This window comes from Scyliorhinus canicula, chromosome 5 (genome assembly GCF_902713615.1).
Source record: "Scyliorhinus canicula chromosome 5, sScyCan1.1, whole genome shotgun sequence".
Taxonomy (NCBI): Eukaryota; Metazoa; Chordata; class Chondrichthyes; order Carcharhiniformes; family Scyliorhinidae; genus Scyliorhinus; species Scyliorhinus canicula.
Window position 1 is genome coordinate 181,385,852 of NC_052150.1, and position 72,089 is coordinate 181,457,940.

The window sequence follows — 72,089 nt, forward strand, 5'->3', positions numbered from 1 at the left end:
CACAATGGTAATGCCCTTGCTAGCACCACTTGGGAGCCTGTGCCAATCCTGCCCAAAACACATGTACCTGGGGCCACCAATCTCCTGGGAGACACCCACAAATGCTGTTCCATTTGTGGTGATCAGCACTGAACAGTGTTCACCGGAAGTCTCCAAGACAAAGGAGACTGATTCCACGCCTCGGGTACCTTGGGAATGTGCACATTAAAGTGAGATCAGCTGTCTCACTCTAATATGCAGATTTGCTTAAAAGTGATCCCTCCCGCAATGGGCAGTATTTACATTGCAACGTCTCGCGAGATCGTGTTAGATTCAGCGTGGCATTGCGAGCCGGATAGATCCCGGGAACGGGTCTCCCAGCTTCTATCGGTCATGCAGCCTTTCAGCAGCAGCGTGGCTGTAAAATCACGCCTTGAATCAGGGAGAAACTCCCCAAAAACAATAAAATATCGAAGTGTGGTTAAATGCCGGTGTGATAACCCAACCTGCTGATGGGAAACACCTTGCCAAATGCTCTCAAAATGACCCTCAGAAATGTTTCGGTTGAATTCGACGCCCTGGCCTTCACCTCGCTGATTGCTCAGGGAGGAGTGTTGATTTTTTTAAACAATCTTTATTGTCCCAAGTAGGCTTACATTAATACTGCAATTTAATTGCTGCGAAAAGCCCCTAGTTGCCACATTCCAGCGCATGTTTGAGTACACTGAGGGAGAATTCAGAATGTCCAAATTACCTAACAGCACGTCTTTCGGGAGTTGTGGGGCAAACCTGTGCAGACACGGGGAGAACGTGCAGACTCCACATAGACAGTGACCCAAGTCGGGAATTGAACTTGGGACCCTGGAGCTATGAAGCCACAGTGCTACTCACTGTGCTACCGTGCTGCCCTACATGGGGTGGAGGTCAGCTTCTCCTCCCAATGCCTCAGTGTGGCTGGGAGATCTCATGGCATTCCTATACCTTGAGAAAGTCACGTACATCGTGGGGGGACCAATTGAGGAGTTTTACTGAAGATGGCAGCCATTTATTGTGTATTTCAAAGAGCTGGTCACATTAATTGTTAAGGGGGGGTGGGGGGGGAGTGTTAGGTTTTTGGGAGGGGTGGGGTTAGGTTCTGGGGGGTAGGAATGGGGTGATTATGTTTGGTTGTGTCGTCTTGCATTGTATTATGCATGAAGTGGGAGAAGTTGAAATAAAATACGTATTGTTTGATGATTACCGGCTGGCAGCAACGGTGGATAGTGAAAGAGAAACTGGATTGTCAGTCACCCGTGGTGCAAGAAGGTTATCGGGCATTCTTTAAAAATGGCACTCCCGGTTGACACATCTGTGTAACGCTCTTCCTGTGGTTTCCTGGAATTTGCAAAATTACTTGAACTGGGGATGTGTGCTGAATTTCTCAGAAGGGTTTTCCTGTTATCTTCACTCAGCTATTCCTCTCCTTCACACAAAAGGCTGACTGTTTCTTCACTCGTGCCCTTTAGAAAGCTACTGAATGTCAACCCACACTTTTGTTTACACTTCTCAAATGCCTCGACAACACCATCAGTCTTCCAATTTATCATGTGCTGGAGCTTTATGTCTTTATTGCTGCAGCCGCTCCCATTTTGTTTTCACACATTTCGCTCATTTGTTTCTCTCTCTGGCATCAATTCAGGTTGATTTTTCAATCAAATTCAACATTTAAAATGTTTGGCATTTACTCTCAGTCAACCCAGTGCCATCACGTTATGTTTTATTATTCCATTAAGATAGAAATAATCTCACTTCTCACTCAAAGTGCTGAAACTTCATCGAGTATATTTCTTTCAGCTCATCATGTGATTGGTGAGAGAGAAGCCAAATGGATGGCTTAGCATTTGCTTGGATCCCAAAGATCTGAACCAAGCAATAAAGAAGAGTCACTGCCCCATCCCAACACTGTGTACAAATGCTTCTACGGCTTCCTGGAATCTGCAAAATTACTTAGGCCTGAGATGTGTGAGAAATTTCTCAAAACTCATTTCTGGGTGTGGCCAGGATGACTCTCCATGGGACTGGGACAATGTCCAGGCACAGACCACCGTTGCCTCGGCCTGCAAGGCAACCACCTTGCTGTGCACCCCACTGACTGTCGTGTTAATCACCCTGGGGTATCACGGACTGCAACTGGGTGCAGTTGTACTTGAAAGTAGACTCCAAATTTTGATGTTAGTTCAATACGTTTTATTGAACTTGTTAAGCAGTGCACACAGTTCGCTATGGGTTGACACTCTACTAATCTAAGCATCCTTCCTATAAGCTCCCAGGTTCGATTCCCTGCTGGGTCACTGTCTGTGCGGAGTCTGCACGTTCTCCCTGTGTCTGCGTGGGTTTCCTCCGGGTGCCCCAGTTTCCTCCCACAGTCCAAAGATGTGCAGGTTAGGTGGATTGGCCATGCTAAATTGCCCTTAATTTCCAAAAAGGTGAGGAGGGTTATTGCGTTATGGGGATAGGGTGGAAGTGAGGGCTTAAGTTGGTCGGTGCAGACTCGATGGACCGAATGGCCTCCTTCTGCACTCTATGTTCTATAACGAACTAGACCAGACTAGCTCTGAGCCACGTGCAGAAGGTGCTGACTGATATATACACCCTGATTGTCACTACAGTTGTTACCAGTGGAACGAGGCAGAGTGTCGATGCCTCGTGTGTTTTATAGTGCGGGACCACCTTCAAGTATTCTGCCTGGTGATTGGTTGTGTTCTGTCCTGTTTGTTGATTGGCTGTACTGGGTGTCTGTCACTGCCTGTCTGTATCTCATTATGTGCATGAGTGCATATCATGACACTGACCACCCACTTTGGCCACTGGTTCTAACATCTGCCGTATGGGTGCCCCCAATCCCCAACCCTGCACCCAGTCCCCATCCCACCACCCCCGCACCCCATCCTCCGTCATACCACCATCCCCTGGGCCGCCACCCACTGGCAGGGCATCACATGGCCCACTTAAAGGCAATGCCCACAGCAGCCCTTACGAGAGCGCCGGATGGGGCAACGGAGTGTACCACTGGCAAGTGCAGTGCCAGCCAAAGGTACCCCTGGCAGCAGGGGCAGGTGTCAGAGCCAGAGTCCCGATGCTTCCCGGGACCGATGGAACCTGGGGTGCGGAGATGGGGGGCAGGGTATGCGGGGCCAGAGTCCGCAGTGCCAACCAGGGGCACCATGCAGTCACAAAAAGTTGGTTTACAGTTGCAACAGGTGATTAAGCAGGTGAATGGAATTTTGACCTTCATTGCTAGAGCGATGGAGTTTAAGACTAGGGGCAGCATTCTCCCCTACCCGGCGTGACGGAGGGTGCCGGCGTAGGGGAGTAGCGCCAACCACTCAGAGGTCGGGCCTCCCCAAAGGTGGGGAATTCTCCCCACCTTTGGGGGCCAGCCCCGCGCCGGAGCGGTTTGCACCAGAAGACTGGCGCAAAAAACCGGCACCCCCGGCAGCGGGGCTGGCCGAAAGGCCGCCGCATGCGCGATGTGGGGTTCTCTTCCGCTTCCGCCATGGCGAAGGCCGTGGCGGCCGCGGAAGAAAATAGTGCACCCAGGGCACTGGCCCGGAGTCTGAGCGGGGGGCCCCGATCGCGGGCCAGGCCACCGTGGGGGCACCCCTTGGAGTTCGATCGCCCCCCGCCCCCCCCAGGACCCGGGGGCCTGCTCGCGCCGCTGATCCCGCTGTTCGAGAGGTGGTTCAAACCTCGGCGGCAGGAGAGGCCTCCCAGCGGTGGGACTTCGGCCCACTCCGGGCCGGAGAATCACTGTAGGGGCCTCTCCGATCGGAGTGGCGAGATTCCGCCGCCACCATTTCCCGGGTGGCGGAGAATCTCTGCCACGGTGGGGGCCGGATTTTAGGCGGCCCCAGGCGATTCTCCGACCTTGCTGGGGGTCGGAGAGTTTCGCCCTAGGGAGGACGCTGCAATTGTATAAGGTGTTAGTGAGGCCACACCTGGAGTATTATGTTCAGTTTTGGTCTCCTTACCTGAGAAAGGACGCACTGGCGCTGGAGGGTGTACAGAGGAGATTCATTAGGTTAATCCCAGAGTTGAAGGGGTTGGATTACGAGGTTGAGTAGACTGGGACTGTACTCATTGGAATTTAGAAGGATGAGGGGGGATCTTATTGAAACATATAAAATTATGAAGGGAATAGATAGGATAGATGCGGGCAGATTGTTTCCACTGGCGGGTGAAAGCAGAACTAGGGGGCATAGCCTCAAAATAAGGGGAAGTAGATTTAGGACTGAGTTTAGGAGATACTTCTTCACCCAAAGGGTTGTGAATCTATGGAATTCCTTGCCCAGTGAAGCAGTTGAGGCTCCGTCATTAAATGTTTTTAAGATAAAGATAGATCACAGAGTCTCACTCTATGCGGATGATCTGCTCCTCTATATCTCGGACCCACAAAGCAGCATGGACGGAATCATCGCGCTCCTGAAAGAGTTTGGAGCCTTCTCGGGCTACAAACTCAACATGAGCAAAAGTGAGATCTTCCCAGTACACCCGCAAGGGGGGGGGGGGGGGGGGGGGGGGCAGCACTAAAGGGGCTGCCGTTCAATCAAGCCCGACATAAATTCCGCTACCTGGGGATCCAAATAGCCCATGACTGGAAAGGGATCCACAAATGGAACCTCACCAGCCTGACGGAGGAAGTTAAAAAGGACCTGCAAAGATGGAACACACTCCCGCTCTCCCTCGCGGGGAGAGTTCAGACGATCAAAATGAACGTACTGCCCAGGTTCCTCTTCCTGTTTAGATCCATTCCGATCTACATCCCCAAGGCCTTTTTCAAAGCGCTGGACAAACTCATCATGGCGTTCGTATGGGGGGGTAAAAATGCTAGGATCCCAAAGAAGGTCTTACAAAAAACAAAAACCAGGGGAGGGCTAGCCCTCCCGAATCTACAATTCTACCACTGGGCAGCAACAGCCGAGCGAGTAAGGGGATGGATCCAGGAGCCAGAGGCTGAGTGGGTGCGTGCGGAGGAGGCCTCCTGCATGGGAACCTCCCTCCGGGCCCTCGCCACGGCAGCACTCCCATCCCCACCCAAAAAACACTCCAGCAGCCCAGTGGTGACAGCCACCCTCCAATCCTGGAACCAACTGCGGCAGCAACTTGGCCTGACCAAAATGTCGAACAGGGCTCCCATCTGCAACAACCATAGGTTCACACCAGCACTGACTGACGCCACCTTCAAAAGGTGGAGGCAGGACGGGGGGACACTGACAGTCAGGGACCTATACACGGACGACAGGATCGCAACACTGGACGAACTGACAGAGAAGTTTCAGCTAGCTGGGGGGAACGAGCTACGGTACCTGCAGCTCAAAAACTTCCTACGAAAGGAGACAAGGACGTACCCACAACCGCCACGACAGACACTACTGGAAGACCTACTGGACGCAAGTATCCTAGAGAAAGGGAACTGTAGTGACATGTATGACCGACTGGTAGACAGGGACGACACCGTACTGGACGCAACAAGAAGGAAATGGGAGGACGACCTGGGGATGGAGATAGGGTGGGGACTCTGGAGCGAAGCACTGCATAGGGTCAACTCCACCTCCACGTGCGCAAGGCTCAGCCTGACGCAACTAAAAGTGGTACATAGAGCCCACTTAACAAGAACCCGTATGAGTAGGTTCTTCCCGGAGGTGGAAGACAGATGTGAACGGTGCCAAAGAGGCCCGGCCAACCACGCCCACATGGTCTGGTCCTGCCCCAGACTCGTGGAGTACTGGACAGCCTTCTTCGAGGTAATGTCCAAAGTGGTGGGAGTGAGGGTGGAGCCATGCCCGATAGTGGCGGTCTTCGGGGTTTCAGAACAGCCAGATCTATTCCTGGGGAGGAGGGCGGATGCCCTTGCCTTTGCCTCCCTGATCGCCCGCCGTAGAATCCTGTTTGGCTGGCGGTCAGCAGCACCGCCCAGAGCTGCGGACTGGCTGTCCGACCTCTCGGAATCTCTCCAAATGGAGAAAATCAAATTTGCCATCCGAGGGTCGGACGACGGCTTCCACAGAACGTGGGAGCCATTCATGCAACTGTTCCGGGACCTATTTGTGGCCAATGTACAAGAGGAAGAATAGTCGGGGGAAGGTAGCGGGAGGGGCTACAGGTTCGGTACGGGGGTTCGATGGCTAGCTAAGGCCCAAAACCAAACTAAATAAACATGTTTGGGGGGGGGGGGGGGGGGGCGGGCGCAGTTACTACTACGAAGATGCTTACCTGTAAATATGTATGTTAATTTTTGCGTGTTTGTTTGTTGTGTTTTTTTTTTTTTTTTTTTTTTTTGTTCTTTTTCTCTCCTAACAATTTGTAATTTGTTCAATATAAAATATGAAAACTGAATAAAAACATTTATAAAAAAAAAAAGATAAAGATAGATAGTTTTTTGCAGAATAAAGGGATTGAGGGTTATGGTGTTCGGGCCGGAAAGTGGAGCTGAGTCCACAAAAGATCAGCCATCAGGCTCGAGGGGCCAGATGGCCTACTCCTGCTCCTAGTTCTTATGTTCTTATGCTCATTGGACCTGGTTGGGCCTTTCATGTCAGCTTTTCACCCCCTGCAGACAATGGATATTGGAATTCAACCAGCCATGGTGGCCTTCCTGCTAGTCGTTGCAGCCCTGGGGATACCCTGCGGCTGTACGATGGAGATGCTCGAGGACGAGGAAACTGCAGCATTAGAGCATGCAACAGCAGAGTCTTCCCCAGACGAACAGGAGGCAGCCGCCCAGGATGGAGACCCGGCCGCCCAACAGGTCGAGGAGGAGGAGGTGCCGCATGGGCTGCCGTTCGAGGACCTGCTGGGCCAGGCATGCCGCCGAAGATTCTGGCTCAGCAGGGAGACAGTGTGACATATCTGCCATATCATGGCGCACCAGGCACCATGGAGGAATGGGGGAGGACACCCGCTCCCGGTGGGCATCTTGGTATCGGTCACCCTGAACATTTACGCCATGGGGTCCTCCCAGGTGCCGAGTGGGGTCCTGTCCAGTATCTCACAGAGCTCAGTGCACAGGCCCGAGATGTCCAGTTGACACAACACATCTACTTCAATGTGGACCAAGACCATCAGGATGCCCAGGTAGCGGAGATCGACACACCCGACGATTCCTGGCATGTTCAAGATGCAGCCCCCGGCTGGGGGGTTGGCTCCTGGCTGACAGGGGTTATCCAACATGGTTGATAGCGCCTAGCCAAAGGCCATAGACAGATGCCAAGAGAAACTACAACGATGCCCATGCAGCTACAAGGAGCATAATCGAGCGGTGCTTCGGCATCCTGAAGATGTGGTTCAAGTGTTTGGACCACTCTGGAGGGGCCCTCCAGTACGACGCTCAGAGGGTTGCCCGCATCGTGGCGGCCTGCTGCTTCCTCCACAACATCACGCAGCAGAGGGGCGATGTGCTGGTTGAAAAGGATGAATGCCAGGCCTTGTCCGATGAGGAGGATGCGGAGGAGGTGGAGGATAGGCAAGACATGGGCACAGGCAGGTATGGGAGGCCGCACGATGTGTGCAGCAGGGTCAACCCGCATGGGTTGCCCCAATTTCATCCAAGTTCACTGACTGAGGGGGGAGGGGGGACTGACTGCATCCCACCCCCACACACCGCTCACCCCCATCCACTCCAATACCTACAACACCCTCCGTGATACAAACCTGCTGCACTGCAGGGAGTGGGCCCTGGGTTGGCAGTAACAGCAGGATGATGGCAACCCGCTCTGCAATGAGCTCTAGTGCTCCGCACCATATGACGTCTGACTCCTGCCGATGGCAGCACTTTCCACCATGATTTGGATCACTTTGGGTGACTCCTCCATATGAGCTGACCATTCCATCATATGGTCCCATCAGATACTGGGGTGGCAGTGGTGGGGACGGTTTGGGGGGAGGATGGGGTGCTCAACCCACCCTCAATGTCTGCCCATCCTCCCCCTCCCCACCAATCCCCTACCCCCATATCCCTTTTCTGGCCAGCCCAGACCAGCTCACCCCTCACACCCATCTGACAGAGCACCGAGGCAGGTTGTAACTGTGTTAACAGGTGTTTTATGTGCACAAATATGCACAGATGCGTGCACTAGCCATTGTAACTAAACTGTGCCCTGCACCCGTATCAACTTAACTGGTGTTTAACTTTCTGGCCTTACAGACCCCTGGTGGATCCCCAGACGATGCATCAGGAGTGCAGGAGGCCTGCTGTGATATCCTTTGACCTGAGTCCCCATTGGCGGCCGTTTTGGGTTGGCCTGGCTGCTGCTCGGGTGTCCCAGGTTGTGTGGTGATGCCCTGTTTTGCCTGCTGTCCAGCAGATGCATTAGGGACAGGAGAGTGGGGGTCGAGGTGCTGAAGTGTTCCAGCACGTCCACTGCGGGAGACATCTCACAGGTAGTCATGTGCCAGAGCCACCTGGAAATTGCAACGGCATTCCTGAGCATGGCCCAGTCACAGCAGGCCATGGCTCGGAACATTGGTGGCATTGCCCAGGTGCTGGCCGATGTGGCAAAGGCACAGAGGGAGGTGGCCCAGTTCCAGAGGGTGATGGTGCAGTCACAGCGTAATGTGGCGCAGTCCCAGACAGCGACCGTCCATTCCCATGGCCACGAGTATGTAGACCCTGGTCGAGACCAGAATGGGCCTCCAGGACTGGCAGCGCCAGTTGGTGGAAGAGCCTCATGGGATAGCTCTGCTTGCACCCCTGTTCCGTGGAGTAGCCCTGGGCCATCGGGCAGTCCAAGGGAGGGCTATCAGAAGGCTATCATGAATCTCAAGGTTATTTGAGGTTTGTGGTGATTCATATTGCAACTCAAACTGTTAATTTTCACCCTTAAACTAAATAAGTGAATATTTAAACCAATTAGAACTCCCCAGTTGATAGCTGTGAAAAAAAAACACTACTTCCTCTTGTGTGGTAATTTATATGGAACTCCGTGAGTAAATTACTGCACTGTTCTCACACAAAGCCGGAGAAAGCAGGAGGAGCACGTGAGGTAGGAACCATCATTTCTGATCAACTTCCATTTAAAATCAGGTCTTGCTTTATTATCTGAAAACATTTCATGCTCTCATTTCCATAAATTGATATTATCTTTGCTAATTATGGTAGTTTTCTTTCAAGGCAGGAGAGTTTTGTAAATTATGTAGTTCATTAGAAAGCCTGAAATGATTTTATATTTGTGATGATTGAAATTTTCATCTTCACCACACAGCTAGTATCTGTCAGAGTGGATCACCCACTTATTTAGACAGATTTCAATAGATTGAAAAGTGGCAATCTCTATAATGGGTGATCACTCTTCCAGATTATAGGCCATGTGGCAAAGTTAAAAATTTACACGATATATTTTTGGGCATTTCTGCCTTTGGTTTAGTTGTTATTTAAAATGATTTGAAATAATGGGTGCAAAATTCAATTGCCCTAATTTTTAGGCGTGGGTGCTGCAATCTGTGCCTATTGAGTTGAGGTGGATAATGCTCCATGAATGATTTATATGCAAGTTCCTGTACCTCTAGGACAGGTTGTCTCATTTCAATTGTGCTGGAGAGGTCAGCACAAAGCAAGAGGTGCTGGTAGCTTTGCTACAGACCCCATGTACAGACAGCCTGTGTTTTCTTAAAGACAGGCTGCCTGTGAATGGAAAGATGGAAATAGAGATTGCTGTAATGGAAGCTCTTGGCTGCTTTCGAACAGCTCAAGGAGAAAAGGGGAGAGCAACGGACAGCACTGATGAAGAGGCCCACGTTACTTGATTTACTCTTGTTTCCTCATGACAATGTCAAGGAGCAGAGAGGGGTCCAGGCGCCCATATCAATGAAGAATCATGAACGGATCTGCATGGCACGGCCTTCATTTTTCATCTAGTGCATTTTTTTTAACAAAATGGTGCTTTCAAGCGGTTAGCACTGCTGCCTACGGGACTGAGGACCCGGGTTCGATCCTGGACCTGGGTCACTGTCTGTGTGGAGTTTGTACATTCTTCCTGTGTCTGCATAGGTCTCACCCCCACAGATATGCAGGTTAGGTTAAATGGCCATGCTAAATTGCCCCTTAATTGGAAACAAAATGATTGGGTACTCAAAATTTATTTTTAAAAAATGGTGCTTTCAACCACTGCTCGATACAAAAATTCGATATAAAAATTGTTTTCACTTCAGTCGACATAGACATTTTTTTTGGCTGAGTAGACAGGAATTTGTAATAATAGCAAAATACTGCAGATGCTGGAATCTGAAACCAAAGAGAAAATCCTGGAAAATATCAGCAGGTCTGGCAGCATGTGTAGGGAGAGAAAAGAGTTAACGTTTCGAGTCCAGATGACCCTTTATCAAAGCTATAATACTTAGCATTTCTTGAGCTGGACATTGAGGGTGTGGACTCAGTGCTGTGCTTTCACAGGATGGTGCTTGTGAGCTTTCAGACCATATTCAACACCTGTTACTGTCCTCCTGTAATCCACACCTTCCAACCCCATGTTGTTCGTTCTGGTGAGTGCGCTTTACACTCAATTGGCTCTGTTTTATTCCTTAGCTCTAGAGTCACCAGGTATCCTTATGATACCACCACGAGGTTCAAGTTCAAGTTCAGATCAATGACTCAATACACCAATTAGTAAGGTTCAAATCAAGACACGTTTATTAATACACAGTTAATCACGACTCATGCATACAATACTAAAAGACTAGGCTATTCCTACCACTAACTGGCCAATACTTATCTGGATAAGGGAACCCGCTGGGTCAGAGAACAATGGCCTCTTGCTCGATCCTGAGTCTGCAGGCTTCCAGCTGGTATGGACTAAGGGGTCAGGAGCATCTATCTCGTAGCGTGCGTTAACTGGACACTTACTTGATGGTGCAGCAGTTGGCCAGGCCTCTCCTTCTTACGGTCAAGTTCTTCGAGAGCTGCTAAGATGTTCTGCTGGGAGGGCCGGCTAAGAGAGCGAACTGAACTTGGGACCTGTCTTTTATAGGTCCCAGGGGCTTCGCGCCCTTTTGGGCGGACCCCGAGCTTACCTCCAATCGATTGGATCCCATACCAATCGATTGGTTTGAATTCCCCAATACTGGGGCTGTTCCTTGATCGCTGGGCAGTTCTTTCTGGCTTATTTGTCTCCTTTGTTTCGGACGCCTGTTGGCGCCGAGGAGTCTGACTTGCTATTGAGTGTCTTAAATGTCGCTAATTGTTGTAGCTATTGTTCCCGGGGATCGCTCATCAATATGTATAACTGCTGGTTTCAGTGCTGTCTGCTTTCTTTGCAGGCAGAGTACACCGGAAAAGTCTGCAAACTGCTTGTTTCTCTAGGATTGTCCAATTTCCCTGCTGTCTTTGTCTTTCTCCATTTTGTGTGGGGAAGTGGCCAACTCAGGTGGCTACACCCATGCCATCGCTGCCCCCCCCCCCCCCCCCATGTTACCTTTGCCTCACAACTGTCACCCTTGAACATGCCTCCATCACCCTGCAGCCCATCACTGTAATGCTTCAGCTCCCCCAAATCTCAAATCAGCCCATGTATGCACCCCCCCCCCCACCATGCTTACCTTTATCCTGTCCACCCCTCGGATCCATGTTCCCTCTAACCACCCTTCGCCTGCCAGAGATGGACCCTCACCTCCTACTGCCCCCTCGAACAGATACTGTGCCCTCCCACCACCAGTATCCTTGATTTCCCCCCAAATTCCTCCATCGGCACCACAGATCCCTCCATCTGAGCAATCAGCCAACTATCCCAACTGTCTTCTGCTGGGAGTAATGGCCTCTTGCGCCAGTCCCTTACCCCCGCCATCCCATATGCAAGGTTCCATGGTTCCATCTAATCCTCCCTCTGGCCTTCCTACCCCTCCCCCCTGTGCTCCAGTACCTGCTGTCTCGTCTTCTCTCCTGCCACAGCTGTGTGTGGTTAGGGTCTACAATAGGGCCTGAGAAGATGCCAGAAGCAGGTGTTATGGGTCAGGGTTTAGAGAATCCCAAAGTGTATCATGGAGTTCACCTGACCCACAACGTTTAATAGATTATGGTATGGGGAGCACACGGCCCACTCTACAGGTGTGGTACAGCAGAAATGGAACAGTATTTGTGAAAACAAAACAATGTTTATTCTATGAACTCAAGTTAACCTTTTTAAAACAAACAGTGAATATCTCAGCAACCAGTAAATCAAATATAACCCCCAAAGAATACAACACTAAGTAATCTGTATGCTGTCCTTTTACACCCAAAAGACTTAACAAACCTTTAAACATAAGCACATCGGATTTTACATTCACTACTGAAAACATTCATAATTCTTCTGAATTCACCAAATGATTCATGGCAGAGAGCTCAACAATACAGCTGCTTTTTTTTTTTACTTCAGCTGCAACACACACTGAAACACGAAACCAAAAGACACAGAGGCACCCAAGCTTTTCTTAAAGTGAAACTAACAAGTAGAACCAGAGCTCAGCTCCACCCAGATCCTGACATCACTGCAGTAACATGAGCAGCCAAACATTTCTTAAAGCGACCTTCTCATGACACTGGTTCAATTGTAGCTTTCGTAGGACAATTGGATAAGTTCCTGTGGATCTAAATCTTACAGCTTTCAGGAAAAATGTGGGATAGTGGGACTAGCTGAATTGTTCTTGCAGCGAGCTCGCACAAACTTAATTGGCTGAATTTGCTCTGCGCTGTAACCATTTCAGGATTCTATGCGTGATTTTCCAGTCTCGTGGCCCACTTGCTCGAGCAAAGCGAGGCCAGTGAAGTAGTGGGAGAGGCCAAAAACGAGAACTGCGCCAGGTGCCAAATAGTTTGTGATAAAACCAGCCCGCTTCAGTATGCAGAATGGGGATCCCACCATAGCATGGCGAGAAACCAATTAACCCAAATTCAACCCTATTTCCATACAGTTAACGTGAGTGACCCTATATCCAATGGCCACCTGTGATTCAGTGGCCTCCCCAGCAAGTGGTGACGCTGGCGCCGATTAATACTCTAATTTAAAACACGGCGGAAAGGCTTCTGCGGGCAGCCGAGGAGATGAGTAGCCATCTTTGCTCACAGGCAAAGAGCTCAGGGGTGGTGGGCTTGCCGCCCCAGTGCTCGACCGGGGGGGGGGGGGGGGGGGGGGGTGCTTGGTTGGGGGGTCGGGGTGAGACATATCCTCGCAGACTTGGCACCATGTGAAGGAAGAAGACACCTGCTCCCGGTGGCCATCAAGGTCACTGCAGCACTGAACTTTACGCCTCAGAATCATTTTAGGCCTCAAATAGGGACCTGTTTGGCATCTCGCAGGCCACAGTCCACAGTTCCGTCTGACAGGTCACGGATGCCCTGTTTGCCTGGACGGAAAATTATATTAACTTTGACATGGACCAAGCCTAACAGGATGCCTGGGCAGCAGGAACATGAGCAACATGTGCCCACCTCCGAGGAGAAGGAGGAGGAGGACGAGGATGACGAGGAGGCGCAGGATCAGCAGTGGCTGGAAGACTATCCCAGGGAGGAATCTGAGCACCAGGCAGAGGCTGCAGGACAGGCAGCAGTGGCGAGGGTCCAGCAAGCCCGGAGGGTCAGGGAGGCCCATCATACTCACTCGCTTGACATAGGATGTGGCTTGGTCCGGATTCAAAACGTTACCCGCCTACCTTCCACCGTCCCAGGGTCTGTGTCACATCTAACTGTATCTGCACCGTCAGCGGTTTACTGTTGAGGGCAGGGGAATGATGATGAGTCGCAGAGAGCTGAGCGCCAATGCTCCTCAATCTATGCCAGTCTGACCCCTGCCTGTCTGCTCGCTCACACCCATCACCTGCATGCAGTGTGCCTGGGGAGGGGGAGATGCCTGGAGAGATGGGCCAAGGGTTCGGAGGTCGGGCCGCATTGCAGGAAGAATGTGACAGAAGCGTCATACTGCTTGTGGTCAAGAGTTTGTGTCCAACAATGCCTCACTCTCCTGATAGTGCCGCCCCACTCTCCCGATCACCCCGCATCCCCACAACCCCTACCGACCCCACCCCCATCCTCTAACCCCCTCCCCGATGCCCTCAGTGATCCTCCACATGCTTAACCTTCTTTGCTCTACCGCTACATTTAGGTGTGTCCACAGGATGCACATCTGAGATGGAGGCAGCCAGCTGCTTACCAAGTCCCGTGGCCTTTGATGCCCCTGGCAGGTGTCCTTTGGGAGCTATGCGGCTGGAACGTGGAACAAGCCGTACTTGTTCAACGGCACATGCACAGCTGTGCCCCCCTGTCCCGTGTGCTGACCTCGAGATGCGGCCTCATCAGAGGAGTGGAACTCGGGGGAGCTGGTGGCCACCATTCCCACTCCATGAGACGGGTACAGGTTGGCACCCAGCAGCTCTCTCCTCCTCCTCGATGCCTTTCTGGTGCCGGAGTTTGCCTCAGGATGAAGGCATCATCTGGCTTTGGCAGCCCTGGTGACTCTCCGATGTCTGCACCATGGTGTCGACGCCCTTGGTGATGCTCCTCAGTGATTGGGCCATGCTCTGCAGTGCCTCAAAAATGCCCAATGCAACTGGGCCAAGCTACGCAGCACTTCGGCCATTCCCATCTGAGGACATGTCCCACAGCACCTCATCAAGGTCAGCCTGGTACTGGAACACATCCCCCCAGCAAGTCAGACATTCTGCCAAGGCCCTCAGCCATGGCCGTCACCGACTGCTCCACACCTTTGACACCACCACTAATGGTGCTGATGTCATGGACCAGGCTCTCCACTGCAGTCACCACCCTAGCAGTGTTGGCCTTGGTGCCATGCATTGCCGGTGACATCTCCTGCGCCCATAGCCTTTGGAACTCCTCCAATCGACTATGGACCTGCTGGAACGTCTCTGACTTCTCCCTCTGAATGTCCCGGTTGCTCCCTAAAGTCTCCATCAGCTCTGGGTAACCCTGTACCAGAGGCTTAGCATCAGGCTGGGACCCAGCTTGGTCCTGGGATCCAGCAGTCCTCTGACTGCTGTCTCGCCTGGGCATCCGACCGCCACCTGATGTATGTCAGCGGCTGTGTGGTGCTCACCAGATTGTGCCCCAAAATCCTGCCCATTAATTTTTCCCACCGATGTGTGTGTATCTGCACTGGTGGATGACAGCTGTGATGCATTGATCATGGCATCCTCGGAGGTCTACTCCAAGTTGTTCTCCTGGGTGGCGGGGGGGTGGGGGGGCACCCGGGATGAGCCGGCGCCATTGGCTGGAGGACCTGTGGGACAATGGACATGTGGTTAGTGGGAGGGATGGGTCAGTCAGTATGGCAATAACAACTCACGTGTGACAGGTCCTCCGTGTGGGGCCCAGTGGTTCCTCAACTCTGCAGCGTCCACCAACCTCCGCATTGGTAACCGCTCTGTCCTTGGCCACCCAGTCACCTCCAGGGCATGCTCGTCAAAGGTGATGAGGAATCGTATGTCCGGGACCCTTCCCCAGTCTGGGCCCTCTCCTGGCGATTATCGGAGAGCTTCTCCTGTGGAGACAGAGAGGGCATCGTTAGCCGCATGCGTGGTTCACGTGGTGGGAGGGTGTGTGTGAAGGAAAGGAAGTGGGGTTGAAGGGAGAGGGGGGGGATGTGATGGTTGGGGGCCGCATGCCGGTTTGGGGAGGGGGGGGGGGGGGGGTTGGATGCTCGCGTGGAGGTGGAAAGGTCTCGGTGGGGGGGGGGGTTTGGGGACGTTGGTGTCAACTCACCCGTGCTCTCTGGTGTATGTCGTGAATGCCATGTTCTGTAGACTGGTCGAAGTGAATGATGATCTACAGAACACCTAGTTTAAATAATTTATTACGAAACAACTGCATGGTAAAGATAACTAGGGTAAATAAAATAATAAACTAATACTAATTAACTATTGTAGAGCTACTGCAAAATACGTCTATCCTCCAACATGACCTACTCCCAACGCCCAGCCACAGGGTCAGGTGGTGGGTTTGCACTGCCAACTAGTATGCATATCATCACAGTGGACCTTGCAACACTGGAGAACAGTTCTCCTGGTCACACTCCCCGAGTTCATGGCCGCCACGACCTCGTCCCAGGCTGCACTGGCTGCCCCTGCGACTCACCCTCTAGGACCCTTGGGGGAGCAGGACATCCATCCTGGCCTCCACTGCAACGAGGAGCCTCTCCAGTTCTGCATCCCTGAATCTTGGGGCCGGTCATCTCGGCATCATGCCTGCGAGCTGAGTGGAGCTGGCTGTGCAGCTGCTGTTTAAGTGCTGCTCGATCTTGTTAGTGTGGAGGCTGATGAGCGTGGTCTCAGTGAATCGGCTGGCGAGTCCTCATTTGCAGCAAGAAGCCCATGGGGCCTCGTTAAGTGGACTAATTAATGTTTAATAGCATTGCTGGCCTCGCCGGGCCAAGCGCCCGTAAGCCCGCGGCAGTTCCCGTTCGCAACCACACTTAGAATTCTTTCCAGAGAATCGCGCCCTGTCAGTCCTTGTTATGTTGTTTTTACATTCTTAATGGAGGCAGGAATATCAAGAGTGTTCTCGGCAGCCTGATAATAACCAAGTATTATTTGAAATAGTTAAAATTTTGCTGTATTCTCTTTTTTCCCGATAGATACAAACATTGAAAAATGGAAAATAAAGGTGAAGAAATAGCAATTGTTGGAATAGGATGCAATTTTCCTGGAGGTAGGTAAATGAGGATTGGAATTATGAATGGTTATTGACATTATTATACATTGCAGATGAATTAGGGCAGATTTTACTCTAATGTTTGAGCATAAAGGGCTGCTTGCACACAGGTGTGATTATTTACTCGCCCATCATGGGACCTATTAATTTTCTGCCCATTTAATTCAATAAAAATGTAGCTTGTCCTCCTGAGTCACTGTGTATGGATGACCCTGATGATCCTTTATGCCCATGAAAAATATAAATCAGAGAATTTATCATAAGTTTCCTCTTTATACACAATTTATACGTTCAACATTCAGTTTCAACTGGGGAGAACAGTGAAAGTACAAGAGCAGAGAACTGTTAAGAACAAAGAACAAAGAAAAGTACACCCCAGGAACACGCACTTCAGCCCTCCAAGCCTGTGCCGATCATGTTGCCCTAACTAAAAAACCTTCTGCCCTTACTCGGTCTGATTCCCTCTATTTCCTTCCTATTCATGTATGTTGCTAATGTGCCTGCTTCTACCACCTGGCAGTCTGGCAGTGTGCTGCAGGCATCCACCACTCTCTGCATGAAAAACGTACCCACACATCTCCCTTAAACTTTTCCCCTCTCACCTTGAATCTGTGCCCCCAGTAATTGACACTCCCACCCGTGGAAAAAGCCTCTTCCTGTCCACCATGTCTATGCCCCTCATAATTTTGCAGACCTCTATCAAGTTTCCCCTCAGCCTCCGACATTCCTGTGAAAACAATCCGAGTTTATTCAACTCTTCATAGAATCATAGAATTTACAGTGCAGAAGGAGGCCGTTCGGCTCATCGAGTCTGCACCGGCTCTTGGAAAGAGCACCCTACTCAAGCCCACGCCTCCACCCTATTCCCGTAACCCAGTAACCCCACCTAACCTTTTTGGTCACAAGGACAATTTAGCATGACCAATCCACCTAACCTGCACATCTTTGGACTGTGGGAGGAAACCATAGCACCCGGAGGAAACCCGCGCAGACATGGGGAGAACATGCAGACTCCGCACAGTGACCCAAGCCGGGAATCGAACCTGGGACTCTGGAGCAGTGAAGCAACTGTGCCAAGCACTGTGCTACTGTGCTCTCCTCATAGCTAACACCCTCGAGACCAGGCAACATCCTGGGGAACCTTCTTTGCACTTTTTCCATAGCTTCCACGTCCTTCTGATAATGTGGTGACCAGAACTGCATGCAATACCCCAAAAGCATGTACAGGTGCAACATTATTTCCCAAATCCTGTACTCTGTGCCCCGGTGGATGAATGCACGCATGACTTCTTAATTATCTTGGCCACCTGTGTTTCCATTTGTAGTGAACTGTGGACCTGTAGATCCAGATCCCTCTGTACGTTAATGCTCCTAAGGGTTTTGCTATTTACCGTAGAATTCATACCTAGATTTGATCCTCCAAAATGCATCACCTCGCATTTGTCTGGATTAAACTCCATCTGCCATTTCTTTGCCCAAGTTCCAATCTATCTCTATCCTGTTGTATCCTCTGACAATCCTCGGCACTATCAGTAACTCCGTCAATCTTGGTGTCATCCGCAAACTTACTAATCATATCACCCACATTTTCCTCCAGATCATTTATATATGCTACAAACAACAGAGGTCCCAGCAATGAACCCTGCACAACACTACTAGCTACACATCTCCATTCATAAAAACACCCTGTTAGTATTGTCAATTAATCAAATGAACTAAAATCAATTGGTGCCTCTTTGCAGCTCTGGTGACTGCAAATGAAAAAACAGTCCATCTCACACTGATTTCCAGACACAGTGACTGTGATACAGGCTGTTGTATCAGCTTTCAGGTTCTGACAGCTGCCATTAGACCAGCCAATCCACTGATAGTTGGGGAGATTCAAGACCCAGTAAAATGGCAACAGCTATTGACCTTCCCAAAACTGCTATTTCTCAGGACAGTGAGAGATACTAATCCTTAGACAAACAACTTTTAGAGAATCATGTCACAGAAGAGGCAGCATCAAGGTGTCTGTGCACATACTCCAGAGGTACAGTGGGCTGTGTCTTTTTGTTCGGAACCTGTGGAATAAAAAGAGAATCATCTGACTCTCATGAACCTTCCACAGGGCAAGTCTTTTTAAAATTCATTTACGGGTTGTAGGTTTCGCTGCCTAGGCCAGCATTCATTGGCCATCCCTAGTTGGCCTTCAGAAGGTGGTGGTGAGCTGCCTTCTTGTCCCTTTGGTGTAAGTATACACACCTTGCTGTGAGGGAGGGAATTCCAGGATTGTGTCTCAGCGACAGTGAAGGAACGACAATAAACTTCCAAGTCCGGATGGTGAGTAACTTGGAGGGGAACCTGCTGGTGGTGGTGTTCCCAGGTATCTGCTACTCTTGTCCTTCTGGTAATGGTCAGGGATTGGACGGTACTGCTAAGGAACCTTGGTGAGTGCAGCCTCTTGTGATCATGGTGCCCAGTTTGCATTTGGAAAACTGCCAGAATGTCAAAAAGAAAGGCACCCATAATAAAGAGTAGTTTGGCTCAAGTTCAGTTAGCAGTTGATTAGATAGTTTGTACAAATTTGGTGCAGATTGTTAAATCAAGTGAACAAGACATGGTCAGACGTGATGACATTAGTCCATCTTGGGAGATGATGGACTGCGCCAGGGTGATGTCACTTCTGTATTGAGCATCATTTGTTATGGCTGTGGAGACTGGATGATGAGTGGCAGTCTCTTCCACAACTCACACAGGCGAGCAACATTGACTTGAAGTCGACTGATGGTTTTTCCTTCTGCAGGCTGTCTTTCTGCCTTCTGGGCATTTATTTTATCCTCTGCTTTTTCCGTGCCCTTCCTGACTTGTCTCCAAGCACTCCGATCAGCAACAAGGACTTGCTATGCATCAACTCTGACCCTGTCAGCTTGAAATCTTGCTTCCAGACATCCTTGAATCGCAAACGTGGGGACCTGTGGGTCGTGTGCCAGAGCAAGCTCACCATAGAGCATATCTCTGGGGATGTGGCCATTATTCAGCTCACGGGTACGAGCCAACAGAGTCACCACTGACACAAGAGGGCAAACATGCTGGGATTCCTGCACACTGGTTTAATTTCATTTTTGGCACTCTGTCTTGCCAACAGATTCCCAATATTCATCTGAGGCAGTGGTTGTGGAAGCTGCTCTGCTGTTTTTCCTGGTTGGCATAAGTTGTCCATGCCTGGTTACTTTAAAGGAAGATGCTGAGAACATAAGACTTGTACACATGGAGCTTTGTATTTTCAGTTAGTTTGCTGTTGGTCCACATTTGTCTTCTCAACTTTGATATGACAGCTGTGGCCTTGGCAATCCTGCTGCTGATTTCAGCATTGAGGGACAGGATCCTGGCAATTGCTGACCCAAGGTATGCAAAGCTATCAACATCCTCCAGAGTGAGGTTGTCAATGTTGATGGAAGGTGGAATCTCTATGTCCTGGCCCATAACTTAGAACTTCCTGATGCTGACTGTCAGTGCAAATTCCATGTAGGCCCAGGAGAACGGACCTACAAGTCATAGCGAGTGAATTTATGGGATGCCAGCGTGGAGTACTCAGCAAGTCGAAACCCACAGACGAAGACATTGTGCATTTTGCCATCTTGCCAAGTAGAACAGCTTGCTGTCAGCTCTGGCATGTGCTTAGACACCCTCATTTGTGAAACTGAAAGCGTACAATAGCAACATAGATAAACATATGCCAAAGAGAGTTGGTGCCAGGATGCAGCCTTGCTTTATCCCGTTGCTGTTTTGAAAGCTTTTAACAATGCTCCATCGTAACTAACTGAACTGTGCATAGAATCATAGAATTTACATTGCAGAAGTAAGCCATTGTTGCCTTTTTTCATCTGCTATAAATATGGAAATCAATAAGGTTGCCCTTCTTTCTTTGGATATCGATATTATATTGCTCAGAGTAGCCAGGTATCAAATGATACCACCACAAGGTTCAAACGGATATTGATCAAAGAGCCAAACACTAGTTAGTTAGTTCAAGATCAAGGGTACTTTATTCGCACACACAATTAATCATGCAACATAAACACTACTCGTTAAACTGCACCTATCAACTATGACAACCTGTACTTAACTACAGGCAGCTGGCTTAGGTCAGAGGAACAGTGGCCTTTGCTCGAATCTGGACCTATCGGATCTGGAGAAGTAACTGCTGCTCAGCTGGGCTCATCTGCCTGGTATGGGGCGTTGAACCTGAACTTGCTTCTGGTGGTGCTGCAATTGGAGGTAGACGTTGCAGAGCGCCAGGTCCAAGAGAGATCGAACACATGGTGGTCTCTCTTTATCTTTGGGGCGTTTCGCGCTCTTTTGGGCAGTCCTTCGGTTTGGACCCTATTAATTGGGTAATTCTTGATCACTGGATTTGATTTGAGTCAATAAAGGGTCGGGTGCCTTGATCGCATGGTGGGTTGGTGGAGTGGGTGGGTGGGTGCGCATAGAAGTTTGTGAGGCTGAGGGTGAAGGAATACGCCTTTTATTCCCATGTGAATCTGGTGTAATCCCAGATTGACTTTTTTTTTAGAAAATATTTTATTGATGCATTTGTAATTTTCACAATTTAACATATTAACATTTCTAAAACAACTGCGCGGGCTGACGCACAAAAAAACCCCAAGAAGAACAACAAACAATACACCACACCCCCCACTTTGCCCGCCCTGTCCCCAATTACTGGTATACTAAGTTCCCTGTCCTTATTTAACATCGCCATGCCTCCTGTTTTTCTCCCCACGTAATGGTAGCCCAGATGAGCAGATTCTTCGAGGAGGTGGAGGACAGATGTGGACGGTGTGGGGGTAGCCCGGCCAGTCATGTTCATATGTTTTGGGCATGTCCAAAACTGAGGGAATTCTGGCAAGAATTTGCGGATGTTATGTCGGAAGTCCTGGAAGGTAGGGTAACACTTAGTCCAGAATTGGCAATATTGGGGTGTCGGGGGATCCAGGGGCATGGGGGGAAGGGAGATCGATATTCTGGCCTTCTCCTCCCTGGTGGCGTGGAGACGGATCTCGCTGAGATGGAGGGACTCGGAGCCCCTGAAGTCAGGAGTGTGGGTCAGCGATATGGTAGAGGTTTTCAGTCTGCAGATTGACATTTTGGTGGTGGACAAAGCTTCGTTCGTGGGGTGGTTAACTCGGAGTATTCGTAATCGGCGATCGTGGTCTCTGGCGGAGAAGGAGGTGTGCGAGCGGGTGAGGACTGCCTCCGGTGATATGTGGAACTCAAAGACACAGGGGAGGCCACGGACGCCACACCGTGGGAGGCATTCAAGGCGGTGGTTCCAGCAGAGTTTATTTCAATTCGGGCTCATAGGGAGAAGGCGGAACAGGCAGAGATGGCAGGGCTAGTGGAAGACATTCTGAGGGTGGACAGAAGGTATTCGGAGGCCTGGAGGCAGGGCTGTTGAAGGAGAGGCAGAGGTTCCAGATGGAGTTTGGATTAATGTCCACGGGGAAGGCGGTGGGGCAGCTGGAGAGGGCCAGAGGGGCAGTATATGAACATGGTGAGAAGGCGTGTAGGATGCTAGCCTACCAGCTGAGGAAGCAGGAGGCAGTAAGGGAGATTGACAGAGTAAATGACGATACGGGAAGAGTGGTGCTGGACCCAGTGGGAGCGAATGGGGTGCTTGAGGCCTTTTACAGGAGATTGTACGAGTCGGAGCCCCGGCAGAGGCGGAGGGAACGGGTTGGAGTTTCCCAGGCTGGACGAGGAGTTAGTTCAGGGATTGGGGGCCCCTATCAGGTTGAGGGAGGTGATGGAGAGTATGGGGATGATGCAGGCAGGGAAGGCCGGTGGAGTTCCCGGTGGAGTTTTACAAAAGCTTTGGGGGGGAACCTGGGGCCACTGCTAGTGAGGGCATATAATGAGGCTAGGGAGAGGGGGTCTCCCCCATACACTATCACAGGTATCCACCTTTTTGATATTGAAAAAGGACAAGGATCCAGAGGAGTATGGATTGTGCACTGATATCATTCTTGAATGTGGACACCAAGTTGCTGCTGAAGGTGTTGTATTCGCGAATTGAGGACTGTGTCCCGGGGGTGACAGGCGAGGACCAAACAGGGTTTGTGAAAGGGAGACAGTTGTCAGCAAATGTGAGGAGGCTGCTTAATATGATTATGATGCCTCTGGAGAGGCAGGAGGTGGAGGTGGTCATGGAGGTGGACATTGATAAGGCCTTCGACCGGGAATAATTGTGGGCGGTGCTGGGCGGTTCAGGTTCGGGCAGGGGTTTATGGACTGGGTCCGGTCGCAAGTGTGCAGACGAACCGGGTGAGTTCAGGATATTTCGGGATGCACTATGGGACAAGGCAGGGGTGCCTGCTCTCCCCGTTGCTTTCTGCCTTGGCAATAGTGCCATTGGCAATCTCGCTTGAAGCGTCGAGGAATTGTTTAGGGATTGTGTGGGGTGGACGTCAAGCACAGGGTTTTGCTGTATGTGGTCAACCTGTTATATATTTAGGACCCACTGGGTGGCATTGAGGGCATTATGGGGATTTTGGAGGACTTTGGCCAGTTCTCTAGGTGAAAGGGCCAACAAGAAAACAAAAGTTGCTTCACAGCTCCAGGGTCCCAGGTTCGATTCCCTGCTTGGGTCACTGTCTGTGCGGAGTCTGCACATTCTCCCCGTGTCTGCATGGGTTTCCTCTGGGCACTCCGGTTTCCTCCCACAGTCCAAAGATGTGCCGGTTAGGTGGTTTGGCCAAGCTAAATTGCCCTTAGTTTCCAAAAAGGTGGGGTGGGATTCCTGGGTTATGGGGAAGGGGTGGAGGTGTGCGCTTGGGTGGGGTGCTCTTTCCAAGGGCCGTTGCAGACTCGATGGGCCGAACGGTCTCCTTCTGCACTGTATATTCTATGGTATGTTGATCATTCTAAGTTGAACATGGGAATGAGCGAGGTGTTCCCGATTGAGGCTAGAAGGCAGGAGGGGAGGTTAAGAGAGTTGCCGTTCAAGGTAGTTGGGGGGGCGGGGGGACAGTTTTTGATATCTGGGCATTCAGGTGACATGGGGTTGGGTGCAGCTGCACAAGCTAAATTTGACTCGTAGAGCAGATGAATAACAATAATCGTTATTAGTGTCAAAAGTAGGCTTTCTTTAACACTGCAATGAAGTTACTATGAAAATCCCCAGTTGCCACACCCCTGCGCCGGTACACTGTGGAAGAATTCAGAACGTCCAATTCACCTCACAGCACATCTTTCAAGGCTTGGGGGAGGAAACCAGAGCACCCTGAAGAAACCCACGCAGTCACGGGGAGAACATACAAACTCTGCACAGACAGTGACCCAAGCCGGGAATCAAACCTGGTTCCCTGGTGCTATGAAGCAACAGTGCTAACCACTATGCTACCATGCCGCTGAATGGGACTTCAAGATGTGGAATACTGTATGCTGCCGCTGTCACTGGTGGGTTGGGTGCAGACAGTAAAGATGGAGGTCTGCCAAGAATCCTGTTCATATTTCAGAACCTCCTGATCTTTGTCCCAAAGCTGTTCTTTAAAAAGGTTAATGCGCTGATCTCTGGGTTTGCATGTGTGGGGAAAACCACGCGGGTCAAAAGGGCTTTTTTGGAACGGGGCGAAGTGGTGGGTTGCAGGCTGGCGTTGCTGAATATAATGAACTACTATTGGGTCGCGAACATCCCCATGATTAGGAAATGGGTAGTCGGGATGGGGGAGGTCGACAGGGGGGCAGATGGAGGGGGCTTCTTGCAGGGGAAAACAAGTTTAAGGGTTTTGTTGACAGTGCCTCTGCCATTCTCGCTGGCCAGATACTCCATGTGCCCAATGATAGCGTTGGCATTGAGGGTGTGGGGGCAATGGAGGCAACATTTGGGTTTCTGGGTGGCAGCAGGCAGGGATTGAGTGATTTGTAGGGGGCGGTTTCGTGAAATTGGAGGACCTAGAGAAAGAATATGAGCTGCGTAGGGGGAACGGCTTCAGGTACCTGCAGGCTTGGGATTTTGTGAACAGAGAGGTACTGTCTTTTCCTGGGTTGCCATCCGTGGGGTTGCAAGACAAGATGCTGTTGAACGAGGAGATTGGGGGGGGGGGAAGGTGTCTGAGGTCTATAAGGAGCTAATGGATTGAGGTGGAGGCCAGGATGTGGGCTGAGGCCCTGCAGAGGGTGAATTAGTTCTTGTCGTGTGCGAGGCTAAGCCTCATTCAGTTTAAAGTTCTTCACAGGGCACATATGACGGTAGCACAGATGAGTAGGTTTTTTGAGGGGGCAGAGGATAGGTGTGGGCGGTGCGTGGGGAGGCTCGTGAATCACGTCCACATGTTCCGGGCATGTTCGAAGCTAAAGGGGTTCTGGCTGGGGTTTGCGGACATAATGTCTGAGGTGTTGGGGGTAAAGGTGGCCACGAGTCCAGAGGTAGCAATATTCGGGGTGTTGGAAGATCCAGAAGTTCAGGGGGTGAGAGAGGCTGACATTTTGGTTATTGCCTCCCTGATAGCCCGGCGGAGGATCTCACTTGGATGGAGGGACTTGAAGCCATTGAGAGCGGGGATGTGGGTGAGTGACCTGGCAGAATTCCTGAGGCTGGAGAAGGTCAAGTTTGACCTGAGGATGTTGGTTGATGGGTTCGCTCAGAGATGGAAGCCGGTCATTGATTTCTTTAAGGAGGATTGGGGAGTGTCACATGAGAGTACCTGTAAGAAATGGGTGTTTTTATAGAATAGCTGCAGTGGGTGTACCTTTAAGAAATGGGTTTATTACTGCAGTGATGTCAGAGTGTGGGCGGAGCTGGGCTGTCTGTCAGCTTTTACTTTCACTTTGGGCTCACAGCTACATGGTGTGTTTTAGTTTGTTTTGAGAGCTGGATAGCTGCAGGCAAAGCAAGCAGCTGTAAGGATCTCTGCAGGCTACAGACTGACTTCAGCTCATTTGGGGATTTCAAAGTGGTACATGTCTCAGTAGAGAAGTTAAACCTGATGTCTTTCTGTAAAAGGTTTTTTTGTCTTATGGATGTTGCAAGGAAAGATTAAGAGTTGCTGAAAGGGTACTGTATTCCTTGGGGGATTTATTGCTGTTGGTCGTTGTTAAGGTGTTTACTGTGGGTTTATAAAGAGTTAATTGGTTTCATAAATAAACATTGTTTTAATTTAAAAGTACTGTAAATCTCTGTTACGTCACACCTATTAGGTAAGCCCGTGTGCTCCCCATAATCTATTAAAAGTTGTGGGTCAGGTGAACTCCATGATATACTTTGGGGTTCTCTAAACCCTGGCCCATAATAGGAGTCAGCAAAATGGGAGGGGGAAGGGAGTGTAAAGGAGTTAAAATGGTGAAGGCAGGATGGGAGGACGGAGTGAGAGTGGGGACCTAGGGGGGAATGGGTGTTGGATATTTATAATGTTGCATAATTTTGCTTCTGCTTTGGTTTGTTTTTTATGAAAATACCTGAATATGTTTTAAAGAAGTTTGGTGGGGTTTTATTACGGACATTTTCAAATGTAAAACAGACTTACAAAGTAACCAAAATGTAAATCTGCTAAAAGGTGGTCATTATTAAGTCTGTTAACAGTTTGTCCTTAACACATGGCTATCCAGAGGTTTCTCTGAGTCATTTTTAATAGAGAAATAAAACATACTCACAAAAGTCTGGATAGACTTGTTTGACGAAACAGGTGGGGAAGGGAACATCCTGCCTGCACTCTCTGGCAGAAGAGAAGCATGAGTACTGGCTCTGTCAAATCTCTCTTTTTATACATATCCCTCCCCTTAGAACTGAGATGAGGAGGAACTACTTCTCGCAGAGTGTGAGGTATTTGTGGAACCCACTGCCCCATAGTGCTGTGGAATCTGAGTCATTAAATAATTTCAAGAAGGAGATAGATATATTTCTGATTTTAAAAACAGGTTGAAGGCTTATGGGGAACAGTTAGGGAAGTGGATTTGAGACCAGGAAGAGATCTGATTGAATGGCGGAGCAGGTTCGAAGGGCTGAATTGCCTTCTTCTGCTCCTAATTCCTATTTTCCCCAGAATAACCTTATTGTAAATAGCCCGTATGAGGCTTTCTTAGAGACAACTATTCATATTGTAGATTTATGTTCTAATAGCCTGATGGTAGATAGCCTATAGTGGGCCATCTTAAAGATGGCTAATCCACAGGTATAGACTCTCTACCATGTTTTTTAAAGAGGTTGTTTACAGGACATGTTAGCTCTGTGTTTAATTGTGGTGCTGGTGTCATTACATCTTGATATTTGGCCAGACTAATGGATTTGAGCAACATATCATCTCTGTGGTCTCTCGCTTAAGCTTTTACTAATGATGTTAGGAAGGATTTTATGTTTAGTAATTCAAGATCCTGGAGTAAAATGTATCCTCTTTGTTACATTTCTTGTTTGGGATAGTTTGAACTATTTAAGTCTTATTCCTAATTCTATTTATTATTTCTAACCCAATGGGTATTTTGGAATTCTGAAAGACATTTGTACTATATTGATTTTACTTTATTTACTTTACACACACTGTGCACCAGAACCATGGGTCTGGGTTTTATTCTTCCAAAAAGCTTTTTTACTTCACCTGACTTTGTGATCAGTTTCATATTCATCACAGTGGGAATGGGAAATTTTTCTGATCAAATCTGGGATCATGGTTGTCTTCTCTCCTCAGTCCTGTTCATGTGCTGATTGAACCTTTCACCCAACCCAGTGGGAAGGATTCGGGTATAAGAGGGGTGATGATTCCAGGCAGCACAGGCATGCAGATCAGAGCCTCCCTGTACGTGGACCATGTCATCATCTTCTGTGTGGATCCTCTGTTGGGTCACACACTGATGAGCATCTGCAACCAGTTCAAACTAGCCTTGGAAGCCAAGATACATCAGAAAGAGCCATGTTCTTTGGGGACTCATCCTTTGTCCCTTTCACCATCAGACCAGACTCCCTGAAGGTACTGGGGATATGGCTCAGAGAGTCCGGGGTATGTAACAAAATCTGTGAGAAACGCATGGTCAAGGTGAGGCAGAAATTGAGCATGTGGGAGTGATGCTTCCTCTCCATTGCGGGTAAGAACTTGGTCATCAGTTGTGAGGTGCTCCTGGCATTGGCCCACATCCCAGAGGTCAACTAGAGAGGGAAATTGTGCCCAGCATTACTCTCATCCTGATGGCCATCTTTGTGTGCGGCTGCATCAGACTGTGTGAACCCTCAGTCTGTAAACATCAAATGTCACTGCAAGCTGAGGTTCCACCTTCCCTGGTGTTGCAAAGAATGGGTCTGGCCATATTGCCATGGAACACTTTGTACAGAAGAACCACTTTGACCACTCGCCCATCAGGAAGTGTGTTTCCCACCACATTATTGAGGTCCTGCAGGAATAGGAGATGGTGTATCCGGTTGGATTGTTCCCCTGAGCAGACATTTGGCAGAATATCTCGTCACCAGAATTTCCAAGCCAGAACCAAGATTTAGCTTGACTGGTGATGAGAAGTGCACTCCCCATCAGATCCTTCATGTATTCCCAAAGTCTTTGCACCACCGCATGTTGTCCTCAAAGCAGCTGTGATGGGGAAAAGACTTGCACACCTCCTTCAGGAATGTGCCATTGCAAAAAAAGATCTGGAAAGGGATGCAGTGGTTTTTGTCAAAGTTCATCCTTGCAGTTCCATGACACAGGAATCTGTGCTCCACAGGATGTCCCCAGGGCACATACTGAGACAAATATCAACCACAGCTGGAGGGTTATCAACTCAGTAAAAGACACGTTTTGGTCTGCCTGAAACGTGTTGGCCTTCCAGTGCAAAGAGTTATCCATGACCGAGTGTTGCAAACTGGCACATTCTATGAGCCAGGACTACAAGCTGAGGGAGGCAGTAAAGCTTGGGGCATGCGCCACAAATGGGGCAATGGGGAAAGATAATTATCTCAGGCTTTTAACCATAGTACATCGAGGGGCTGGAAACTGTGTAGAACTCCTTCGGCTGTCTGCCGGACATTGAATGTATATGGTAAATATCACATGTATCACAGTTGTATTGAGACATGTCAGGGTGCAACATGCTCCATGAGAAAAATGTTATGTTATTGCATTTTGTAATCACCAGTTTGAAATGTTTTGGAATGTTCTTTTAGATATTTTATGAATAAAGCATATTTTGGGGAAAAAAAGGATGTGAGCAAAGACCATGTGGCCAGCAAGAGCTGTCATAACCAATAACACTGTCTTTCTTCAGACAATTTTACTGACGTATTCAGAATGATTTTAATACCTGTGTTTCCCCTCTGAATTCTTGTGTTTTCATTTCAGGGGAAGGCATTGAAAATTTCTGGAAAGTTCTTCACGAAGGAAGAAACTGTGTCGTAGATATTCCACCAGATCGATTCGATACTAAATTCTGGCATGACACAGATGACAACAAAGCTGGAAAAATGATCACAAAACGCGCTTGTTTAATCGAAGGGTAATGTTGCAGAAAATATTTTACAATAATACTTTCAATGATCAGAGAATATTAATGATTGTAAATCAATAAAGAGTTATCAGCCAATTGAAATATTCGACTCACAATCTTGAGATCTATTTGAACTTGGAGGTAAATGCAGCAAAAAACTGTTTGGGTTAGTGGACTGACCTGATTAACACTACACCGCTGTATGCTTCACCCGATGCCGATGTTATCTAGTTACATTGTGTACCTTGTGTTGCCCTATTATGCATTTTCTTTTATTTCCTTTTCTTTTCATGTACTTAATGATCTGTTGAGCTGCTCGCAGAAAAATACCTTTCACTGTATCTTGGTAGACGTGACAATAAACAAATCAAATCAAATTAAGAAATCAAAGAATGCAACTGTTGTAACCCTCAAGGAGGTCACATTATCAGGACAATTAGATAAGTTCATAAGGGTGACTTCCAGTGGCGACTATGGCGTGAGTGGTCTCACATTTGATGGCTCACACCCGTGGTAGACTTTTTGGACCTTTTCCCTCAATTTACAGTGGATTTGAATGATAATACAAGGTGCTGGTGAGGTAGAAGAAAAGAGTTCCCCACCGGTGTATGGATTCGTGGACCAAAAGTTGTCTAAAAAGAAGAGAGCGTTCAATGGAAACTGGTGTGGAGCCTGCGATACATGGGATTATGTCGGAGGGTCAGGGACCGAAACTGCTGGCCCACTGGTCGACGGGTCAACTGGTGGCCTTTCTCCATGAGAAATTTGCTCAGCAGAGAAAAGAATATCTGGAGGACCTGGCTAGGGTGGTGGATCCGATAAAAGTAGGGATTGATTGCAAGGAGCAGAGGTTAGAAGCCCAGGCCCAGGCGATCCAGAAGGTGGAAGAGGTGGTGGCTTGGCATGATGATCAGCTAGCCGCGCTGGCGGTGGAGATGGGACTGATGAGGGACCATCAGAGGAGGCTGCAGGACAAAGTAGAGGATCTGGAGAACAGATTATGCAGTGAATTTGAGGATTGGCGGCCTGCCGGAGGGCAGCACGGTAGCACAGTGGTTAGCACTGTGGCTTCACAGAGCCAGGGTCCCAGGTTCGATTCCGCGGTGGGTCACTGTCTGTGAAGAGCCTGCACGTTTTCCCCCTGTCTGCGTGGGTTTCCTCCGGGTGCTCGGTTTCCTCCTACAGTCCAAAGTCGTGCAGGTTCGGTGGATTGGACATGCTAAATTGCCCTTGGTGCCCAAAAATGTTAGGAAGGGTTATTGGGTTACGGGGATTGGGTGGAAATGGGGGCTTAAAGTGGGTCGGTGCAGATTCGATGTGCCGAATGGCCCCTTTCTGCACTGTATGTTCTATGTTTTATATGTGGCGCGTATGTTTGAGAAGTTGCTGGGAAAAGGCGCATTTGCTGGCCCCTTGGAGGTGGACAGGGCGCACAGGGCACTTATGAGGAAGCCGCAGAGGAACGAGCCGCCGAGGGCGATGGTTGTACGAATGCACCGGTTCCTGGACAAGGAACAGATTTTGAGGTGGACCAGGCAGATGAGGCGCTGCATGTGGGAAGGCAGCGAGCTGCATGTCTACCAGGACCTGGGTGTGGAGCTGGCCAAAAGAAGGACGAGCTTCAAGAAGGCAAAATTGACCCTCTTTAAGAAAGGGGGTGAAGATTGGCATGTTGTACCCAGCGCGTTTGTGGATCACAAATAAGGACCAGGAACCAGAAGAGGCGATGAACGTTATTAGGGACAAGGGACTGGCAAGAGATGGAAGACATTGAACTTGATGGTGAGCAGTTATGTTTCGAGCTTCTATTAAATTTCTCTTCTTTTCTTCTGGTTTTGTATGTAAAGTTTTGCACTAAGTTTGGGGCCGTTGCTCAGTTTTGTTTGCGTTTTAACTTTGTTCTTAATGGGGGATGGTGGGTGGAATTTTGTCCTTTGTGTTTGTTGGGGATTGTAATGTTTGCATCTGTAAGTTGGCCAAGTGGGGGGAGGGGGATCAGTGGGGGGTAGGATGCATGGCGCCATGGGCTAGGATCACCAGGCTAGCTGTGCGGGTGAGCTCACGGAAGCGCAGTGGGGTGGCCAGCAGGTGATAAATCTGTTGTTGGAGGTTGGGATTGTTATTTTTCTAGGGGGTGGGGCGGGAGAGCGAGGGGGTATAGATCTGCTGGAGGCCAGCCTGGGGTGGGGGGAGGGCACCAGGCTGATCACATGGAATTTGAGAGGGCTGAATGGGCCTGCCAAGAGGGCTTGTGTGTTCGCACATCTGAAGAGTTCAAAGGTAGACGTGTCAATGCTACAAGAGACACGTTTGAAGGTGGGGGATCAGATTAGGTTAAGGAAGGGATGGGTTGGATAGGTGTTCCATTTGGGGCCAGACTTTAAAACGAGGGGAGTGGCGATCTTGGTTAATAACTTAGCATTTAAGTGGGGAATCTTGAAGCGGACCAGGGTGTAGATATGTTATGGTTAGTGGGAAGTTGCAGGGAATGGCCGTGGTATTGGTAAATATATATGTCCCAAACTGGGATGATGTTGGGTTCTGGCAAAGATCCCGGACCTAGATTCACACCGACTGATTATGGGGGGAGATTTCAATACAGTCCCGGATCCATGGTTGGTTCGTTCGAGTTCTAGGTTTGGGAAGGTATCAGCTATGGTGAAGGAGCTCCGGGGTTTCATGGGATGCCTGGTGGGGGTGGGGGAGGGGGTGGGGGGGGGGGGGGGGGGGTGGGTGGAGGTTGGATGTGGGGCTGCTAGCGGAGGAGGAGGCGTGTGAGCGGGTGAGGGCTGCCATTCGGGGATATATAATGATCAATGCCATGGGTGAGGTTTTGGCAGGGGTGGTTTGGGAGGCACCAAAGGCATTTATTAAGGGGGAACTCATTTCTATTCGGGCCCAATAAAGAGAAGGCTGAGCGGGCGGAGTTGGACAGATTGGTCGGCAAAATTTTACAGGTGGGCAGGAGATACGCGGAGTCTCCAGATGACGGGCTTTTGAAGGAGCGTCAGAAACTGCAGCTGGAATTTGGATCCTGTCCACAGGTAAGGTGGTAGGACAGTTGGTAGAGGATTTGGGAGCTCCAGTTGGGCTTGGGGAGGTTATATACGGAATGGGGTCTATGCAATCGGGCAAAGCCCCAGGACCATATGGATACCTGGATGAGTTTTATAAAATGTTTTCCGGGCTGTTGGGGCCCCTTCAGGTAATGGCTTTTAATGAGTCAAAGGGGGGAGTGCTCCCCCCAACGTTATCGCAGGCATCGATTTCCCTTATTTTAAAGCGGGATGAAGATCAGAAGAGCTGTGTGTCGTATAGGCCAGCTCCCTGCTAAATGTGGATGCAAACTTGCTGGCAAAGATCTTGGTCACACCTATAGAGGATTGTGTTCCGGAGGTAATAGGGGAGGACCAGACGGGATTTGTTAAGGGACGACACCTGACGTCCAACAATAGGGGGCTCCTTAATGTAATAATGATGCCGGTGGAGGGGCGCAAGGTCGAGGTGGTGGTGACCATGGATGCAGAAAAGGCCTTTGATTCAGTGGAGTGGGGATATTTGTGGGATGTCCTGGGAAGGTTGGGTTTGGGCAGGGATTTGTGGATCGGGTCCAGTTACTATATCAGGCACCGGTGGCGAATGTAAGGACAAACCGGGTTCAATCAGAATACTTTAGTCTGTGTCGGTGGACGAGACAGGGGTGGCCATTCTCCCACCATTTGCCCTGACCATAGAGCCTTTGGCAATGGCGCTGCAAGCATCAAACATTTGGCGAGGGATAGTGAAAGGGCGGGGGGGGGGGGGGGGGGGGGGGGGGGGGGTGGAACATAGGGTCTCGCTCTATGCGGATGATTTGTTTCTTTATATAACACTCGTTGGGGGGATTGCAGGAATTATGGGGATACAGGAGGAATTTGGCCGGTTCTCAGGTTACAAACTGAATATGGGCAAGAGTGAGGTTTTTGCAATCCAGGCAAGGGGCACGAGAGGAGACTGAGGGAGATGCTGTTCAAAGTGGTGGGAGGGAGTTACCTGGGGATTCAAATGGCAAGGGACTGGGGTCAGCTTCATAAATTAAATTTGGGCAGGTTGATTGGGCAAATGAAAGGGGACCTTCATACATGGGACGTGCTCCCACTGTCATTGTCGGGGAGGGTACAGACTGTGAAAATGACAGTCGCCCCAAGATTGCTGTTCGTGATTCAGTGCCTTCCAATCTTCATCCCTAAGGCATTTTTTAGGAAAATGAATGCGGCGATCTCGGGTTTTATATGGGCCGAGAAAGCCCCGAGGGTGAAGAAGATCCTTCTTGAATGGGGGTGCGGGGAGGGGGGCTTGGCCCTTCCGAACTTTGTTAATTACTGCTGGGCGGCTAATATACTGATGGTTAGGAAATGGGTAGTGGAAGAGGGGTCGCTGTGGGAGTGGGTGGAGGTTGCATCTTGCAAAGGCACGAGTCTGAAGGCTTTGTTAATGGCATCTCTGCCGTTCTCGCCGGCTCGGTACTCCACAAGCCCAGTGGCCGTGGCAGCCCTGAGAGTGTGGGGGCAATGGAGGCAGCATATGAGACTGGAGGGGGCCTCGGTGTGGTCACCAATCTGTGACAATCACCGGTTTGCTCCGGGGCTGCTGAACGGGAGCTTCAGGAGGTGGCAACGGCCAGGGATTGAGAGATTTGGGGATCTCTTCATTGAGGAGGGTTTCCTGAGCCTTGGGAAGCTAGAGGAGGAGTTTGAGTTGCCAAGGGGGAATGTGGTCCGGTACTTGCAAGTATGGGATTTTGTCCGGAGGCAGGTCCCGGGCTTCCCTCACCTCCCACAAAGGGGGCTACAGGATAGGGTGATGTCAAAAACAGGGGTTGGGGAGGGGAGGGTCTTGGAAATATATAAATAACTAATGGAGTGTGAATGGGTTCTAATTGGGTAGGTGAAGAGGAAGTGGGAGGAAGAGCTGGGAGGAGAGTTGGAAGTCGGATTATGGGAGGAGGCCCCGAGGAGAGTCAATGCATCCTCGTCGTGTGCCAGGCTTAGCCTGATCCAATTCAGGGTGGTTCACAGGGGCCATATGACTATGGCCCAGATGAGCAGGTTTTTTGAGGAAGTGGAGGACAGGTGTGAGCACTGTGGGGGAGGTCCTGCGAATCATGTGCATATATTCTGGGCGTGTCCGAAGCTGAGTGGATTTTGGCAGGGATTTTCGGATATCATGTCTGTGACTCAGAGTCCAGAGGTGGCAATATTTGGAGTGTCGGAAGATCCGGGAGACGAGGGATGGGGAGAGAGGTCGACGTTTTGGCCTTTGCCTCCTTGGTGGCCTGGAGACAGATTTTGCTGGGATGGAGGGACTTGGAGCCTCCAAAGTCAGGTCAGTGACATGGCAGAGTTTCTTAGGCTAGTGAAAATTAAGTTTGCATTCAGGGGTTCATTACAGGCGTTCGTTCGGAGATGTTAGCCGTTCATCGATTTCTTCAAGGAGAATTGACCATCAGGGGTGGGGGGGGTGGAGGGGGGGATGTGGGATGGGGGAGGCGTGGCGGGGATGTGGTGGATGGGAGGCATAGAAGTGACAAGGGGAGGCAATCTAATGTATGGGTAGTTAGGGTTGAGGGCTGGGGGGAGTTGGGTATGTTATTGTGGGGTTTTTGTTTATGTTGGATCTCTTTGTTGTTTAAAATGTTAAAATTATAAATGCCTCAATAAAATATTTTCTAAAAAAAAATCCCCCAATATTATTTTCACAGTAACTTCATTGCAGTGTTAATGTAAGCTTACTTGTGACACTAATAAAGATTATTATTACTAATAAAGATTATTGCCGTACCTTTCTTGCAAACCCCCAGTATTTTCTGGTTTATACGTTCCCCAATGCAGAACTACTGTTTGGGGACCTGTAGATTACTCCTACAAAGGACTTCTTCCCTTTGTTATGTCTTATTTGTATCCGGCCTGATTCCACATCTTGATCTCCAGTGCTTATGTCATTTCTCATGACAGCACTGATCCCTTTCCTCGCCAGCAGGGCTCTACAACATCCTTTTCCTTTCAGCCTATCTTTCAAAAATACTGCGTACCCTTGGATATTCAATTCCCAGACCAGGGGCGGAATTCTCTGACCCCCGTAGGGTCGGGGAATCGTCCGGGGCCGGCGTAAATCCCGCCCCCCGCTGTGGCTGGAATTCTCCGCCAGCTGGGAATTGGCGGGAGCGGGAATCACACCCCACCGGTCGGCGGCCCCCCGCACCGATCGGCGTGCCCCCCGCGGCGATTCTCCGGCCCGCGTTGGGCCGAAGTCCCGCCGTTGACAGGCCAATCCCGCCGACGTGGTTTAAACCACCTCTATGCTGGCGGGATTGGCGGCGCGAGTGGGCCCCCGGGGTCCTGGGGGGGGGCGCGGGGCAATCGGAACCCGGGGGGTGCCCCCACGGTGGCCTGGCCTGTGATCAGGGCCCACCGATCGGCGGGCGGGCCAGTGCCATGGGGGCACTCTTTTTCTTACCCTGCCGCCACGGCCTTCACCATGGCAGAGGCGGAAGAGACCCCCTCCACCGCGCATGCGCCGGTGGTGATGTCAGCGATCGCTGACGCTCCGGCGCATGCGCAGACCGGCGAAGGCCTTTCGGCCAGCCCCGACGCCGGGAGGCGTAGCGCCAAAGACTGTTGGCACCAGTTTTGGCACCATCGGCTGAGTGGGAGCCACTCTGGCGCGGGCTTAGCCCCTAAAGGTGTGGAGAATTTTGCACCTTTGGGGAGGCCCGACACCTGAGTGGTTGGCGCCACTCCGCTATGCCGGGACCCCCCACCCCGCCGGGTGGGGGAGAATTGAGGCCCTGGTCTCTCTGTAACCACGTTTCAGTTATCACCAAGTCAAAACCATTTTTTTCTATTTGCGCCGTTCGCTCATCAAGTTTCTTATGAATGCTTCTTGCATTTAGACACAAAGCTTTCAAATATATTTTAATGTTAATTTTATCTACTCTTCTAGTGGTGTGCCTCAGGGGTCTGTGCTGGGAACACAACTTTTCACAATATACATTAATGATCTGGAAGAAGGTACTGAAGGAACTGTTGCTAAGTTTGCAGACGATACAACGATCTGTAGAGGGACTGGTAGTATTGAGGAAGCAAGAGGGCTGCAGAAGGACTTGGACAAGCTAGGAAAGTGGGAAATGAAGTGGCAAAAGAAATACAATGTGGAAAAGTGTGAGGTTATGCACTTTGGAAGGAGAAATTTAGGCATAGACTATTTTCTAAATGGGGAAATGTTTCGGAAATCAGAAGCACAAAGGGAATTGGGAGTCCTTGTTCACAATTCTCTTAAGGTTAATGTGCAGGTTCAGTTGGCAGTTGAGAAGGCAAATGCTATGTTAGCATTTATGTCAAGAGGGCTAGAATACAAGACCAGGGATGTACTTGTGAGGCTGTATAAGGCTCTGGTCAGACCCCATTTGGAGTATTGTGAGCAGTTTTGGGCCCCGTATCTAAGGAAGGATGTGCTGGCCTTGGAAAGGGTCCAGAGGAGGTTCACAAGAATGATCTCCAGAATGAAGAACTTATCATATGAGGAATGTTTGAGGACTCTCGTTGGAGTTTAGGAGGATGAGAGGGAATCTTATTGAAACATACAAGATACTGCGAGGCCTGGATAGAGTGGACATGGAGAGGATGTTTCCACTTGTAGGAAACACTAGAACCAGAGGCACCATCTCAGACTAAAGGGCCGATCGTTTAAAACAGTGATGAGGAGGAATTTCTTCAGCCAGAGGATGGTGAATCTGTGGAACTCTTTGCCGCAGAAGGCTGTGGAGGCCAATTCATTGAGTGTCTTTAAGACAGAGATAGATACGTTCATGATTAGTAAGGGGATCAGGGGTAATGGGGAGAAGGTAGGAGAATGGGGATGAGAAAATATCAGCCATGATTGAATGGCTGGGCAGACTCGATGGGCCGAGTGGCCTAATTCTGCTCCTATTCCTTATGGTCTTAATGCATGCTGCTTTACCGGATTCTACAGTAACCATAAATGATCATTAACTCAAATCTCTCTCTCTGTTCCTGGATCTCTTTAAAATTGTGCCAATTAGTTTATATTACCTCTCCTTTTCTTCCTTGCAAATAAATCACTTCTCATTTCTCTCATGTTCTTAATTTGTCACCATGGGGTTGGGGGGGTGGGGGGGGGGGGGGGGGGGGGGCAGTTATCTGGATAATTTATTTAACTTCAGCAATAGAGCCACAGAAACACTGGAATAACATTCAACACCCTTTCTGCCATTTTCCCTGCATTTTCACAGCTCTTCAGCTGAAATTATATCCGATGAGCAGGAGAACACTCCACCCATTGTAAATTCACCTGCATGCAGTTAATCTAAACTTGTTATCTTTTTAATTCACCAGGTTTAATGAATTTGACCACAAGTTGTTCAGCATTAACCAAACAGAAGCCAGCAGTATGGATCCACAGCACAAACTTCTGTTGGAGTGCACATACAAAGCATTTGAAAATGCAGGGATGCCTATGGAAGACATCAGTGGCAGCAGAACAGGAGTTTTCATCGGTGAGTTCCATCTGTTACATGGGAACAAACCATTCTGCCCCTCAAACTTGTTCAGCCATTCGACTGGATCATGGCTGATTTGTATCTCAACATTTGCCCACCTTTCATAACTTTTGATACCCATACCAAACAAATACCTAACTCTTGAAAATTCACAAAGCATCCATACAGCCTGTTGGGGAAGGGCATTTCTTTGGATGGGCAGCATAGTGGTTAGCACTGTTGCTTCACAGTGCCAGTGTCCCAGATTCGATTCCTGGCTTTGATCACTGTCTGTGCGGAGTCTGCACGTTCTCCCGGTGTCTGCGTGGGTTTCCTCCACCTGCCACAAGTCCCGAAAGACGTGCTGTTAGGTGAATTGGACATTCTGGATTCTCCCCCTGTGTACCTGAACAGGCACTGGAGTGTGGTGACTAAGGGATTTTCACAGTAACTTCATTGCAGTGTTAATGTAAGCCTACTTGTGACAATAATAAAGATAATAATTATAAAGATAAAGACCCATGTGCACATTTCACTTAATGCTAGTCCACAGCTACAAAAAGAGTCAAAAAGATTATTCTGTGAGCATAGATATACTCCTCAGCAATACTTCCTGGTAATATATGACACTTTATTCTTGGCTTTTTTTCAGGGCTCATGAATCGTGACTATGAAGGAATATTAAATAATACTGCCAACAAAATCACCCATTACAATGGGACAGGGACATCAACGGGTATTGCAGCAAATAGGATTTCTTTCACTTTCAACCTCACAGGACCATCATTGGCTATCGACACAGCATGCTCATCATCCCTTGTTGCTCTACACTCTGCTTCTCAGGCTATCAAGCAAGGTACGAGTAATTATTTCACTTTTTAATAAGCATGAAAAAACAGAGGCAGTAGGCACATCAAGACGTTATTTGGCCTCTCGAGCCTCCCTCGCCATTCAGTAAGATCATCGCCGATCTGAATTTGGCCTCAACTCCATTTTCCTACCTGCTTCTCCACCCCCATAGCCTTTTGATTCTTATAGATCAAAAATATGTCTAATTGAGACTTGCATATACTCGATGACACAGCCTCCACTGTTCTGTGGGGTAGAGAATTCCAAAGATTAACAACCCTCAGAGAAGAAATTCCTCCTCATCCTCTTATAATGGGAGACCATTATTTGGAACGTCTATGTACTGTACTTGTTAAAAACACATTAAATAAAAACATCTGGCTGTTAACCTTCACTTCAGGCAGAGAGCAGATTTGATAGAAGTATTCATGACAGGCCTGGAGACGGTAGATGTGGAGAAATTGTTTCCATAGGTGGAAGAATTGAGATCCAGAGGGCTCAGATTGAAGGTAATTTGGAAAAGAAGTAAAAATGATATGAGAGAAAATTTTTCACACAGTGAGTGGTTAGGGCCTGGAATACACTGACTGAGTGTTGCAGGGAAGTTCAATTGAGGCATTCAAGTGGGAGTTAGATGATTATTTGAAAATAAACAATCTATAGGGTTATGGGGGAAAGCAGCACAATGGCACAAGGCTCATTCAAAGAGCTGGTGCAGACATGGGGGGCTCAATGACCTCCTTTTGTGCTGTAACAATTGTGTGATTCTGTGAAAGTGTAACATCGTAAACTCAAACCCGGATCTGACAACAGTTGATGATAATTATATTAGCATCCAGAAAATGCATTTTACCTACCCGCCTAATATGTATTTCTGTGCCAAGGAAGGTTGGTGTGCGAGCATCTCTTCCACAAACCTAATTTCATACATATTGGGCGTGATCTTCCGGCCTTATTACACTTGCGCTCAAGAGTAACGAGGCAGATGAACAGCGGGAGAGGCCAAAAACAGGAACCGCACCAGGCGGCAAACAGTTTGTGGTGCAACTGGCCTGCTCCTGTAGGTGAATTCGAAATCTCGCCACAGCATGGCGAGAAACCAATTGGCACCACTTAAGTCCCATTTCCATTCAATTAACGAGAGTCACTTGTCCTCCAACAGCCTCCTGTCATTCACCAGCCTCCCCAGCAAGTGCTCACGTTGCCGCTGATCAGTACTCCTTTTCAGATAACGTGAACTTGACGGAAGGGCTTCCGTGGGGAGCCCAGGAGTGGAGTAGCCATCTCTGCTCACAGGCAAAGACACTGGGGTTCTGGCCTTGCCACCCCCAGTACTCGGCAGGGGGAGTTGGGGGGGGGGGGGGGGGGAACTGGGGGGGGGGGGGATACCGAGGTACTAGGGGGGCAAATAGCGGGGCAATCGCTCGCGGCAACACCATGTCAACCACTGAATTCCAACGCCAATCAAGGGCCAACCCCTGTCCCTGCCCATCTGCCTCACCGATCACCCATAACCCCCACCAACTGCTGAGGCCACTGGCTGCGCGGCTGAAGGCAACCGTTAATAGGGAATTGGCAATCGTGGTTAAGTGGGGACTTGACACATGCCCAGTGGGTTCCGTGGGTAGGCAGGCCACATAGCATGTGGGAGTCATTGCCGAGCATTCTGATCGCACCTTGAGCGTCAGCTTGGACACTGTGTGGGAGTCAACACCACACATGCAGCAGACGACATCCGAACATCCAGGAGAAGGGATACACCTCCCAGGACATGACCACGGCCGGACGGTGGGTGGGTGCCAAGGGGGGTTGCCTGGAGAGACAGGCAAAAGGTCCGGGGTCAGCCCGCATTGCAGAAGAAAGTGGCATCATAATGTTTGTGCAAAAACTTATTTAATGTGCTGTACAATACCCCATTCCTGATATTGCTGTCCCCTCAACCTCCCAGTCCCTAGCCCCAACCCCTCCATACCTGCTACCTAACCCCTGCCCCGGTGCCCTCAGTGATGTTCAACTGGCCTGGCCCTCCTGGCTCTACCACTACGTCTTCCACAGAATGCAGATCTGAGGTGGAGGCAGCCAGCCGTTTACCTAATCCGGTTTCAATGCCCCTGCGGGCGTCCTCTGGGTGTTCTGGGACCGGAGGGCTTTGCCTCACTTGTCAATGGTACATGCACAGCCATGGCACCCCGTCCTGTCTGCTGACCCCGAGTGATGGCCTCATCAGGGGGTTGGAACCTGGGAGTGCTGGTGGCCATCGTCGCCACCCCATTTGATATCAACTTTCCAGACACTTTGTACCAGGTGACTTGGTGTTTGTTCGAGCCCAGTGGCTCTCCAGTGTTATCCTTCGCCATACAGGGCCGGTTTCTTACCAGGTCCAAGCCCAGGATCGTACTATGTGAAAGCATCTTGGCCATATTCGGTCGAGGTGACAGCTTTTTTGGAAAATTCCTCGTCATTGTAAATCTCTTCTACAACCACATCTCCTGCCTGGCCTGATCAGGACACAGCAGAACCTTAAGACACCAAGATGTCTGAGGCCGTCAACTTGGACTCAGAGATGGAGACGAAGGAGGTCTCTGATTGGGAACCCTCGGATCCACAACCGGGGAATTACAGCCGCCATGGCGTTCCAGTTGGAAGCAGCATCACCTTCGAGATAGATGAAGTCCGATCCAGCATCTCAGGTCTACAACGCTCAGCCAGGTGCCGAAATGGTCCGGTGCCCTCCTTCACCGCGGTCTTCGGAGAATTCTCCACTTTGGCGGGGAGGGATGATACAACCGGTACGGGTCTTATGGAGTAGGGATGATTCATTTCCCCTTGGGTCTTGCATAATACGAGCTCTCCCGGGGCGGGGGACTTTAACAATAATTGGCTTTGAGTCGGCCAGTAAGACACCGACTATAGAAGACACAGATGGCAACTACTGAAGCTGTATATGATAGTTATTGTAAAATAATGTAAGATTTTTTGTTTCGACCTACTCGGTGTGAATTCTTTGTTGCGCTTGCAAAATTAACCAACTGCCAAACAAAAATATATTGGTTAGATTTTAGATTTGTGCAATGGCGTCAAACGTCACTTGATTTGGTTACATTTATTTGCCACACATTTCTATTTTTCTTCATTTGGAAGGCAAGGCATACCCAACAGTTTGTCTTGAATGTATAATTTGATCCTGTCTGCTGCAGAGTAATTTGATGTTCTCTCCAATGTGTAATTTGATCCAGCCTTTATCAGACAGACAGACAAGTCTTGGAGCTGTTGTGGTTCTGCCAGCATGGTCAGATCATGTGAAAACAATGATATGGTAGAATGTACAAACGGAGCTGTATTTAGTTTTGTGAAGATTTCTACGATCTATGATCTAGTGACTTGCAATTGTGATTATAGTCACTCTTGGTTTCTAAACTAAAAGACTTTATGCTCTAATTAGTGGATGAGTTAATTGTTTGGAGCTTTGCTCTATTTCCCCGAAGTGCTAAAACGATTCTGTAACTCAGAGTGAATTGACCAAGTTCCGAACAAAGAACAAAAAAAGTACAGCATGGGAACAGGCCCTTCGGCCCTCCAAGCCTGCGCTGTTGTTCAGGATTGTTCAGGATGACAATTGTTAGGCAGTTAAAAAGTGCAAACACCAGCGGCCTCAAGATCTCAGTGGTGCGAAGGTAGCAGGAAGCTAGTATGGATTATTCTGGTCAATAAAACGATGGGTGCTGTTGTGTTTTATGCCTGAGATAGATAGAGATAGTGGGAGCAGCACGGTAACGCAGTGGTTAGCACAGTTTCTTCACAGCTCCGGGGTATCAGGTTTGATTCACAGCTTGGGTCACTGTCTGTGTGGAGTATGCATGTTCTCCCGTGTCTGCGTGGGTTTCCTCCGGTTGCTCCGGTTTCCTCCCACAGTCCAAAGATGTGCAGATTAGGTGGATTGGCCATGTTAAATTGTCCTTTGTGTCCAAAAAAAGGTTAGGTGGGGTTACTGGGTTATGGGGATAGGGTGGAGTTGTGGGCTTCTTGAGAGTTCCCTTTCCAAGGGCCGGTGCAGACTCGATTGTCCAAATGGTCTCCTTCTGCACTGTAAATCCTATGATTCCTGTGATAAACCCGAGCTTCTACGTGTGCAACAGGTATTTTATTCAATGCTTTAAAATGTCAGCTCTCATGCTTACAGTTGCATGCTAACAGTTTTGTTTATTTTCTCAGTTACCACACTCAGGCTTAACTAATTAACTAATATAGTGCTGAGAAGAATCAACAGATACACAAAATCAAACACTGAACAACTGAATAGTAAGGTGTCAGTATCTGGATATGTGTGTGGGGTATGGGTCTGTGCATGTGCATGTGTTGCAAGGGTCCTCCCTGTTTATTCCCTCATCTACCCTTTTATTTTTGCTGTTACATTTTTGATCCATGGATGATTAGTATGTGCTCTGCCCGGTAACAGGTGATGATTGGATCTTATCCCACTGAAATGGTTCTTAGAGACCTGAAGATTTCAGTTTCAATTCCGGCAGCACAGATGTGAAAGCTCCAGCTAATTGTCTCCAGAAATATCCAACTAACTCTCTCCAGAAAGCCTGCTGTGAGGGCTGTCACTCTCTCCAATAGCTGGGGGTGCTGCTTTTCTGAAACTACAGACCTGAAGACAAACGACAAATTGAAAGCAAAGCTGAAACAAAGACCCTGCCTCTTCAAGAAAGTTGAGAGTGCTTTGTTTCTAAGCTTCAGAGAAGACCACGACAGGCTGGAAAACAAGGAGTTTAATCTGCAAGCTCACTGTGAAGAAAGTGTGCTAAAAACCAACTCTTTTCCTTTAAACTACGACTTTTACCCCTTTCCACCCCTCTATGTTTCCTGTAGTGTGTGTGTGTACGTAAAGGGTGGAAGGGCAAGTTATAGTGGGAGTTAGGTATTAGTTAAACATTAACCAACTGCATCTGCTATGCATTTCATTATAGTTCTTGTTATAAATAAACAGTAATTGTATTTCCATTTACAAACCTGGTGCGAAATTCTCCGACCCCCAGCAGGGTTGGAGAATCGCCTGGGGCCGCCGAAAATCCAGCCCCCGCCGTGGCAGAGATTCTCCGCCACCCGGGAATTGGCGGGGGCGGGAATCACGCCACTCCGATCAGCGAGGCCCCTGCGGCGATTCTCTGGCCCGCGATGGGCCGAAGTCCCGCTGCTGGGAGGCCTCTCCTGCCGCCGAGGTTTGAACCACCTCTGGTGGCGGTGGGATCGGCGGCGCGACCGGGCCCCCGGGGTCCTGGGGGGGGGGGGCGCGGGGCGATCGGACCCCGGGGTGTGCCCCCACGGTGGCCAGGCCCGTGATCGGGGGCCCCCGCTCAGACTCCGGGCCAATGCCCTGGGTGCACTCTTTCTCCTCCGCGGCCGCCACGGCCTCCGCCATGGCGGAAGCGGAAGAGAAACCCACATCGCGCATGCGCCGGTGGTGACGTCAGCGGCAGCTGGCCCCCCTCGGGACCACCTAAGTAAAGGGACCCACACTGAGACCCCTGAAATAGGGAGGACGCCCTCAGAAACCCTGGAAATAGGGAGATCCTCAGGACGCCCTGAACAGGGAGACCCCTCAGAGATCCCCGAGCTAAAGGGACCCCATCACTAAGACCCCTTAAATAGGGAGTTCGCCCCAGAGGCCCCCAAAATATGGGCCTCCTCCAGGTTCCCCCTGAATAGGGACACCTCCCCATGAACTTTTTAATAGGGAGACACCCCAGAGAGACTCTCAGAATAGGGAGACCCCCCCACAGGGAATCCCTAACAAGAGGAACCACCCCCTGAGACATCCTAACTAAAAGGCCCCCTCCTGAACAGAAATCCAAGAAAAGAGGTCCATATCTAGGCTAGAAGCCAGACAACAGTCCAGACAGGGGAAGTTAAAAAATTTACTGTTGTAGCACTCACCTGGAAGCACCACGTGTTCCTGGAAAGAACGAAGCAATGAACTGTGTTTAAACCCCTCAGACCCTTTAACTGCAAGCCATTCATTAATTTCTCCTACTGGCCTGTGATTGACGCTTCCACAAAACAGCTGTGAGCCTTGCTTCATTCATCTTCCTTCATGGATGAGTAACTCTCAAGTGCTGTAACAACAATGTTTACAAACATCAACCACTTCAAAGAAGTTACTCTCCAGCTTCCAGGCAGGGGTCTCTTTTCCTGGGAGTCTGTTGGAGGGATCCTTTTAGTTAGGGGGTCACTGGGGAGGACTTTAGTTAGGTGGTCTCTGGGGCGATCCCTTTAGGTCGGGGGTCTCAAAGGGGGTTTTAATCAGTGGGTCTCTGTGAAGGATCTCCCTATTTAGGGGGTCCCTATTGGAGGGACTCCTTATTTTAGGGGGTTGCTGAGGGTTTCGTCCTATTCAGGGGATCCCGGGAGAGGCCCTTCATTTTAGGGGGCCCCTAGGGAGGGTTGGGGGGTCTTGGTGGGGAGGGGTGGGCAGGTCATGCATTGTAGAGGGGAAGGAAGGGTGACCTTCAGATGGACTTTGGGGGAACCCCCTTAAGGAGTTACCCCCTGACACCATGGTGAGGTCCACCACATCAGGGCCACGTTGGTAAATCAGTAGCCGGAGGACCAGAGAATCAGAGAATCATAAGAGCCATTGACTCTGGTGCCGGGCCCAATAAGTGGACGCAAATGGGTCATTTGGACACATTTGCAACTATTCACATCCTCCCGCTTGCGCATGGACGCGAACCCCGATCGCGCTGCCAGCGGAGGTCGAGAGTATAGCGGTAGGTTTGGTGCCCGACACAAACCTCGATATTGGGTGGATGCCCGATTCACCACCCAATCACGATCCACCTTGCCGGCGTCATGGGGCAAAGAATCCAGCCCACTGTTGTTAGCTCCATATATATTGCTTTGTAATTATTTGTATTACAAACCAACTACTCTTATAAAGCTCAACCTTGCCCTCAAAAACTTCATTTCAAACTCCATTTTCATCTTTCAGGTGATTGTGAGATGGCTGTTTGTGGGGGAGTGAGCTGTATCATTGAACCAAGAGTCAATGTAGCACTTAGCAAAGCAAAGATGATATCACCAGATGGAATGAGCAAGCCATTTTCCAGCAAAGGTAATGGGTACGGAAGGGGCGAAGGTTGTGGAATTCTTCTGTTGAAGACGCTTACAAAGGTGATGCATAATTATCACACATGTTTCTCTTCATTTTTATCCAGAATAAATATTGATATTTATTGCAATATCTATTATTAATTTGCCATATCCATTAATCTTGTTAACAGGCTCAGAAGGACCATGATCATATTTGGGGAGTAATAGTCCGTAGTGCAGTCAATCAGGATGGTAGGACAGTCACACCCATCACCAGACCCTCAAAAGCACAACAAGAAGAGTTATTGAGAAGTATTTACAACAAAAATGTTGACCCATCAGAGGTTCACTACATGGAGGCTCATGGAACCGGAACACCAGCTGGTGATCCTACAGAAGCAGCCAGCATATCAAATATTCTTGGGCAATCCAGGCATCCAGACCTACCTCCACTTACCATGGGTTCTGTCAAAGGAAACATTGGTCACACAGAGTCCGCTGCAGGAGCAGCAGGTTTAATTAAAGTGCTCCTAATGATGCATCATGGGAAAATTGTGCCATCACTCCACTACTCTGAGGAGAATTCAAGCATCAATGCAAAAGCTTTGAATCTACATATTCCTACCAGTGTGAAACAATGGAATGAAAGTTGGATGAAAGAGAAGATGGCAGGGGTTAATTCATTTGGTTTTGGGGGAACAAATGCTCATGTAGTAGTAAGGGAGTACCGGCAGGATTCTGTACAAAACTGTGCACAAAAACCATTTGAGATATTTGTGCTTTCAGCCGCCTCCCAGAATTCAGTTCAGATGATGCTAAAAGACACAAGTCACCAAATAAAGGAAAGTGATGACATTGTGCTGCAGAACCTGGCATATACATCGGCCTGCAGAAGGAGCCACAAAAATAACAGATACAGAAAAGCATTTGTGGCATCTTCTCTCAGTCATCTGCAGCAGCAGCTTAAATCAGCCACAAATACTGAAGTAGCTCAGGGAAAGACAGGGGTAAAGCTAGTATTTGTATTTTGTGGCAATGGTGTTTTATATCAAGGTATGTGCAAACAACTTCTCCAAACAGAAGCAAAGTTTAGGTCACAAATTGAAGAGATAGAACGAATACTCAAACCATACACAAACATCAAATTGCTAGATTTAATTCAAGACGACTGTGCCGACTTCACAAAGCCAGACATCGCACAGCCAGTGCTGTTTGCCATTCAGATGGCAATTGTGTCTCTTTTGAAGTTTTGGGGAGTGCAGCCAGATGTTACTATTGGTCATTCTGTTGGGGAAGTTGCTGCAGCTCATTGTGCTGGGATACTTTCATTACAAGATGCTGTAAAGGTGCTTTACCACCGAAGTGTATTACAGTCAACAGTAACAGAAGGGAAAATGTTAGTGATTAGTAATTTACCCCTGTCAACAGTATCAGAGAAACTTGATTCATATTCAGGGAGATTGTGCATTGCTGCATTCAATAGTCCTTCATCATGTACAGTGTCAGGTGACTCCAAAGCAGTGGATGAACTGCACACAGAATTGTCCAGTTCATTTGGTGACAGAAATATATTCCTTCATATTTTAGATGTTCCGGCAGCATATCACAGTCACTTAATGGAACCAATTTTAAAACAGGTGGAAGAGAACATAGGCAACTTAGTAAAACATGAAACAGAGACCAAAGTAATTTCCACTGTTACTGGACAACTAGTTTCAAGGGGTGACTGTGTCACAGGGAAATATTGGGCCAGAAATATTCGCAAACCTGTTGCCTTTGAACAAGCCATAAGAACTGCAGTTGCCGAGGTGAAAAACACTGTGTTTGTAGAAATAGGTCCAAGAAGGGCATTACAAAGGTACATCAGAGAAATTGTAGGGCATGACGCTCTGGTTCTTCCCACAGTACAGCCAGAGGCAGATTGTGCAACACTGATTTCAGTTTTATCGAAACTATTTGAACTAGGGTACAATCCTAACTGGAAAAATATGTATATAGGATGTGAGACTGCTCCTACATTGTATCCTTGTTACAAATTCGATCGTATTAAGCTTGAGGTCAATTTTGAAGAGATTAGGCAAAGTAAAGAAAATGCTGCATCTCCCACGCACCCCTTCCTCTGCAATTCAAACAGAGATGGCAAGGAATTCAACTACAACCTAACACCAACAACAGTGCCATATATATCAGAGCACAAAAACAACAATGTCCCTATATTACCTGGCTCTATTCATGTGGAGCTTGGCTTAGCATCGGCTCTGGCAAGTATTAAGCCAAAGATACCACTCAGTTTGTGTCAAATCAGTACTACTTTTTTGAATCCTTGTATTGTGCAACCAAACTCAACTGAGCTCAAGGTACAGCTTAGCAAGGAAGGCAAAGTGACCAAGTTTGTTGTTTCTGCATCTTCTTCCACTTATGCAAAGGGAGAGGTTCGTCAAGTACCGGAATGCATCGTTGAAGAAAATATTATCGCTCTTCGACATATTTTGCAACGGGCCAAGGAAAAGATAAAGGCAGATGACATTTATGAGAGGCTCTCCTCTTTAGGTTTCCAATATGGTTCAGTTTTCAGACACCTTGGGGATGTGTTCTGTGGGGATGAATTAAAGGAAGCTATAACATGTATTAAGGTACCTGACGAGATTGTGCTGCAGATGCACGATTACCACATTCATCCAGTCATTTTAGATTATTTTATGCAAATGACAGCTGTCGCAGCAATGAAAATGTCAAATTCTAGAGCAGGATTCCCGACATCCATGGGGAGTTTGACAATATGCCGACCAATGCAACAGGAAATGATGATGTACATGAGGACATGTAAAAGTACTGCAGAATTCTATGAGGTCTCCGGTGGGTTTACAGATACAAAGGGAGCCCTCATTGCAGAACTAAAAAATGTCAGAATTACATTTCTTAGCAAACAGAGTTCTGCAGAATTCAATGACTATTTTTACCAGAATAACTGGGAGGAAATAGTTCACCTTCCCAAAGGTATAGATCATCCTTCTGCCCCCAAATCATTGGTCTTTGCAGATAACTGTGGAATTGCTGGCAGCCTTCAAAAGTACTTGCACAAGCAGTCCTCATATATTCCTTACCAAGAACCTAAAACATTGATGGACACAGAAATTACAAAGGTTCTAAGGCAGCACAATATTAATGATTTGAGCCGCTTTGATGAAGTGTTATTCATGTGGGGGATGCAAAACTTAACTGACCAGAACAGCAAAGCAGTGGTGGAGCATATTAGCAGCTGCTGTGAGATTTACCGTCAAATCCTTCAACTAGTTCAAGGGGCAAATTCCACAAAATCTATCAGAACAATCACATTCAGGACATCAGAAAAAACAGTAGATCAGATCACGGCAGGCTTTGCGTTATGGGGCATGACCAGATCATGTGCTGCAGAACTTCAAGAGGTTACTTTTCACCTGATTGACATCAGTTCTGCCATTGATGCAGATATTAGAGCATTGGCAAATGCAATTGCCTTGCCTCATAATTATCCTGAAGTAATGATTAGGCGAGGAAAGCTGTATACATCCCACATCACACGGACACCCAATAAAATATCTGATAATGTTCACAGCACGGTTCCTTACTCTGGTTTTGAAAATGTTAGTTTCCAAACATTTGATCCCTACAAAGTTGTAAATTTCCATGCAACACCACAACAAGAGAAAGTGAATGAGCCAACAAAACAAACTGTCCATGTTAAAATTGACAAAATTTGCATCCATTCATCAGATTACTTTCCAATCAGTGTATCAGAAATGAACTTTGGACGGACAATGTACTGGAACAAATCAATGACAGAGGGGCACAAACTACTTGCTCTAGATTTCAGTGGCACAGTCACAGCTGTCAGCAGTGATGTAAAGACCTGTAAAATAGGTGATCACGTTGCTGTATGTTACCCAGTTGCAGCATTTTCTACAGTCACTCTTTCTGCATCTGTTTGTTACAAAAGCAGTAAAATTCCACTGTTGAAGCAGACACCATGTGTTTCATACTTTGTACTCGCATGGGAAATACTGCATAACATTTTGCCTCGCGCTAAATATCACAAACGTTTGCTAATTGTTTCCATGGAGCCAGAATCATGTCTGACTAAAGTGCTGTCCATGGCAGCCAATGGATTGGGGTGGAGAGTTCAGATTGAATCTCATGACTTTTCACCTACTTTTACTCATTCTGATGCATTGATTTTCCTGCCCCCTATTAATACATCTTTCGTTGCAACATCTGTCAACAGCTCTTCTGCTAAACATGTTGTTGTTCTCTTTGACAACAACCAGGCGTTTAATACTTCTCACAACATTCCTGGCTGTGAAAAGGACAATGTTTATGTTCACGTTTTGCTGGTAGCTAACATATTTCAGAAGGGATATCTTACAAAATCTGCACGTGATATTTACAAGTGGATGAGATCAATTCATTTAGAAAGAAAACAGCTTGATTTACCAAAAGTTGGTTTTCAGCAAGTGATCTCTGATGTGGATGAATGCAGGGCAGAATCATACTTTACCTGCAAAGCTGTTTCAATTGTTGACCTGAAGAGCACACAGGCACCAAACAGTAGGATGTCACAGATACAAGTATATCACAGCCAAAAGCAACTTTTTAGAAGTGATGCTGCATATATAGTGACAGGGGGACTTACAGGGCTTGGCTTTCACACAGTAAATTTCATTGCCAAGCATGGTGGTGGGTATGTCATTGTCCTGTCAAGAAGCACTCCATCTAATGAGAAGCAGGAAGAATTTAGAAATCTCTGGAATCAGTTTGGGACCAGGGTAACTAGCATGACCTGTGACATTTCAGTGCTGTCGGATGTTGAGAAAGCCATCAATGCCTTTCATGACATTTTCCCAAAGATTGCAATTAAAGGAGTTTTTCACAGTGCTGTTGTATTACATGATGGCCTTCTTCAAAGTCTAAATCAAACGTTGTTTGAAAAAGTTCTGAATCCCAAAATTGCAGGTGTTCTGAATCTTCACTATACAACACAGTCCCTCCAGTTGGACTACTTTGTATGTTACTCCTCAATTTCGTCATTTAGCGGGAATTCTGCCCAGTCAAACTATTCTGCAGCAAACTCGTTTCTTGATTTCTTTGTCCACTATAGGAGAAACCAAGGGCTTGTAGGGCAATCTTTAAACTGGGGTGCGTTAAACCTTGGCCTGTTACTCAATAAGGACAGTGCTCAAAGATTTCTGGAATCGAAAGGGGTAATGATAATGGATGTTTCAGAAATTTCTGAATGCCTTGAACACTGCTTGGTGTTGAACAATCCACAACAAGCTGTCTGTAAATTCAATTTCTCGAATTTATATCAGAATGTTATCTCTCAAAATCAATTTCTCAAAGCACGATTCCTTTCACTTGTACAGGATGAAATCAGTAAAACACAGCTCATCCAACAGCAGGTTTTATCTACTAATTCAGCAATGACACCTGAGCAGTATGTCATTGCATTGGTGTCTGAAATTAGTAATACTGACCCTGCAGAGTTTACAAAAGAATCCTATCTTTCCAGCTTTGGCCTTGATTCCATGCTAAGTATGACAGTGCAGAATCGTATTTATCAGGAAAAAAACATCAACTTTCCACTCGTAATATTTCTTGATCCAAAGACAACAATACATACTGTCGTGTCACTGCTGGTAGAGAAAACTGCTATTCAACCACACTTTGGAAAACCAACACTGCCACCGAACACATCTTTGAGTGATTCACTTGAAGAGCTCACCCAGTTATAAAATAATTACTATTAGCTGCACTGACAAGAAGAAATACTCTTTCCATGTCTGGAAAATAGGATTGCTTTCCAACAAATTCCAAACAGATACAGCATCTAGATTCTGAATGCTATATCACTCAAGTAACGATCTGGAAATCACTTCACAGTTAAATATAAATATTTTAACAGAGACATTCGCAGAAGTTTGCCATGGTGACAAGTTCATGGAAACCTCAGATTCTGAGAGTCAGTAAGGACTTGCTGGCTTATTGATCAATAGGAGGCGATTAATTGTGACATTATAGATCAGCTATAATCTTTGTTAATAAACTTCTTTTATTGTTTTCTTTCTGTATTGGAGGAAATGCTCTCAACTAATGAAAACTGTACAGTAAACCTGCAATGCCTGTGAATAAGTATGATTGCATGGAATTATAGTATATTTCAAATGTTTTCCATTAGGATGTTCTATCCTGTAAACAATGGAGTGCACAATATGTTTTTTAACACTATTCATCACTTGGGAATATATTCATTAAATACTAAGGCTTCGTTTGATTGTTGCTCTGGAATTCTAGCTGAACATGTTATAATTTTCTTTATTGAAGGGCTAAGTTGAACAATTTTTTTTCTTTAATGTGTGTATGGATGTACCTGTTGATGTTCTAATCAATCTGCAGTGCAATAAAACATTTGACTATTGGAAATACAACTGAATTCTAATACATTTTTATGATTGTTCAGTTAAGGCCAGAATTGGATGGGTTTGAGTTCGGTTTGAGATTTCTCACAGGGAAAACTCCCACCCAACCCAAACACACCTGTTTTCTCAGTTAAAATTCAGTCCTGGGTCACTGTGTGAATTGCACTTCCATCAGGGCTGGTCAAAGAAGCTTCCAGTCAAAGCAGACAGTTGATTAATTTACAATATGTTAATAATATGGAAGTGCCATTTTGACCTCTTTCAAGTCTTCTCCCAAAATCAAAACCACGTCAATGATAACAGAAAACAATCTTCACCTCCCAAGAATCAAAGGCATTTAACAGCACAAGAAAACTTGATGCACAAGGATATTTCTTTCAAAAACAGCTAAATAACAGTGATACACTTACTGTAGTAGCACGTAGTATTACAATCCCAGACCAGACCCCAACAGTGGCTAGGATACCGGTCAGAAACCCCAATATTTATTTTAATTTTGTAAGACTGTGAGGAAACCATACTTCGCTCCAGGAGTGATTTCACAAAGAAATACGGATATGGTATTTTAAAACAAACTTTATTACTAACACAGTATTAAAATAGCTTTAACATCACACCAGGAAATAGCTTACAATTACCCCTTAAACAGTGAATGCAACACCCTTAATTGCTGTCTTTATCTCCACATAAACAAGAAAATAAACCATCTCAGCTCTCAATCCATCTGAAATGCCAATTGCTAAACAATCTCAGCTCTCAATCCATCTGAAATGCCAATTGCACAAAGGAATACTTGCTTTACAGAGATGTCCTTTGAGAAAGAGAGACCTCTTGAAACTGCTTTCAAGATTAGAGGCTGGATTCTCCAATGGGGCGATGTCCCCACACCAGCATAAAAACCCTGCTTTTTCACTCTGGACTTCCTTTCGGAAAGTCCTGAGTGATTCTCCCATCTGCAAGGGGCCCGGAGTGCTTCTCACAGCTCTGGCTGCGGATATGGGGCCCCGCACTTCCGGCCGGGAGTCCGTGCCTGCGTACGGCGGCGGTCTGCAGCGGCCGACCCGTGGGACATGGCGGAATTGGACCGCGGAGCGGCACCAAAAATGTAGACCCCCCCCCGAGATCGCGCATGCCCACAGGTCCATGACCAATCGCCCCCCTGGCCATCCATGAGGTCCCCCCGGTGAACGATCCCCCCCCCCCCCCCCCACCAGGACGGCCACAGACTGAGTCCGCAGCCACCATCCAATGTTCTCGACGGTTGATAGGTGGTTAGAACCACGCCGTTGAGAACTCAGCCAGTTGTGCGCAGAGAATCGCTAGGGGTGCCTCTATTCATGGCCCCTACCCGCGTCTCGTAGTTCGCGTGCGAGATTCCCGAGTAACCCGGGAGCGGCGCCGGTCCGAATTTTCGGTTTGACGACCATTCTCCGTCCCCGCGCTGAACGCGATTTTGGCGCGGAGGCTCAGAGAATCTAGCCCTAGATCCGACTCCTGTCAGATCCAGGCAAAAACTCTGGCTGCTTGTCTTCAAAATCTGTTTCTCAACTTGTTTCAGCTCTCCTTTGTTCCCAGACAAGTCTGCACTGCTTTAAATCTCTTTTTAACTAAACTACAAAGTGAAAATTCTGACTTGCGGTCCCAGCTTCACCCAGAAAAGAACAGAACTGAGAACGTTTTCTCAAAATTCCTGATGCCTTATCTTAACTTAGCAATGACATAATCGCACCAGGCTGAAAACTAATTAACTCTCCAGGGAATCCCCATAATCAAAGCAAAATTGCATCAGCCCAAGATTTTTACAGTGGCTAATTGCACCCCTGTCTCCTAAAATGTACTTGCTATCAAACTAAGAATCTTTTAAAACATGGAGCAACATTCTCTACAGCCTGATGCAGATAGCGTGGTTCCCGATGTGGCAGAGATTCTGGTGTCGAGGAAAAATCGGATTCAGTGTTGGGCGCTAATCATTTTCCAATGTTCCGGCTCCACACTGGTGGGAGGATTGAGGTTTGCCCCGCACCAGCGGGAGGGTGCAAATGGGTTTTAATGGCCCGTTTATACCCACTTTGTGGGCTGGACACTAGAATGAAAAAAACAGTGACCTGTGTTTAAACCCCTCAGAGTTAAGTGCTGTCAAGTTCCAGCTGAGCACTTCAAAATCACTCAATCGTGAAGGGGGAGATTAAAATGCACTTAACTCTCTTTCAAGTGGTTGATGTTTGGAAACATTGTGGTTCGAACACTTCCGAGTTACTCAAGCATGAAGGAAGATGAATGAAGTAAGACTGCAGCTGTGTGTGTGGAAGCTGTCAAACAGAATCCAGTGATGGAAATGAATGAATGGCTCGTAGCTCAAGGATCTGAGATGTTTAAACACATATCATTGCTTTCTCTTTCCAGAAACATCTGGTGCTTCTTCTGTCTGACCCAGGTGAGTGCGACAGCAGTAATTGCTTTCACTGCCTCTGTCTGGCCTGCTCTCTAGTTTCCAGACAGGGGTATCTTTTCTGGGGGACTTCCTGATAGGGTTCTCTTTTCTGGAGGGTCTGTGGGGGATATCCCTATTTCGGGGATCTCTGAGGGGGTTTCCCTATTTAGGGATCTTTGGGGGCAGGTCACCCTATTTAGGGGTCTTGGGGAGGGATCGGGTCAGCCCTGTATTATTGGGGGTGGGGTGTTGATTTGTAATGCAGGGGAGTAGTGGGGAACTGACTTGTGATGCAGTGGTGGGGGGTGCTTTGCGATGCAGGGGGGAGGTAGCCAATCACGCTATTGGGCTGCCTGCTCAAAATGCCGGCCCAGGGCAGGCAGGGCTTGGAGACAGCTCATGGTCCTGAAGGGTGGGCTAGCTGACAGTGTCACTCGTGAGGTTTCTACTCTGAGAGGGGCTGTGTGCTGGGCAGGCTGCCGAAGGCCACAAAGCAGGTAACCTTTCTTTGGGGTAAGCTCTGCTATTTTCCTGTTTTTCTTGAAGTGGGGCTGTGCGTCTGATGCGTGCACTGAGGAGTGCCAACACCTGGTGTACCACTGACTAAGCTTGGCCATGCCCATCCTGCTGATTATACTGCTAGGGTCAGAGGATTTCTCGAGGAGGAGCAAACCTCCCAGCCAGGATATTGGTGCCCCTTGAGTTTTGATGCAACCCGTCTTTCTTCTACAGGTCCCACCTGCCCCAGAAGAGATCCCAATTGTTTACACCAGCAGTTTAGCCACAAGTTTAGATGTACTATCTTCCTATTTTTAGCCTCACTGGCACGTGGCACAGGGAATAATCCTGAGATTACAGCCCTAGAAGTCCTGCCTTTTAGCTTGCTGCCTAACTCCCTGAACTCCTTCAGCAGGATCTCATTGCTCTTCCTGGCTATGTTGTTAGTACCTATGTACACCACGACCTCTGGCAGTTCACCCTCCCCTTCAGGATGTCCTGTGTTGGTTCAGAAACATCCTTTACCCTGGCACCAGGGAGGCAACATATCATCCTGGATACTCTTTCACATCCACAGAAGCACCTACCTGTGCCCCTTACTATAGAGTCCCCAATAACTATCGTTCTCCTGCACCTTTCCCTCCCCCCCTACTGAGCAACAGAGCCAGATGTGGTGCCACTGTTCTGGCTGCTGTTTTCCCCTGATAGGCCTTACCCCACAACAGTTTCCAAAACGGTGTACCTGTTAGAGAGGGGGACAGCCACAATGTTTACCTGCACTGATTGCCTGCCCTTTCTAGCAGTCACCAGCCATCTGCCTGCACCTTGGATGTGATCACGTCTCTATAACTCCTGTCTATGATGCTTTCTGCCATCTGCCTGCTTTTAAGTGCATCCAACTGCTGCTCCAACCGAACCACGCAGCCTGTGAGGAGCTGCCATTGGTTACACTTCCTTCAGACATAGTCGAGTGGAATGCTGGAAGTGTTACGGATCTCCCACATCTCACAGTTAGTGCACTGCACTCTGATGAGTGACATTTAAGTACTAGTTAATTAATTTAAAATAAATACTTATTAAATTATTATTAACTATGTGGTCCCTGCCACTAGATTAGCACTGCTAAACTATCGAGCATTTCCATTAAGTTTGATTTATCATCAGCAGCAATGTTGATGAGGCGGAAACTACAAACAACTCTGCCACGCCATACCAAGAAACGAGTAAATCAGAAGATTAAAAATCAAATGGAATCTCAGAATAAATAAAAGGGATATTATGACAAGTCTACCAGGAGGAAACCTTTGAAATCAAATGACATGGTTGGAGTGGAGGATCCTGACGGCTGGTCAAAATGTGCTGAGGTATTGCAGAAAACAGGCCTAAGGGCCTATACTGTGATAACTGAGCAAGGACAGATTTTAAGGAGGAATAGACGAGGACTCCTAAAAGCGAAACAACATGTTGCTGAACAGCAAGGCGAGGATGTATATGAAAGTTTATATTCATTGAAACCGACACAAGCAGTGAACAAGTCAAATCTCAATGTACAGAATGATGTTCAGTTCAATGATACAATCATAGTAGATATACCTACAGAAGATCACAACTATCACACAGATTCACCAGATTTACCAAAGTTGAGGCCATCAACGAGAAACAGAAAGAAACTGGAACAGTTGGATCTGTAAATAGACAATATAATTGTCCATGCTGTAAAATACATTGTCATGCATATCATATTTAATATTTATTGAAATAATGTATTATATGCTTTCTTCAAAATCTCAAGGAAAGGGGATGTAGTGATACACATAAGCAAGTGTATGTGTAAATATGTATAGCCTCTGACCAGTAGGTGTCAGGCAAGAAATAGCACATGACACTGTAATCTAGGGGGAATCTGAAGAAGAATTTGCCGTGGTTAGTCGTGTTTGTATTAGTTCCAGTTTGATAGCATTAGTTTCATACCCACACTTTATTATCCTATAATAACATTGACTAGATGCTCTTTTGTACACCAACTCAATAATTGTCTCTGCACAAGAACATAACAGTGTTCAGTTTGCAAATGAGATTTAAATCCATGCAAATGACAATTTTGCAGGTGCTGCTGACGTCGGGGTGAAAACTTCACTAATGCTGCCAGTGGGGAACTGGAGCATTTCAATGGAATCGGCGTCGGGCGCAAATCGTGATTTTTCCATTGAGCACTATTCTCTGCCCACTATTCTCTGCCCAACTGACGGAAGTGGAAAATTCAGCCTTAGATTTCAATATGGAACTCATATTTCATAGATGTAGAAAAAAGTAGAAGTCAAAATGCGGCAAGTAATTGCAAACACTCTGCCAATATCTGTACTTTTCTAACAGTTAACAGGGGTGTCTGGCAACATTACCACTGCCAGACATAGTCCTGGATTCTCCAGAGGCCGCTTGTTAGATGCGGGAGCCACGATTGTTGTGTCCTTCACTATTTAAAGTTGTCTAGTTGTGGTAGCATGTTGTTCTCTATTTTCTTTTACCTGGATGGCTTGGATGCGTAGTGTTGAATAAAGAACACAAAGCTTTGTTAACAAACAAAACTATAAATTTATTACACTACTAATTTGTTCACATTTCTAAAGTAGAAGCTTTCTATATTAAACTATGCTACCTCTAACTAACAGAACTATCTCAAGTACACAATTGCTCGCTCTCACATGCCTCACTATCTTCTCCTAACTCCCAGAATTCCCAAGACACATATATATATATATATGACTGTTCTGTGGTTCCCTCTTGTCAAAGATAAAAGGCTGGCAGTTATTTGAAGACACTGAACCTTGGGGGGAGGATATTGCTGTAGTCGCAAAAAGTTGGTTTACAGGTGCAACAGGTGATTCAGAAGGCAAATGGAATTTTGTCCTTCATTGCTAGAGGGGAGGGTGTTTAAGACTAGGGAGATTATGCTTCAATTGTCTAAGGTGTTAGTGAGACTATACCTGGAGTATTGTGTTCAGTTTTGGTCTCCTTACTTGAGAAAGGGCGTACTGCCGCTGGACGGTGTGCAGAGGAGATTCACTAGGTTAATCCCAGATAGATATAGGACAGGTGTCAGAGGTAGGTTCTTCACTCAGAGAGTAGTAAGGGTGTAGAATGCCCTGCCTGCAACAGTAGTGGACTCGCCAACACTAAACGCATTCAAATGGTCATTGGATAGGCATATGGATGATAAGGGAATAGTATAGATGGGCTTTAGAGGTCAGCGCAACATTGAGGGCCGAAGGGCCTGTACTACGCTGTAATGTTCTATGTTCTATGTTCTAGTAAGAAGCATTATCATGAACTTGTAAACTCTTAACATCCCAGTCAATATACACATCATTACATTCACCATTTTTCAAAGATGTTTGGAGATTTCTAAAAACCTGTGTACAGTAAGAAGCATTGTATGTTTTTTACATGTAATTGAGTACTGAAATTGTACAGTAGTTCACAATTTTTAAACTTTTTACAGTCCATAAATTGAATCTGTACTCAGTCTTCACTGTGGTAGTGTGTTGCAGTACCAACAAGTCATCAATTCAAGGCGATCACGTGTTCGACTGGTTGAACCATGTTCGTTGTTTGACCTGGTCTTTTTTCTGTGCTTGTGGTGTCAATTTTGTTGTTCCTTTGCTGTAAAAATCTGTTTGTTATCTGTTTTTTTTAGGAAGGGCAAACTCTTCTAGACTGTTGGAACGTCGTTGTTTCTTTCCAAACAATGTACCATATTGGAACTTTTCACTCCTGTTATTCCTGACATTGATGCCATTATATTTGAATTTTGTATTGTGTACACACACATTTGTCTGTCTTACCTTGACCGGTAGCTGTGTTTCACACACTGTCCTGCAGTACCTTGTTCGGTTGCCATCTGGATTGCTTTCCATACTATACGGTCTGTCAAGTGTGACTGCACATTCAAACGCTTTCTTGTCATTGCATTGGACTGTACTGTTCAGTTGTCCTTCGGTTTCACAGCCATACCTTTGTGTACAATCTGTCATTCCGTAGTGACTTCTTATGTGATCAAAATCCATTCCTTCTGGCTTGTTTGATTCATTTCCAACCATTATACTATCAGTATCCTTTCTATTATGTCATGTGAGAGTACCTTTAAGAAATGGGTGTTTACTACTGCAGTGATGTCAGAGAGTGGGTGGAGCTGGGCCGTCTGTCAGCTTTTTACTTTTGTTTTTGTGCAGGCTGCAGGGTGTGTTTTAGTTTTGTTTTCTGTGTTGGAGCTGAAGCCAGACCAAGCAGGCGTACTGCTGTTCTCTCTGCCATCAAAAGACTATCTCTTGATCATTTGGTGAATTCAGAATTACAAATGTTTTCAGTAGTGACTTTAACCTGATGTGCTTCTGGTAAAAGGTGTTTTAAGTCTTTTGGATGTTAAAGTACTCTTTGGGGCTGTATTTGAATTATTGGTTGCTAAGATGTTCACTGTATGTTTTAAAAGGTTAACTTGAGTTAATAGAATAAACATTATTTTGATTTTTTAAAATACTTTTCCATTTCTGCTGTACCACTCCTGTAGAGTGGTCCGTGTGCTCCCCATCCCACAATCTATTAAAAGTTGTGAGTCAGGTGAACTCCCTGATACACTTTGGGGTTCTCTAAACCCTGGCCCATAACAAATTGGGTGCTCGAGGGGGATTAAAGTCTATCTATTGGATTAGCTCAGTGAACTTAAAGACAGTGAGGGGTGAGCATATTGTGCTTGCTTTTCAGGTGTGGTATTCTAGTTTAAGTAGGGAGTGTGTTGTGGGCAATTGATCTTTCAGAGGCTCTGGAGTTCTTGGGGGTGGAGACGGTCACACGCAGTACCTTATGGACAGAGACCAATGGCAGACCGTTAGATTTGGCAAAAACATTGCAGTTAACATTACCTGACAAAATGTGAAAAGATGAGGTAATTATGGCGGTGGCTAAGCAGTTAAAGTTGCCTGAGATACAGTTTGACTCATTGGAAATGGCAAAAATTCAGTTGCAAATTAAACAAATGGAACATGAGAAAGAATTAAAGCAGCTTGAATATGAAAGAGAGACACCTGAAACAGAAAGAGATAGAGAGGAAAAATAAAGAGAGAGAGGGAGGAAAAAGAAAAGGAGAGAGAAGAAAGGAGAAAAGAAAGAATAGCCCTAGCAGAACAAAAAGAAAGAGAAAGGGAGACACAGATCAGGGAAAAAGATAAAGAGAGAGAGTTTGAACTTCAGAAAATGGCCATGAAACATGACTGTCAGTTAAAATTGGCAGACGTAAAGGGAACCGTACAGTTGGATGATAGAGATGAGGATAATGAGAAAGAGCACCAAAGTTGAAGGCTTGGTGGGGATCTATTTAAATATGTCCAAGCATTGCCAAGGATTGACAAGAAGGAAGTGGAAGCCTTTTTCATTTCATTTGAGAAGATGGCTAAACAAATGAAATGGCAACAGGACATGTTGGTATTACTGATTCAATCGAATCTGGTCTGTATGGTGAGTGAAGTGTTTGCATCACTACCGGAGGAGGTATCTCAGACGCATGAGGTGAAAAAAATCCATCCTCGGTGCATATGAATTAGTGCCTGAAGCCTACAGACAAAGGATTAGAAATTTAAGGAAAGAATTTGGTCAAACATACATGGAGTTTGAAAGGATCAAAGTAATTTTGATAGGTGGATAAGGGCTTTGAAAATAGACAAAGCATATGAAGCTCTCGGAGAAATTATACTTTTGCAGGAGTTTAAAAATTCAATTCCTGATGTAGCAAGAACTCATGTGGCAGAACAGAGGGTTAAAACTGTGAGATTGGCAGCAGAAATGGCAGATGATTATGAATTTATTCATAAATCAAAGCTTGGTTTCCGACATCAGTTTCCGCCTGTGAGGGATAGAAACTGGGACATGAGAAATACTCAAGTGGTAAAGGTAAAGGTGATCTGATGGAAGATAATAAGGAGAGTGTACCTCAGATTAAAAAAGAAATCCAGGAGAGGGGAAGAGACCTGGAGTGCTTCTGGTAAAAGGTGTTTTAAGTCTTTTGGATGTTAAAAGGACAGCGTAAGCATTACTTAGTGTTGTACTCTTTGGGGGTTGTATTTGAATTAATGGTTGCTAAGATGTTCACTGTATGTTTTAAAAAGGTTAACTTGATTTCACAGAATAAACATTGTTTTGGTTTTAAAAAATACTTTTCCATTTCTGCTGTACCACACCTATAGAGTAGACCGTGTGCTCCCCATACCATAATCTATTAAAAGTTGTGGTTCAGGGGAACTTCATGATGCACTTTGGGGTTCTCTTAACCCTTACCCATAACAATTACTTGATGTGAGGGCAGCATGGTGGTGCAGTGGGTTAGCCCTGCAGCCTCACGGCACTGAGGTCCCAGGTTCAATCCCAGCTCTGGGTCACTGTCCATGTAGAGTTTGCACATTCTCCCTGAGTCTGCGTGGGTTTCGCCCCCACAACCCAAAGATGTGCAGGTTAGGTGGATTGGCCACGCTAAATTGTCCCTTAATTGGAAAAAATGAATTGGGTACTCTAAATTTATTAAAAAAAACAATTACCTGATGTTTCGCTGCACTTTACGATCTCAAGTTCCTGTGGATGATCTGATGTATCGTTGAGCGTTGTGACATCAGTCCCTTCTGGGTGATCTGATGTATCATTGAGTTCTTGGTGCTCCTCATCTGGAGTCAACTTCTCCAAGATGCAATTTTCTTGTGGGTTGTTCACAATTGATGTGCTCTCAATTGATCTGATTACTGTTGCACTTTCATTGTTATGCTCTTGTTGGTTGTTCACTATTGATGTGCTCTCATTGTCAGCCTTTGTACAGTCCAGCTGAGAGCTGCTAGTTTTGCTTTTGTCCTGCACAGCTTGTATGCTACTTGTGATCACTTTGCCACTACTCACAAAAAAAGTGTGTAGACCTTCATAGTCTTCTTTTTGTTCTTCATTATCTATTTCTTCATTGTTGTTCTTACTGGCAAATACAATGGATAGAATTTCAGAGTCTTCATTTTCTGGCTCAGCAAATATACAAGATAATAATAATAATAGTCGCTTATTGTCACAAGTAGGCTTCAATGAAGTTACTGTGAAAAGCCCCTCGTCACCACATTCTGGCGCTTGTTCGGGGAGGCCGGTACGGGAATTGAACCCTCACTGCTGCCTTGTTCTGCATTACAAGCCAGCTATTTAGCCCTGTGCTAAACCAGCCCCTGAGATAGACCTTCATCGTCTGCTTCTTCTGGCTCAGCAAATAAATTAGAGAGACGCTCATAGTCTTCCTCTTTTTATTGTTCATTTGTCAGATTACTGTAATCCGATGTCTCAACGATCTGCCATTGCATCAATGTATTGGATTCATCTATCATTTGTAGAGTGCTATTTAGCTTTTCAATCATGTTGCTAATGGAATGCTCAGTTAAACCAAATATTTCTGCCATATCTGAATAATATTCTTCAATGTATGAATTACCTTTTGTATTCTCATATTGGTTGAAATCATCTTCTTTCACTGCTCTCTCTCTGGAGTCTTTCATTGCTCTTTCTCTGGAGTCTTTTGTTCCTTTCTCCCTGGAGTCTTTCATATCTCTCTCTGGAGTCTTTTATGCTTTCTCTCTGGAGTCATTCTGTGCTCTTCCTGTGTAGTCTTTCATTGTGTAAACTGCTTGTTCAATACTGCTGCAAATTTCTTTTTCAACTGTTTGTTCAATTTCAGGCAATGTTCTACCATGCAAGGTAAAATTCTTCTGTTTGGTGCCTTTTAAACTTGGTTTTCTGATTGCCAGGCATTTTTTTCTTCAGTGAGCATGGCCACAACATCCTGACGTCATCATGTCCGTGACTTCATGCGCAAACTTCCACTGCGCATGCACAAATTTATCCTCATCGGAGTGCACTTTTTTCAAGTGCACATGCACAATATGTCACAAGTCTCCCGGCCTGCCCCGCTGGTCATAATGGGGTTTCACATTGCGCCGGGGGGGGAGGGGGGGGGCATGCAAAGTGATCCTCAATATTCATTTGAATGCTATTATAGGTTGGATGCCCGATACCAACACCATTTCTCTACTAATATTAAGAAGTTTTACAACATCGGGTTATAGATTTTGGAGCGCAGCTCCTTCCTCAGGTGAATGAAGAGATGGGTTCCAGAAACACATATATAGACAAAGTCAATGATACTAGACAATACTTTGAATGCGAGTCTTTGCAGGTAATCAAGTCTTTACAGGTGTAGACAGAGCGACTGGAGAGAGGGATAATCCCAGGCTAAAGAGGTGTGAATTGTCTCAAGCCCGGACAGTTGGTAGGATTTTACAAGCTCAGGCCAGATCGTGGTAGGGTGAATGTAATGAGACATGAATCCAAGGTCCCGGTTGAGGCCGTACTCATGCGGAACTTGGCTATCAGTTTCTGCTCGGTGATTCTGCGTTGTTGCGCATCCTGAAGACCGCCTTGGAGAATGCTTAGCCAAAGATCAGAGGCTGAATGCCCTTGACTGCTGAAGTGTTCCCTGACTGGAAGAGAATATTCCTGCCTGGCGATTGTCGTGTCATGCGTGGATTGGCCACTTTCCTGTTTACATTTGTGCCAGACAGGAATAAAATTTTTTTTGCAATTACCCCATGCGCTCAAAGAACAAAACAGCAGAGGAACAAGCCTTTCGACCCTCCAAGCCTGTTCCGGTCATGATATTAACCTTTGCCAAAGCCCTCAGAACTTCCTTGTGCCGTATCCCTCTATACCCATCCTATCCATGCGTTTGTCAAGATGCCTTTTGAACCCCGTTAATTTACCTGCTTCCACAACCTCACTTGGAAATGCGTTCCAGACACTCACCACCCTCTGCGTAAAAAACCTGCCTCACACATCTCCTCTAAACTTTGCCCCACAGACCTTAAACCTATGCCCCCTGGCGACTGACACCTCCACCCATCCACTCTATCCGTGCCCCTCATAATCTTGTAGACCTCTGTCAGTTCACCCCTCAACCTCCGTTGTTCTAATGAAAACAGTCTGAGTCTATTCAGCCTTTCCGCATAGCTAACACCCTCCAGACCAGGCAACATTCTGGTAAATCTCCTCTGCACCCTCCCCAAAGCGACCACACCCTTCTGGTAGTGTGGCGACCAGAATTGTGCGCAATATTCCAAGTGTGGTCTTACCAAGTTTCTATACAACTGTAGCATGACCTGCCAGTTTTTATATATCGACGACACGTCCAATGATGCAAGTATTCCGTATGCTTTCTTGACTACCTTGTCCATTTGTGTTGCCACCTTCAAAGATCTGTGGACATGCACGCCCAGATCTCTCTGACTTTCTAAGTTCCTTCAGAGATTTGCCATTTACGGTATATTTCCCCTCTATGTTAGACCTACCAAAATGCATTACCTCACATTTGTCCGTATTAAACTCCATTTGCCATTTCTCTGCCCAAGTCTCCAACTTATCTATTTCCTCCTGTATCCTCTGACAATCCTCAACACTATCTGCCACTTTACCAACCCTGGTGTCATCCGCAAAATTACGAATTGGCCCAGCTACATTTTCCGCCAAATCTTAAGACCATAAGACATAGGAGCAGAATTAGGCCACTCGGCCCATCGAGTCTGCTCCGCCATTCAATCATGGCTGAAATTTTTCTCATCCCCATTCTCCTGCCTTCTCCCCCATACCTCCGGATCAAAAACCTATCGAACTCTGTCTGAAAGACACTCAGCGATTTGGCCTCCACAGTCTTCTGCGGCAAAGAGTTCCACAGATTTGCCACCCACTGGCTGAAGAAATTCGTCCTCATCTCTGTTTTAAAGGCTCGTCCCTTTAGTCTGAGATTGTGTCCTCTGTTTCTAGTTGTTCCTGCAAGTGCAAACATCCTCTCCACGTCAACTCTATCCAGGCTTCGCAATATCCTGTCAGTTTCAATAACATCCCTCCTCATCCTTCTAAACTCCAATGAGTACAGATCCAGAGTCCTCAACCATTCCTCATATGACAAGCTCTTCATTCCAGGGATAATTCTTGTGAACCTCCTCTGTACCCTTTCTAAGGCCAGCATATCCTTCCTTAGGTATGGGGCCCATAAATGCTCACAATACTCCAAATGTGGTCTGACCAGAGCCTTATATAGCCTCAGAAGTACAACCCTGGCATTGTTCCTAACCCTCTCGACATAAATGCTAACATTGCATTTCGTTCCGAACTGCCGACTGAACTGCATGTTAACTTTAAGAGAATCGTGAACAAGGGCTCCCAAGTCATTTTGTGCTTCTGCTTTCGTAAGCATCTTCCCATTCAGAAAATAGTCTCTGCCTCCATTCCTCCTTCCAAAGTGGATAACCTCACACTTTTCCACATTGTATTCCATTGGCCACTTCTTTGCCCACTCTCCTCGCCTGTCCAAGTCCTTCTGCAGCTCGCCTGCTTATTCAATACTACCTGCCCCTTTACAGATCTTTGTATCATCTGCAAAACTTAGCATAAGTGCCTTCAGTTCCTTCTTTCAGATCATTAATATATATTGTGAAAATTTGTAGTCCCAGCACCGACTCCTGAGGCACTCAACTAGTCACCGGCCGACGTCCTGAAAAAGACCCCTTTATCCCCACTCTCTGCCTTCTGCCAGTCAGCCAATCCTCTATCCATGCCAGGATCTTACCCTTAAAACCATGGGCTCGTAACCTATTTAACAGTCTCCTGTGCAGCACTTTGTCAAAGGCCTTCTGGAAATCTAAATAAATCACGTCCACTCTTTCTCCTTTGTCTAACTTCTTTGTTACTTCCTCAAAGAATTCAAACAAATTTGTCAGACATGTCCTCCCTTTGACAAAGCCATGCTGACGCTGTCCTATTTTATCATGCACTTCCAAATACTCCGCAATCTCATCTTTAATAATGGATACTAAAATCTTACCAATTACTGAAGTCAGGCTAACCGGCCTATAATTTCCCATTTTCCGCCTACCTCCTTTATTAAACAGTAACATTAGCCACTTTCCTGTCCTCTGGGACCCTTCGTGCCTCCAGTCATTCCTGAAAGATTACCACCAATGTCTCCACAATCTCATGAGCTATCTCTTGTCCATCTGGTCAGGGTGATTTATCCACCTTCAGGCCTTTCAGTTTCCTAGAACCTTCTCCTTAGTAATGGTCACTGCACTCACCTCTGGCCCCTGGTTCTCCTGGAGCTTTGGCATCCCACTGGTGTCTTCCACCATGAGGACAGATGCAAAGTAACTATTTAGTTTGTCTGCCATTTCATTGTTTCCTATTATTACTTCTCCAGCCACATTTTCCAGTGGTCCAATGTCTATTTTTGCCTCTCTATTACTTTCTATATATTGAAAAAAACTCTTCCTATCTTTCTTTATATTACTAGGTATCTTGCACTCATGTTTCATCTTCTCCCCCCTTATTGAATTTTTCGTTGTCCTCTGCTCGCTTTTGAAGGCTTCCCAATCCTCTGGCTTCCCAATAATCCTCACCACTTTGTATGCTTTTCTTTCAGCTTGTATGCTGTCCTTGATTTCCCTTGTCAGCCATGGATGCCTTGTCCTCCCCTTAGCATGTTTCCTCCTCTTTGGGATGAATTTCTGTTGTGCCTCTCGAATAATTCCCCAAAACTCCTGCCATTGCTGTTCCACTGTCTTCCCTGCTGGGGTCCTTTTCCAATCAACTCTGGCCAGCTCCTCCCTCATGCCTTTGCAGTTACCCTTACATAATTGTAATATCATTACATCCTATTCCTGCTTCTCCCTCATAATGTGGTCACTGCTCCCTTTGGACCATTGGGGTCTCTTCCGGGGAAGGGAAGACCTTTACAAGAAGGACGGGTTGCATCTAAACTGGAGAGGTACCCTGACTGGCAGGTTTGCTAGAGTCACTCAGGCGGATTTAGACTGGTACGGCAGGGGGGTGGGAACCAGAATGTGAGCTTAGAAGGTGTAATAACTGAAGGGAAAATAGAGAAAAAAAATAGGAGAACAACATCACCCTCAGGCAGAGCAAAAAATATGGTGTGTGAAAAGGGAGGTGGTCAATGCAGGATTGAGGGTGTTGTTCCTAAATGCGCGCAGTATATGGAACAAGGTAAATGAACTTGCTGCGCACATTGAAATTGGCCGGTACGATTTGTGGGCATCACAGAGACGTGGCTGCAACGGGATCAGGGCTGGGATCTGAATATCCAAGGATATGTGTCCTATCGAAAGGATAGGCAGATGGGCAAAGGGGCCGGGGTTGCATTGTTAGTAAGGAATGAAGTTAAATCAATAGCAAGGAGCGATATAGAATCAGAAGGCATAGAATCTCTGTGGTTAGAGTTGAGGAATTGCAAAGGTAAAAGGACCAGGATAGGAGTTATATACAGGTTCATAGAATCATAGAATCTGCAGTGGTCAGAATGTAGGGCAGAAAATAAATCAAGAGGTAGAGAAAGCATGTGAAAAAGGCAATATCACAATAATCATGGGCGACTTCAATATGCACGTGGATAGGGAAAATCAAGTTGGTAGTGGATCCCAAGAAAAATAATTTGTGGAATGTTTAAGAGATGTTTTTTGGAGCAGCTTGTGACAGAGCCCACTAGGGAACAGGCAATTCTGGATTTGGTGATGTGTAATGAGGCAGACTTGATTAGAGAACTTAAGGTGAGTGAGCAGTGACCACAATATGATAGAATTTACCCTGAAGTTTGAGAGGGAGAAGCTGGAATCAGAGTGGGATTCTCCAAGGCGGCACCGGTTGGGAGAATCGGCGGCCGTGCCAGTTTTCCACGCGACGTCGGTCTGACGCGCTCCCGCGATTCTCCCAACAGGCAAAATCGGTCCTGTTGAGTTCCGCACGGCGCAAGCCGGAGAATCGCCCGAGACACGCAAACTGGCGATTCTCTGGTACCCCCGCTGTTCTCCGGCCCGGATGGGCCAAAGTCCCGACGGCGTGACCCCAGTTCACGCCGTCACCGTTTACACCTGCTAAATACAGTCGTCAGCCAGTCGTGCTGGGTGAGCGCACTGTCCCGGAGTATCCGCAGACTGGGGAAGGCTTCCCCGAGAATGCTGTGGGCAACGGGGGGGAGGGTGGGTGTGGGGGGGTGTGGGAGAGGGAGGAAGTGAGTGGAGGTGGGAGGGGGAGGGAGGGAGTGAGTGCAGGTGGGAGGGGGAGAGGGAGGAAGAGAGTGGGGGTGGGAGTGGAGAGGGAGGGAGTGAGTTGAGGTGGGAGGGGGAGAGGGAGGGAGTGAGTGGAGGTGGGAGGGGGAGGGAGTGGAGGGGGTCGTCCAAACGTGGACGCCACATGTCAGCCGCCCTGCCATGGCAGGACGGTGATGAGGACACGCCCACAGGTATTCGTGTGGCTGATGGGCAGAGCCCACTGGCGCACTGGTGAGGAGGACAGTGCTAACTGACCGTCGGACGCAGACAGTGACCAGGGGTTAGGCTGGCCGCATGTCAGCAGCGCGACCAGGCCATCGGGGCACACAGGTATCCCATGGCAGCCGGTTGCCAAGGTGTCGAAGAACCTCCATGTAACATGTCGTTTCTCTGCCCCCCATCACCCTTCTGCCGGTCACCATGTATGCCAACCAGACAGCGATGTTCACCGCAGTGGTTGGAGCCACTGCACTGCAGTTGACCATCCAGCAGCGTCGACTGCGACAGCCCACAGTGGATGCAGATGCAGGAGCTGCTACTGCAGCAGAGGGGGATGGCCGTGGAGTGGCCTGTCGTCGCCGCGCAGGCCGCAGGCGCTCATGGCCGGTATGTTCAGGGGGATGCCGAGCGGAACATTGACCCCCAAACGATGATGAAGGCACAGGATGCGGGCACTGATATGCATGGGGGGGTAGGAGAATGAGGAGGAGGAGGTGGAGGAGGATGGCATGCTGCAGGGTGGGGTGTGGGGCGCAGGACACAAACACGACCCGGGTGCTGGTAATGTCCAGGAGGCTGCACTACGGCACCGTCGAGGACAGCGGTCACGCGATGCGTTGGTGGCCGCAAGATTCACACACCGCGTGGGAGGGGAATGCTGAACACTACCACTTGCATCGCCAGTCGTGCACACGGACACCACACAGCCCCCACCACTCCCCTGCACCCCCGCTCCGCGTACACTGCTCCAATTCGACATCACCTTATCACTGCGGCACGCCGGTATAGAACTACATTGATGACTGTGTCAGCGGGTGTGATCAGTACCATGTTGAATGATGACAGCCCGATCTGCGATGAGCTGTGAGCTCAGAATCGTTAGACCAAGTCTGACTCATGGCAATAGCTGAACCATCCATTTCGGTGTTCACTGCAATCGTCAGGGACACTCCATCACGTGCCCGTGTGGGGTAGCTGGCGTCGTAGTGCTGAGGGCTATGGTATTCGACTGTGGGGGTGGGGGGGGAGGGACTGCCCACCCGGCACTGACGTTTGACCGCTCGTCATCCCCAGTGACACTCGGTCACCGTCAGGAGCCCCGTGGCACCGGACATAGCACAGAGTCATACAAGTTAGGTGCAACAGTAAGTTTAATAGTGAAAGTTACATACAGGTGCCCTAGCCTCTACAACTAAACTGTGCCCTGCACCTGTGCCAACTTACCATGTGTGCAACTTCCTTGCTTTACGGGCCCTACCACTACATCTAAGTGTATCCCCAGATGGTGCAGCAGAAGTGGAGGTGGACTGCTGAGAATCATGCCCTGCGACATGGCTCCCCGTCGGCACGGGTTTCGATGGGCCAGGCTGCTCGGTGGGCATGCTGGATGACGTGGTGCCACCCTGCTCTCCCCGCTGCCTACCAGATGTGCCAGGGACAGAACAGGGGGAGGCTGAGCACTCAGGGACGCCCCGTGATGGAGTTAATGGGACGGGCCCCAGAACCTCCTCCTCCCTTGGGGAGCCCGGTGGCCCCCAGGCCTCACTGTGGGACAGAGGTGCGATCGGAGACGTGCCCCGTCGCCCCACCGACACCTGGCGCTGCCAGTCCTGGAGGCCTGCAACGGTATCGACCGAATGCTCGCAGAGACGGAGCCCAGGGAGTGCGACATTCCTGTTCGACATCAACCTGTGAGTGTGTCAGGCGGTCGATGCTCTCCGCGACTGACTGCTGGGACTGTGCCATGGCACGGTGAGACTCGGCCAGGGCCCGGAGCGCGGTGGCAATGTCGTTTTGGCTCTGGTGCATTGCTGCCTATGAGAGGGAAGCCCTCTCCTGGCCCATGGATGACGCGTGCACGTGAAGGCCAACGCCTTGCAGAACCTGACCCATGGCCGAAACCGTTTTACCCATTGCCTCGACCATGGACGCCACCCATGCGGTGTCGGCCTGGGTGGATGTGATGAGCTGCACCACTCCCTGCTCCTGGACACAGATGGACTCCTCCAACTGTGTCTGCAGCTGCTGGAAGATGGCCCTCATCCCGTCATTGTGTCCCTGGGTTTCCACATGCATCGGGTGTCCGGGTGGGTCAAGTACATCCAGGAACCCGGGAACCGTCTGGGCGGCAGCTGCTGGGCCTGGGCTGCCCTTCGACCGTCCAGCCCCTCGGCTGCTCCGAACTCCACCTGCTGTACCGGCTCGGCTGTGTGTTGCGCACCAGACCATGACCCAGGAGCCTTATCACTTATTTGCCCAACCGAGGTGAGTGTCTCTGGGGTGGTGGGTGGTGTGGGAGACAGCAGTGCTGCAAGCTCTAGGTCCTCGCCCGTTAGACAGTCCGGTGTGTCCTGGTCCCACTCATGGCCTGGTCGCAGGGCGCACGCGGCCCATGTAATGTTCCGGTCTGGGTGACTCTGTCGACTGAGTGGCCGTCCTCTGTGCGTCTATGTCCACTGTCCCCATCCTGTCCCCGTCACTGTGGTGGCTCATGGCTCGACCTTCGGGCAATACACAGCCATAATTATCATCACTGTCCGTCCTCTGTGTGTCGCCCTCTAGAGTCCCGGAATGAGAGGATGGCCCCCCTGGCCGACCTCCTGCCACCCTCTGGCATGCGACCCTAGGTGCGAGTGACGTTGCGGATGGTCAGCGCTGTGTTTGCCGAGACGGATGTTCGGCGGCTGGCCCTGGGGAATAGAATGATACGGGGTTCATTAGACACGCTCGGCTGGGTGTACGGTGGACCAGTGGGCACAGTGTGAGGGGAGCTTCTTCGTGCACTGCTCCCCGGACTGAGGGGTCTGCCCCACAGCACTCACTGCTGTGGCTGGAGAAGTAATAATAGGAAACAAAGATTTTAGATTTAGAACAGTACAGCACAGAACAGGCCCTTCGGCCAGCGATTTAGCCCTGTGCTAAACCAGCCCCTACTTGGAAGTGCATGGTAAAATAGGACTGAGTCAGCACGGCTTTGTCAAAGGGAGGTCATGTCTGACAAATCTGTTAGAGTTCTTTGAGGAGGTAACAAGGAAGTTAGACAAAGGAGAACCAGTGGACATGATTTATTTAGATTTCCAGAAGGCCTTTGACAAGGTGCCGCATAGGAGACTGTTAAATAAGTTAAGAGCCTCCAGTTTGGAAGCCCTGGTCACGGCTCCTCTACCGCTGCCGCTGGCCAAGTACACCACCAGCCCGGTAGTGGTGGCGACCCTGCGGAAATGGGGCCAGTGGAGGAGGCATGTGGGGGAGATGGGGGCGTCTGTCTGGGCGCCAATCTGCGACAACCATCGGTTTTCCCCCGGCAGTATGGATGGGGGGTTCCGAGTATGGCGGCGAGCAGGGGCGGGAAGGGTGGGTGATATGTTCCTGGAAGGGAGCTTCGCGAGTTTGAGGAGCTTGGAGGAGAAATTTGGGTTGGTAAGGGGAAATGATTTTAGATACTTACAGTTGCGGGACTTTGTTCGTAGACAGGTCCCATCTTTCCCGCGCCTCCCGCCAATGGGGATCCTCGACAGAATAGTCTCTTGGAGGGAAGAAGGGGAGGGCAGAGTCTCGGGTATATATAAGGTGCTCATGAGGGAGGAAGGGTCCCAGACAGAGGAACTGGGGCCAGTGGAGCCTCACGGTAGCATGGTGGTTAGCATCAATGCTTCACAGCTCCAGGGTCCCAGGTTCGATTCTCGGCTGGGTCACTGTCTGTGTGGAGTCTGCACGTCCTCCCTGTGTGCGCGTGGGTTTCCTCCGGGTG

At 48.0% G+C, this 72,089-nt stretch overlaps 1 protein-coding gene across 1 annotated transcript; it reads left to right on the forward strand.

Annotated features, from left to right (window-relative positions):
- The first annotated feature begins 16,584 nt into the window (after positions 1-16,584).
- On the forward strand, positions 16,585-52,024 carry LOC119965698 (highly reducing polyketide synthase cm3B-like). Its single transcript, XM_038796459.1, has 6 exons — positions 16,585-16,642; positions 28,942-29,095; positions 37,480-37,640; positions 38,275-38,478; positions 45,463-45,644; positions 45,755-52,024. The coding sequence occupies exons 1-6, from the start codon at positions 16,585-16,587 to the stop codon at positions 51,329-51,331; spliced, it is 6,336 nt and encodes a 2,111-aa protein (XP_038652387.1). The 3' UTR covers positions 51,332-52,024.
- The last annotated feature ends 20,065 nt before the right edge of the window (positions 52,025-72,089 follow it).

Bases quoted from the DNA above. Each gene is read 5' to 3' on its own strand.
- LOC119965698 (XM_038796459.1), top strand. From the start codon at position 16,585: ATGGAAAATAAAGGTGAAGAAATAGCAATTGTTGGAATAGGATGCAAT. The intron at 37,641-38,274 runs GTGAGTTCCATC...GCTTTTTTTCAG, and splicing joins CAGAACAGGAGTTTTCATCG to GGCTCATGAATCGTGACTAT. The intron at 45,645-45,754 runs GTGATGCATAAT...TCTTGTTAACAG, and splicing joins TGTTGAAGACGCTTACAAAG to GCTCAGAAGGACCATGATCA.